The 72,089-nt window shown below is 35.1% G+C and overlaps 4 long non-coding RNA genes and 1 pseudogene across 6 annotated transcripts; all 5 read right to left on the reverse strand.

Moving 5' to 3' along the window:
* Window positions 1-19,546: 19,546 nt before the first annotated feature.
* On the reverse strand, window positions 19,547-21,664 carry LOC123892598. Its single transcript, XR_006803220.1, has 3 exons — window positions 21,255-21,664; window positions 19,822-20,010; window positions 19,547-19,730 (listed from the first exon to the last, which is right to left on the reverse strand). It is a non-coding gene; the product is annotated as an uncharacterized LOC123892598 (long non-coding RNA).
* A 5,247-nt stretch (window positions 21,665-26,911) lies between these two features.
* Window positions 26,912-29,864, reverse strand: LOC123892416. Its single transcript, XR_006803183.1, has 3 exons — window positions 29,769-29,864; window positions 27,475-27,517; window positions 26,912-26,985 (listed from the first exon to the last, which is right to left on the reverse strand). It is a non-coding gene; the product is annotated as an uncharacterized LOC123892416 (long non-coding RNA).
* Window positions 29,865-30,152: 288 nt separating this feature from the next.
* On the reverse strand, window positions 30,153-38,612 carry LOC123892417. 3 transcript variants are annotated; one of them, XR_006803185.1, is made up of 4 exons: window positions 36,047-38,612; window positions 34,561-34,803; window positions 30,712-34,320; window positions 30,153-30,540 (listed from the first exon to the last, which is right to left on the reverse strand). It is a non-coding gene; the product is annotated as an uncharacterized LOC123892417 (long non-coding RNA). The 3 variants fall into 3 exon arrangements; XR_006803186.1 differs by having other exon boundaries at window positions 30,153-30,178; window positions 30,256-34,320; XR_006803184.1 differs by having other exon boundaries at window positions 30,153-34,320.
* A 4,121-nt stretch (window positions 38,613-42,733) lies between these two features.
* LOC123892418 lies at window positions 42,734-43,645 on the reverse strand. Its single transcript, XR_006803187.1, has 3 exons — window positions 43,580-43,645; window positions 43,415-43,498; window positions 42,734-42,786 (listed from the first exon to the last, which is right to left on the reverse strand). It is a non-coding gene; the product is annotated as an uncharacterized LOC123892418 (long non-coding RNA).
* A 23,723-nt stretch (window positions 43,646-67,368) lies between these two features.
* On the reverse strand, window positions 67,369-69,131 carry LOC123892317 (annotated as a pseudogene).
* Between the last annotated feature and the right edge of the window lie 2,958 nt (window positions 69,132-72,089).

Consider the following 72,089-nt stretch of genomic DNA (forward strand, 5'->3'; position numbering starts at 1 on the left):
ATTGGACAAGCCAATATCCCTAAATATTCATGATGATGCACTCAAAACTCATGAATATATTCATCAACAATTTTGGCATATAGCCCGTCAACAATAACGTGGAACACTATCCAACGTCCGTCTTTATTAAGATAATCAATACCTTAATATCCGTCTTTATTAGAATAACATAATTCTAATATCCTTCTTTATTAAGTTGATTAACACCTTAATATACTTCATTTATACTTCATACATGATTAACAATCAATTAACGATTAGCAATGAGCATTATAAGCATCAACATGCATCAACAATCATGTAAGAATAAGACACTGATTTGAAAATACATGCAAAGGAAGACAGCAGATGAAAATTTGTGAAATCTGCAACATTTTCGCCTGAGGCGAAACATTTTCGCCTGGGGCGGAAAAATTCCTGAAGTACTGGTTTGCTCACTGATCACATTTTCGCCTGGGGCGAAACATTTTCGCCTGGGGCGAAATAGTTTCGCCTGAGGCGAAATATTTTCGCCTGGGGCGAAACTCTGGCGTTTTCTACACCAAATCACCCAAAAATCCCATTTTTCATGTTATAAATCCCAAAAGAGTTTGTATTCAAGCATAACAAACATGGATAAACACAAAAGGACAGTCCATTTCTCAGATCTACATCATAAACATCGAAAAAGTAAAGATTGAACACTTTTTCATCAAAACTCTCAAGAACACAAAGTTCTTGAGTTTAATCTTTCATAAACTCGTTTTTAACCATTATTTTCGTTCATTAACCATGTTAAAAGCATGTTAAACATATTAAGAACCTTAGAAACGATTTCCATCAAGAAAATCCATTCCAAACTAAAACGAAAATGGGGTGGAGGAAGTTCGGGTGAGGAGAAATCGACATTCTCCCCTTCCTCGGGTCACCCACGAATATGAAATCTACTCTCTTACCTTGGATCGACGAACTCACGAAGATTGCTCCTCGAATCCCTCCTCCAAGCTCTTGCTCTAGCTCTCCTCTTGCTCTCCCTTCTCTCTAGCTTTCTCAAGAACAAGAAAAATGAAATGTTCCCTCTCTTCCCCTTGGCCATATGGCGCCCTCCTCACAAGTCCATAAGGCCCATTGGGCCTCAAGCCCAATTGCTTGGCCCAATAACACGTTAACTCACTCTACTCGCTTAATAACTAAAGTACTCGATAAATAACTTAAAGTTACTATCTTACTTAAAAGCCACGTCACCAAATAATTAAACACTTAAATAGTGAATAATAAATTTGGGTCGTTACAACTCTCCCCTACTTAAAAGATTTTCGCCCTCGAAAATTACGCTACTAAAACAACTCCGGATAACTCCTGTATCCGACACTCGAACGAAACGCTCAAAACACTACACATTACCAAGTTTGACAAAATTAGTTTATCCCATCCAACACAATTTTTGTCTATTTATCAACAAGAGATCAAGGACGGCCAGTTCCTCAATTTGCCGATAAATATTCAACAATCATGATATCGGCATAAACCATTCTTATCAAACCGCTAAAACGTCCACTCCGCACGAAACATCCAAGGATTCACATTCTACGACCTCACAACGTTACCCTAAAACTGGTACAACCAATTGAACACACTCCGAAAAGGTACTCCCGTGGAATACTCCACAACTCCACAAATCCTATAAGTCTCTGATTCCCTCATGAATCACTTAACCGTGGTACACCACTTATTCATATTCGAATCTTATTCAAACTTATCACTCGATATTTCAATTCCAACAATCACTTGATGACCAACATTCTCAAACTTCATTGACACATGCTAAAAACTACCGTCTCTAACCGTCAAATTCCTTTTCTCACATATCTCCAATCATTGAGTCGAATCCTAACACGACTATTCAGTTCCCAAGTAATCTCTCAACCAACATTTGCATTCCTTAACACAACATTTTCCAATACCACTTCTCTTTAATCCCTTAGAAATTCGCTACTTCAGAATTAGACTACCGCCTAAAATTGGTTCTCCAAACAACCATAACGTCTATCTCGTTGACTCCAAACGTCATCTTCAATTCGCCCATAATCTGTCTATCCATTGAATTCTAATCAACTTTTGTCTTAGTATTCTTACTAAAGACTCCTTGTCTACTCCCAATATGACATCTAGAAAATTTCCAAAATTCTCGTCTAAAATACATTTTAAGTTATACACCAAATCACTACCGTTCCATCATCCATGATGAAACAATTTAAAATCCTTTACTCCATTATCACCAATTATGATCATACTACACCAACATCCACGATGCATCTAACAACACTAGTCTCCACTGACTTTCCTATTCCATAAATCCAAATTCCTTAGCAAATACTTACCCACTCTTATCTTTTGGGCACTGCAAAATTCTCTCCGACACTTACCTTAGGCATCGCCTTAAACTTCTCACTATATGTGTTCAAACACAACATCTACTCGCATGCGCGGTAATCCTTTTCGCAAATTCTCACATAGCACAAGTCACTTCCAACATGACCTCATATACTCATTCTCAACACGTTCTCCAACAGCTAACTTTCTTATTTCTAATCATTCTAAGATGTTACTACTCACTTAGCTTCGTCTCAACCTCTAAGACTCTACGTTCTCGTTCAACATGTGACACCAATTGTCCGGTCATTATCCAAATCCAATCACTCTTTCTTCGACAAGCCTCTCACAAAATCTTTCGAATCGTTATCCTACTTCCATCTTCGAATAAACTCGACTACTTATAGAATCCTTACTTCCAACGATTCAACAAACATACCAATCCTATTATGATATTTCTCAATTCCATTCTCATCTACTTTAAAACCTACTTCCTCTCCTCGATTAATTAACACCAACGGTTCACTAATCTTCACATCTCTTTCTCTAAGCTTCTCAAATCTCTTCTGAAAATCACTTCACACACTAGACTTAGAATTCCAAATTGTTCAACCAATTCAACATACTACCATATGCACGACTCACGTAAAACTTCTTACTCCAACATCCGGTACAACATTTGATCCACTTGGATGACAACTTACTTCAAAATCATCACCTCTCAAGAATCTTAATCACTTCCTCTTCCTCACATTCGACTCCTTTCGATCAAACAGGTACTTCAACTTTGGTCCACAAAACACGTCTCCATACTTTTAGTGCAACACACGATTTCCAATCATTCCGAATACTCTTCATCTCACTTAACCAATCTCACTAACGCCCACGACGAAACACTTGATCCGACAACTTCTCTTCTAGTAGTTTCTCACAACTCATTGCTCCCATTCATTCCACTTCGAACAACGTCACCACTTCCTGAATATTCCGCTTCAAGAACATCTCTACTCATCTCATCTTATCACGTTCGAAACATCTCGGAGGGACATAACCTTCTCCCCCACTTATCTCAAACCCACCTACACTCTTCCACTATAACTTCTGGTGCTCACACCTAACGGTTCTATCGTCTCTAAACATATTCTTCCTAAGAAGAAACTCGTATCGACATCGTTTACACGCATGTCGCATACAAGGGACAAAACCCAACCCACGATACCTAAACACTTACAAAAAATCATGCAAGTATCCAAGTAACCTATACTCCCCTCACTTCTCAAAGTTAGGAAATCAAAACAACACAAGAAAAATGAATATTGCAACGCAATAATCCATATTCACATTTATTCTAGTCCTAACAAACACAAGAAGACAAGAAACTCACATCCAATCAACTTAGGACACGACATCAACAAAATAAAATTTCTTGTCTGGCTCCCTCGCTTAGCAAAAGCTAGCGAGCTCCCGGCGAGACAAGTCAAAAACATTCACAGGATTTAGCAAGACTTAGCGAGACTCAGCGAGGTTCATTCTTCTCCTAGCGAGCACATCCAAAAATCTGGGTGCTCTGCTACGATTTTGAACTTACGCTCACTAAACTCTCGTTTTCTCGACTCACTAATCCACAAAATCCAAACATATAACAAACACATACCAGGACACATTAATATCCTACTCTTCTCACCATTTTGAAAATTAATTTTCACTCACCCAAAAGAAAATAACTCTATATTTTCATCAAAATCTTCAAGAAATAATATTAGTTTTTAAAATTATTTCAAATCATTACCACATGCAGTTTTATATCATGCCGGATCGTCACATGCAGTTTTACATCATGCCGGATCATCAACAATTAGCAAATAAGCATCAATCCATCAAGTTTAAACTACAAAAAGGTTAAACTCTACGCATATACAACTATTATAAACATAGGAGTATAGCACTCACACCATTACTCACAAAAAGAACGAATAATTTAATCCAATTCACATCACTCATAGTTCCTAAATGAACAGCATAAGTGATTTCACAAAACAAACACAACAAAATTGTTAGACAAACACGACTGACACACAATACTCACTTGGTCTGACTGCACAGACCTGCTCTGATCGACACATAACCCACACAGTCCGAAGACAACGGGGCTCTGATACCAATTGTAACACCCAAACCCATTATTTAAATATTTCTACCTTTAGTAAAATCATTTTCAAAATACGCAACGGAAAGTAATGTTCGATATTATAAAAGTTGTGGTTCGAGTATTACATTCTTCAATCAAAATAATACTAATTTAGTTAATTAGTAAAAACACTTGTTTATACAAATGTTAAATCAACTAATGTATTTATTAGCTATACAAAACAACCTAGAAAAGGAGACTCTATATACATATAAAACCCCTTTTCCCGTGTCACAATCAGAGCAGAGCTTCACCGACGACTCGACATCGAATACCACAAAACCTGTAAATCTGGACCCCCAACGGTCCAGCACATAACACATAAAAGAGAGTTAGATAACATACTCAAAATATACAAGTGTAAGTAAATGGTACTTAAACACTTCTTCATAAAAACATGCATAATCATACATTATACATATACATCACCATCATTCATGCATATTCATATATCATGCATATACTTCATTTATCACCTAATCAATCATCCACAAAATACACCAAACATATAGTTTCACGTCGTCTCGGACAATACCAAAACATCAACAAATACATTGTTCAGATTATGGTCATGACGGACCCTGCGTTGTTCATTTTATAGTCATGACGGACTCTGCTCCTCACATACGGATTAACAATCAACATTTACCAAGTATGTGTCAAACATCATTTATTATAAAATGCACACATAATCCCTAATGCAATCTAATGCTTCACATTCATGTTATGTCCTCTAGACACCTCTAATGCATGTGGTACCATCGTCTTTATCAGAGTATTTCACCTCCGATATCCGTCTTTATCAAACAAATATAGTTCGATATCCTTCTTTATTGGACAAGCCAATATCCCTAAATATTCATGATGCATGCACTCAAAACTCATGAATATATTCATCAACAATTTTGGCATATAGCCCGTCAACAATAACGTGGAACACTATCCAACGTCCGTCTTTATTAAGATAATCAATACCTTAATATCCGTCTTTATTAGAATAACATAATTCTAATATCCTTCTTTATTAAGTTGATTAACACCTTAATATACTTCATTTATACTTCATACATGATTAACAATCAATTAACGATTAGCAATGAGCATTATAAGCATCAACATGCATCAACAATCATGTAAGAATAAGACACTGATTTGAAAATACATGCAAAGGAAGACAGCAGATGAAAATTTGTGAAATCTGCAACATTTTCGCCTGAGGCGAAACATTTTCGCCTGGGGCGGAAAAATTCCTGAAGTACTGGTTTGCTCACTGATCACATTTTCGCCTGGGGCGAAACATTTTCGCCTGGGGCGAAACTCTGGCGTTTTCTACACCAAATCACCCAAAAATCCCATTTTTCATGTTATAAATCCCAAAAGAGTTTGTATTCAAGCATAACAAACATGGATAAACACAAAAGGACAGTCCATTTCTCAGATCTACATCATAAACATCGAAAAAGTAAAGATTGAACACTTTTTCATCAAAACTCTCAAGAACACAAAGTTCTTGAGTTTAATCTTTCATAAACTCGTTTTTAACCATTATTTTCGTTCATTAACCATGTTAAAAGCATGTTAAACATATTAAGAACCTTAGAAACGATTTCCATCAAGAAAATCCATTCCAAACTAAAACGAAAATGGGGTGGAGGAAGTTCGGGTGAGGAGAAATCGACATTCTCCCCTTCCTCGGGTCACCCACGAATATGAAATCTACTCTCTTACCTTGGATCGACGAACTCACGAAGATTGCTCCTCGAATCCCTCCTCCAAGCTCTTGCTCTAGCTCTCCTCTTGCTCTCCCTTCTCTCTAGCTTTCTCAAGAACAAGAAAAATGAAATGTTCCCTCTCTTCCCCTTGGCCATATGGCGCCCTCCTCACAAGTCTTTAAGGCCCATTGGGCCTCAAGCCCAATTGCTTGGCCCAATAACACGTTAACTCACTCTACTCGCTTAATAACTAAAGTACTCGATAAATAACTTAAAGTTACTATCTTACTTAAAAGCCACGTCACCAAATAATTAAACACTTAAATAGTGAATAATAAATTTGGGTCGTTACACAAGTGATCACATGACAGGTGATTCTACTCTGTTTTCTTCTTATAGTCCATGTGCAGGTAACCATAAAATAAAAATTGCAGATGGATCCTTTTCAGCCATTGCGGGTAAAGGTTCGATTGTGTTGTCTCCAAGTCTAACCCTTAAAGATGTTCTTCATGTCCCAAATCTATCTTGTAGTCTCATGTCTGTCAGTAAATTAGCCCAAGATAGAAATTGTCAAACTAATTTTTTCCGTACTCATTGTGTTTTTCAGGATTTGAACTCGGGGAAGATGATTGGTAGTGCTAAGGAGAGTGGAGGACTCTACTACTTCGACATTGAACCTGAATCACAACTACCTTCCAAACCAATAAGTTCATGCTTTGAATCTTTTTTAGTTCTGAATAATAATAATGATGATGTTATGTTATGGCATTCACGATTAGGTCATCCTAGTTTTCCTTATTTAAAACACTTATTTCCTGAGTTATTTCGTAATAAGGATTTGTCATTGTTTAAATGTGAAGCATGTGAATTTGCAAAACATCATCGTTCTCATTTTCCATTACAGCCCTACAAACCATCAAAACCTTTTTCTGTTATTCACAATGATGTTTGGGGCCCTAACCGAACGAGTACACTTTCTCATAAAAAATGGTTTATCACATTTATAGATGATCACTCAAGAGTTTGTTGGGTGTACTTGTTAAAGGGGAAATCTGACGTTTGTCAGGCCGTAAAAGATTTTGTTAAAATGGTGCAAAATCAATATCAAACAAATATTCAAGTATTTAGAAGTGATAACGGCAAAGAATATTTTAACACAATGTTGAGTGATTTTTTTCGTGAAAATGGAATTGTGCATCAAAGTTCATGTCCTAACACTCCCCAACAAAATGGAGTTGCAGAAAGGAAAAATAGGCACTTGTTGGAGGTGGCTAGAGCTTTACTTTTCGCAAGTAAAGTACCAAATTATTTGTGGGGTGAAGCAGTTTTAACCGCTGCATACTTAATTAACAGAGTGCCCTCCAAAGTTCTTAATTTTAAAACTCCAATTCATATTTTCAAAGAATGTTTTCCTAATGATCGTGTTTCAAACGATTTGACCTTAAAAATCTTTGGTTGCACTGCATTTGTTCATGAACATAAGAATATTAGCAAACTCGAACCGCGTGCTATAAAATGTGTTTTTGTTGGGTATTCTCCAACCCAGAAGGGATATAAATGTTTTGATCCAAAAAACCAGAAAATGTTTGTCACCATGGATGTTACATTCTTTGAAAACAAACCTTTTTTTGACCCGCATCTTCAGGGGGGGAATTTAAATGAAGATTCGTTTCAAACTGAGGACATGAGTTTTTTTAATAATTTATCTTTGCCGGTATCACAATGTTCTAAGACTTATACTTCTGCACCAACGAAAAATGGCCATGATTCTTTATCTAATCCTACTCCTGTTATGAGTAGTGAACTTGGTGAATCCGAGCCTAAATTTTCTCATGAAGAAAACAATGAGAATCTTGAAAACGATGATAATGGTGATCTAATTGAAATGCCACAAAATAATGAGTCATATAAAGATAATAGGTTTGCAGCAGGAAACAAGACTTGGAAAGGAAAGGTTTTTGTGAGAAAGAATCACAAAGAAAGTGATGAGTCCACATCTCAACACTGTCATGAATCTGAACCGGGGGATGATCAACTTCCTAAAAAAAGAAAAGGTAAGTCTATCTCTGTTTCTGAGAGTCGTATTTTGTATCCTGATATCGATGATCCTGTGGCTGTTAGAAAACCTGTTAGATCTTGCACTAAATACCCATTGTCCAATTTTATATCATATTCAAATTTGTCTTCGTCTTTTTCCGCCTTCACCTCAAAATTGTCTAGTGTAGAGATTCCAAAAAATGTACAGGTTGCTCTAGAAGTTCCAAAGTGGAGGGACACTGTACTTGAGGAGATGAAAGCTCTTGAAAAGAACAAAACCTGGAGTGTTATGACACTACCGGATGGCAAGAAGACGGTTGGATGCAAATGGGTGTTTACTGTGAAGTATAATTCAGATGGGTCAATCGAAAGGTACAAGGCTCGATTGGTGGCTAAGGGTTTTACTCAAACCTATGGTATAGACTACTCAGAGACTTTTGCTCCTGTTGCAAAATTGAACACTGTCAGAATTCTCTTGTCTCTTGCTGCTAACTTAGATTGGCCCCTACATCAGTTGGATGTTAAGAATGCTTTTCTCAATGGTGATTTAGAAGAAGAAGTATATATGGACATTCCTCCTGGCTTTGAAGACAAGTTTGGATCAAATGTATGCAAACTAAATAAGTCTTTGTATGGATTAAAGCAGTCTCCTAGAGCTTGGTTTGAAAAATTCACTTATTCCATGAAGAAACAAGGGTACATTCAAGGACAAGATGACCACACCTTGTTCACAAAATTCTCACAAGATGGAAAAATTGTTGTCCTAATTGTTTATGTTGATGATATCGTCCTTACTGGAGATGATATAGTTGAAATGGCAAGAGTAAAAGAGAAATTAGCATTAGACTTTGAAATCAAGGATCTGGGATCCATGAGATATTTTCTTGGTATGGAGGTTGCTCGATCAAAAGATGGTATTGTAGTTTCCCAACAAAAATACATTCTAGATTTATTGAAAGAAACAGGAATGAGTGGATGTCGACCAGCAGATACTCCCATGGATTCTAATGCAAAACTTTGGGAAGAAGGTAGTGTTCCTGTTGATACTGGAAGGTACCAGAGATTGGTTGGGAAACTGATTTATTTGTCACACACTAGACCTGACATTGCTTTCTCGGTTAGTGTAGTAAGTCAGTTTATGCATTCTCCTTTTGAGGAACATCTTGAGGCAGTCTATAGGATACTGCGATATTTGAAAGCAAATCCTGGAAAGGGATTATTTTTTAAGAAGACTAGTGAAAGAAATGTGTCTATCTTTACCGATGCTGATTGGGCAGGTTCTGTTGGTGTAAGCCATAGAGGCCAATTATTTATAATTGCATGATACTTGTATTGGACAATTTACTTATTAAATAAAGGCTTTTCTTTATTATGTTTATGTGTTAAATAATAATAGAGTCCCTAGAATAGTAAGTTCATTGAATGGAACGTTAAGTGTGACTTAATCGTGAGAATCCATTACACATGAGAACACTATTCTCAAAACATCCGTAGTCGAGTTTTACTGTGAATTGGGATAACATCAAAACATAGAGGCTATTATGTTGGTAGACTGATGATCACATCTCACGGATCATAGATAAAGAGTTATCAAGTCTTCACATAGATATAAATATTAAGAGTAATATTTATATCGGATTGACCCACCATGAGAATACTACATAGTATGTTATGAAATGTCATAAGATATTCTCATAGTGATAAGTGGTGTATTCCACCCTTCGACCTGAAACCACTATGTTCCCTAGATGTAGGAGTGTAGTACTTTGTCGCCATTCAAAGTTATCTGTAACAGGATGACTATAAAGTTGGTTGATGGGTATTCCACGAATCATGCTAAGGGACATGAGTGACCTAGATGGAATTTACCCCTCCTACATAACAGGAGATATGTCTATGGGCCCAATATTGAACTTAACAAGGGTGACGTACTATGCCTTGTGTTCAATATAGACATAAGGGTAAAAGGGACATGAATTTTATCACGGAAAGGTTTGTCAGATCACGTGACATTCTTGTGACTTGGGTAGCAGTGATGTGTTGCTAGATACCGCTCACTGTTTATAATATTAAGATTAATATTAATGCCAACTTCATAAGAACCTACAGGGTCACACACATAAGGACAGTCGATATGGAAGAAATAAGTAAGACTTATTTTGAGGGTGCGATTAGTGAAAAAACAGTTTTGGGCTTAAGAAGACCAAACATCGTTTGACCCAACTGACCACACAAGAAACTCTATAAATAGAAGCTTGTGTAGTTCAGTTTGTTTTTTGCTTTTTCACAATTCGTTTTCAGAGAAACCCTAAAACTCTGAAACCCTAACCGCACTTCCTAAGCCTTCATCTTGTAGCAGCTAGCACTGACAGTTGAAGACCTGTTCGTGTGGACTAGCTAGAGGTGCTGCCGTCGTGTGGTGCTTGTGATCAATAAGAGAAGCAAAGAGTTTGCTGTTTCAGTTCTACAAAGGTATAACGTTTAACCCTGATCATGCCCATTCGCAAGGATTCAGTGAAGGAAATTTTAATTCCGCTGCGTTTTAATCTCTTTTATACACGCTATTTTCCTTCAGTGGTATCAGAGCCACTTGTGAAACCATGAATCGGTTTTGTTGTTATTTACAGTTTTATTAATATGATCAGAATCGGTATTAATAATAATAATAACAAAGATTAATAAAATTTGAATGATCAATCTTAACATATATGTGATATATGGTATAATTCTGATACGACATCAGTGTATGTGATATACTGATAGTATCATTCGTTGAAAGTTTTAAGTGATTGTCGTGAGCATGGATGATTGTGAGCGTGAGCTTCGGAACCGATAACTGGTGAAGCATCATATATCCAATCGTCTGTGATGAACAAAATCCTGAAACGTTTTGATGAATGGTCGTTGTATTAGGGTTTATAACAATACAAGTGTTGTGTTGTTATATAAACAGAACATATTGTTCATTGAAAGTTTTAAGTGATTGTCGTGAGCATGAATGATTGTGAGCGTGAGCTTCGGAACCGATAACTGGTGAAGCATCATATATCCAATCGTCTATAATGAACAAAATCCTGAAACGTTTTGATGAATGATTACTGTATTAGGGTTTGTAACAATACAAGAGTTGTGTTGTTATACAAACAGAGTACGGCTAGGGTTTATATCTGAAGCATCAAGTGTTGGTGCGATTAGGATTCACTGATGAAGTGTTCATTGAAATTCAGCTTCCGGGGCGGAGCCCCGGAGGCCCCGCAAGGGGCGCTGCCCCTTTGAACCCCGTCCGCTGACCGGTCAGCGGAACCACCGTCCGCTGACCGGGCAGCGGAACCCCCGGCTAACTCTGTGTAAGGTGATCAATCATAACCGCTGATCGGATCGAATTTCGGATTGATTTCTTAAAACTGATCCAAGCCAAACCAAACCGCATACATATATTTTAATATTTATTTATCTTTTTATTAGTATAAATATATATATTGCATTAACCTTTTTTCATTTTAAATTTTGTTAATACTATAGGTTAGTTTAATTTAATCTATTTTAAATTTTGTTAATACTATATGTTAGTTTAATTTAATCTATTTTTTTTTTACTTTTTGTATGTTTCGAATATAATTGGTAATTGTCATTCCAAAATATTAATTTTCAATATATTATATGTTATATTTTACATCAAACTTAATATTTATTTTGTCAAAAATGTCAAACTATTATTTTGTAGCGTTTTTTATAATATTTATATTTATTAAAAAAATTATAATTTATAATTTGGATATCCAAAAACCGATCCAAATTAAACCGCGTAATATTGGATCGGATTGGATCGGATTTTTTTTATTTGTCATCCAAAACCGAACCAAACCGCAAATGAATTTATTTTTGGATCGAATGAGTTTTTGCCTCAAAACCGATCCAAACCGAACCGCGAGCACCCCTAGCAATGAAGATCTATCTTGGAGAAGTATAGGTCGTTCTTAGATATAGCATAGGTTCTCTCATTGGCTTGAGGGAACAATCACGCTAGGGGCCATAACCATGTCACTTTATTATATTATGTATGTTGATGCATGTTATGTATGGAGTGACGTCATTGTATGTAAGCCGTGGTAAGGTGAGATCAAATTAATTATAAAAGCCCTCAAAGGAATTAATATTAAGTTTTATCGCTTTCCAACGAATAGCGCCCTTCAAGATCAATATCGATCAATGTAGGTTTTGCCAACGCGAAGTGCATTGTCAATATTGATAAGTTGCGGTGAGGTAATTTGTTTATCTGATCGCTATTTAATGGGTCTAACTTAACTAAAGAAAATATAATAAGATTATATGACTTTAGAAGCAAGTATTGGGTTATTCCATGTGATGGATTAGAATAAGCGTTATTCACCCAATAGAAAGGATATGAGAGTTGTATGAGATACAATTGGAAAGGAGTTTCCTACCTAAATAACTAAATTTTGTGTAATCAGCCCAACGCTGACTTAAAACGAAGTGAAATATGGATCTCATTCTCACTAGAAAATCTTCCAACGGGATTTTCCGAATCAAATGTCGAGGGTCATTTGTTTTGAGTAAAATAGTGGGAGCACATGTTTAATTAAAGGCCTAATTAAATGTGTATTAAAATTGTTCAATACTTATATTTTCACTTTTACAATTGTAGATCACCATGTCAAACACCAATTCTTCAAACAACATTTTGCGAAGCATTCTTGACAAAGAGAAATTGTCTGGGACAAATTTTCTCGATTGGCATCGTAACTTTAGGATAGTCCTCATGCACGAGAAAAAGTTGTATGCTATTGAGGAACCCCAACCTAACCCTGAGGATGAACCTGCGGCCAATGCTCCTAAGGCTCAAAGGGATGCTTATCAGAAGCGTCTTGATGATGCCATGGATGCAAAGTGCCTCATGCTGGCTACCATGACCTCTGAGCTTCAGAAGCAACATGAGGACATGTATGCGTTCGATATGATCGAACACTTGAAGACGCTCTACCAAGAGCAAGCCAGGATTGAGAGGTTTGAGGTTTCCAAAGCCCTGTTTTTAGCCAAGCTATCTGAGAGATCTCTAGTAAGTCCACATGTGCTCAAGATGATTGGGTACGTGGGGAACTTATAAAAATTGGGATTTCCACTCGGAAATGAGCTTGCAACTGATCTGATCCTGCAATCGTTGCCGGAGAGTTTTAATTAGTTTGTTCTGAACTTCACCATGTCGGACATGGAGAAGACTCTGCCACAACTGCTAGGCATGTTGAGGCAAGCTGAGCAGAACATGAAAACAAAAGGGAAGTCCAACCATGTTCTTATGATTGGCAATGGAAACAAAGGGAAGGGCAACAAAGGGAAGGGAGGCAAAGGGAAGGGCAAGGAAGTTGCCAAACCCAAACCTACCCCTCAAGCTTTGAAGCCCACTAGGGAGTTGCAAAGGAGGGTAGGTGCTTCCACTGTAACAGGACTGGACATTGGAAGAGGAACTGCCCAAAATACCTGGAAGATAAAAAGAATGGAGTAGAGAGCTCCAATTCAGCAGGTATCTTTGTTATTGAAATTAATTTATCTACTTCTTCTACATGGGTATTAGATACCGGATGTGGTTCTCACATTTGTACTAATGTGCAGGGGCTGCAAAGGAGTAGAGGATTGGCTAAAGGTGAAGTCGACCTACGAGTGGGAAATGGAGCAAGAGTTGTCGCATTAGCTGTAGGAGTTTATGCTTTAACTTTACCTAGTGGACTAATAATACAGTTAGAGAACTGTTTTTATGTACCTGCCATTAGCAGGAATATTATTTATGTTTCTTGTTTGGATAAACTTGGTTTTTCATTCATAATAAAGAACAATTGTTGCTCCATTTATATGAATGATATCTTTTATGCCAATGCACAAATGAGTAATGGATTATATATTCTTGACCTTGAAATGCCAATTTATAACATCGATACTAAAAGGATAAAACGAAATGAGTTAAATCCTACTTACCTTTGGCATTGTCGCTTAGGCCATATAAGCGAGAAACATATTTCCAAGCTCCGTAAAGATGGGCTCTTGGATCCATTTGATTATGAATCATTTGAAGAATGCAGATCTTGCTTAATGGGGAAAATGACAAAGGCCCCATTCACTGGTAAAGGTGAAAGGGCAAATGATCTGTTGGTTCTCATACATACTGATGTGTGTGGACCATTTAACACACATGCCAGAGGAGGTTTTCAGTACTTCATCACATTTACTGATGACTACAGTAGATATGGGTATGTATACCTAATGAAGCATAAGTCGGAATCCTTTGAAAAGTTCAAAGAATTTAAAAATGAAGTACAAAACCAACTAGGAAAGAAAATCAAAACCCTTCGATCAGATCGAGGAGGTGAGTATTTAAGCCTAGAGTTTGATGACCATCTAAAAGAGTGTGGGATCTTATCCCAACTCACTCCTCCTGGAACACCACAATGGAATGGTGTGTCTGAGAGAAGAAACCAAACCTTGTTGGACATGGTGCGGTCTATGATGAGTCACGCTGATCTTCCAAACTCCTTTTGGGGACACGCCCTATTAACAGCAGCTTATACACTTAACCGTGTTCCTTCTAAAACGGTTGAAAAGACACCATATGAGATGTGGAGTGGCAAGAAACCACATATGTCTTACTTAAAGATTTGGGGTTGCGAAGTTTATGTAAGACGCCAAATTTCTACTAAACTTGAACCTAAATCTGACAAGTGTTTCTTTGTGGGATATCCTAAAGAGACAAAAGGATATTACTTCTACAATCCTTCCGAGGGCAAAGTGTTTGTCGCTAGGACAGGAGTATTCCTAGAAAAGGATTTTGTTTCCAAAGGAATCAGTGGGAGGAAAGTAGATCTTGAAGAAATTCATGATCCACAAAGTAATGACACACCAATGGAGGAACAAGAGCAGGATGCACAAGAGGTTGTGACAGAGAGTCCTACTCAAGTAACACAAGAACCGCGTAGGTCTAACAGGATACGTCAAGAACCTGAAAGATATGGATATTTCATATCAGAGCAAGGTGATGTATTACTCATGGATCAAGATTAGCCTGTGACTTACCAAGAGGCTATTACTGGCCCTGAATCTGAGAAGTGGCTAGAAGCCATGAAATCTGAAATGGATTCCATGTACACAAATCAAGTTTGGAACTTGGTGGAAGCTCCTGATGGGATCAAACCCATAGGATGCAAGTGGGTCTTCAAGAAGAAGACTGACATGGATGGAAAGGTACAGACCTACAAAGCGCGATTGGTTGCTAAAGGTTTCAAACAAATTCATGGGGTAGACTATGATGAAACATTTTCACCAGTTGCGATGATCAAATCCATTCGGATCTTACTTGCGATCGCTGCATACTATGATTATGAAATCTGGCAGATGGATGTAAAAACTGCCTTCCTTAATGGGAGTCTCCTTGAGGATGTGTACATGACACAACCTGAAGGCTTTTGCATTCCAGGAGAAGCCAAAAAGATATGCAAATTACATTGATCAATCTACGGATTGAAGCAAGCTTCCAGAAGTTGGAATCTTCGTTTTGATGAAACTGTAAAGCAGTACGGATTCATTCAAAATGAAGATGAGCCTTGTGTTTACAAGAAGGTTAGTGGGAGCATAGTCGCATTCCTAGTATTATATGTAGATGACATATTACTAATAGGAAACGACATCCCTACCTTGCAACAAGTTAAAACTTGGTTAGGGAATTGCTTTTCTATGAAAGATCTGGGTGAAGCAGCCTATATATTAGGAATAAGAATCTATAGAGATAGATCACAGAAACTGCTTGGCCTAAGCCAGAGTACATACATAGATAAAGTGTTAAGACGCTTTAATATGCATAATTCCAAGAAAGGATTCATTCCTATGCAACATGGCCTATGTCTTTCAAAGACACAGTCTCCTTCATCTAAGGAAGAAAGGGACCGCATGAGTAAGATCCCTTATGCATCGGCTATAGGATCTATCATGTATGCCATGATATGTACTCGACCTGATGTTTCATATGCCTTAAGCGCAACAAGCCGTTATCAGTCTGATCCTGGTGAGGCTCATTGGGTGGCTGTCAAGAACATCCTTAAATACTTAAGGAGGACTAAAGACTCATTCCTAATATATGGAGGCCAAGAAGAGCTAAATGTAATTGGTTACACTGATGCTAGCTTCCAAACAGATAGGGATGACTTTATGTCGCAATCAGGCTATGTGTTTTGCATAAATGGTGGCGCTGTGAGCTGGAAGAGTTCAAAGCAAGATACAGTTGCTGATTCTACAACCGAAGCTGAGTACATTGCTGCATCAAATGCAGCAAAGGAAGCTGTTTGGATAAAGAAGTTCATTACTGAACTTGGCATATTCCCTAGCATTGTGGATCCCATTGAATTATTTTGTGACAACAATGGTGCAATCGCACAAGCTAAGGAACCTAGATCTCACCAAAAGTCCAAACACATACCCAGGCGCTATCATCTTATTCGAGAAATAATTGATAGAGGAGATGTGAAGATATGTAGAGTACCAACACTTGACAATGCTGCTGATCCACTTACAAAGCCTCTTGCTCAGCCGAAGCATGAGGGCCACACTAGGGGCATAGGTATTAGGAGTATGCCTGATTGGCTCTAGTGCTAGTGGGAGATTGTTGGTGTAAGCCCTAGAGGCCAATTATTTATAATTGCATGATACTTGTATTGGACAATTTACTTATTAAATAAAGGCTTTTCTTTATTATGTTTATGTGTTAAATAATAATAGAGTCCCTAGAATAGTAAATAATAATAGTGTGACTTAATCGTGAGAATCCATTACACATGAGAACACTATTCTTAAAACATCTGTAGTCGAGTTTTACTGTGAATTGGGATAACATCAAAACATAGAGACTATTATGTTGGTAGACTGATGATCACATCTCACGGATCATAGATAAAGAGTTATCAAGTCTTCACATAGATATAAATATTAAGAGTAATATTTATATCGGATTGACCCACCATGAGAATACTACATAGTATGTTATGAAATGTCATAAGATATTCTCATAGTGATAAGTGGTGTATTCCACCCTTCGACCTGAAACCCTATGTTCCCTAGATGTAGGAGTGTAGTACTTTGTCGCCATTCAAAGTTATCCGTAACAGGATGACTATAAAGTTGGTTGATGGGTATTCCACGAATCATGCTAAGGGTATGTCTATGGAATTTACCCCTCCTACATAACAGGAGATATGTCTATGGGCCCAATATTGAACTTAACAAGGGTGACGTACTATGTCTTGTGTTCAATATAGACATAAGGGTAAAAGGGTAATAATACACATGAATTTTATCACGGAAAGGTTTGTCAGATCACGTGACATTCTTGTGACTTGGGTAGCAGTGATGTGTTGCTAGATACCGCTCACTGTTTATAATATTAAGATTAATATTATTGCCAACGTCATAAGAACCTACAGGGTCACACATATAAGGACAGTCGATATGGAAGAAATAAGTAAGACTTATTTTGAGGGTGCGATTAGTGAAAAAACAGTTTTGGGCTTAAGAAGACCAAACACCGTTTGACCCAACTGACCACACAAGAAACTCTATAAATAGAAGCTTGTGTAGTTCAGTTTGTTTTTTGCTTTTTCACAATTCGTTTTCAGAGAAACCCTAAAACTCTGAAACCCTAACCGCACTTCCTAAGCCTTCATCTTGTAGCAGCTAGCGCTGAAAGTTGAAGACCTGTTCGTGTGGACTAGCTAGAGGTGCTGCCGTCGTGTGGTGCTTGTGATCAATAACAGAAGCAAAGAGTTTGCTGTTTCAGTTCTACAAAGGTATAACGTTTAACCCTGATCATGCCCATTCGCAAGGATTCAGTGAAGGAAATTTTAATTCCGCTGCGTTTTAATCTCTTTTATACACGCTATTTTCCTTCAGGTTCGATTACTGATAGAAGATCAACCTCTGGATATTGTGCCTATGTTTGGGGTAATCTTGTGACATGGAGGAGCAAGAAACAAGGAGTTGTAGCAAGAAGTAGTGCAGAAGCTGAGTTTAGAGCTATGGCTCAAGGTATATGTGAAGGATTATGGATCCACAGAGTTCTAGAAGAGCTTAAGATGAAAATTGAGCTTCCATTGAAATTATACTCTGACAGTAAAGCCGCTATTAGCATAGCTCATAACCCAGTTCAACATGACAGAACCAAGCATATTGAGATCGATCGACATTTCATAAAAGAGAAGTTAGATGCCGGAATCATATGTCTACCTTTTGTAACTTCGAGTCAGCAAATATCTTAACCAAAAGTTTGGCAAGACCCACCTTTGAGCATTTGATCGGCAAGTTGGGCATGACAGATATCTATGCACCAACTTGAGGGGGGGGGGGGGGTGTTGGAAAATATTTAGTTTCCTAGTTTGTTATTTCTACGAGATTCTAAGCTTATCTATTATTTCCTTTTATGTTTGTACTCTTCCTATTTAAACCAGCCTTGAGCTGAGGAATAACACACAACAGTGTTCACTTATTATTTTCTACACAATGTATTTTAATCATTATAATAATTTTCCATCTAATACATGAAATATCGACAATCATACTAATGAAGGTAAATCAAGGTTAAAATAATTACCACACAACAAATATTCACAGCCAACATGTGAAATGCAAATATCAAAATCTGTTATAAGTTTGTGATTTGGCAATAAGTTGACGAGGAAAGAAATTCAAATCAATATGACCAACGACGCCAAATATTAAAACGAAAAAAACAAACTTGTACATAGTTCAACTTCTTACTTGAAAATCCACTCCATAAGAATACACTTCATAATAATATAAATTACAATGACCGTATAAAAGAATATATAGTGCTTTGTGCTTCAAATAATGAGAATATCTTACCAGTTCAGCAAGAAGTGAAGACCTTGAGAGCTAAGTAGAGACAAAACATAAACAAAAGCAGATAGTAAGATTTGGAAAACAAATATCTATATGCTACCAGGAATATAAAACGAGGGAAAGTAAAATACCATTGTTCTGCAATTAGTCTTATTTTCAAGATTAGAGCATATATGAGATTCGCCATCATAAAATTTTGCTCCTTTTCATGCTCTAGTTCTAAATTGCTTTCATAAGGAGGCACATAAATTGCAGATAGAATATGTAAAACAAACACCTTGAATATGTAAAGAAAAATGAAAATTGCCAACCTGCCAGAGTTCAAATTCAGCGGCAACTATCAGCTGGTCAAATCTCAGATACAATTGCAAGCTTTGAGGAGCAAAAAGACCAGGTCGGTCTGGTTGGTCCCGATATTTGATAAGATTAGCCAAATGATGGTTTCTTGTGATCAGGTCGGTTTTGTGATTTCACAATTTGTGAGGCATACCAATTTAGGAAAGTACAGCAGATTCTAGTTCTCCAATATGCTTCTAATTTAGGAGAAAAACTCTTATTAATATATATCACAAATGACTGGAAAGTAGAAAGAGAAAATTATAACAAAAAAGTGGAAAATCACACATAACAAAAAAGTGCCAAACCAAGCTGTCCAGAACTCCTCGTCCTTGTGGAGGGTAAAGAGATGCCAAAATGTTCAAATCGAAGTTCAGATCATCAAATTAAGGCCATCAACAGTTGAAAACATATAACACAGCCAGCAAAACATGACGGTTCATGTGTGTACTCATTAATTTGTTCACAGGATGATGCCTGTAACACAAGAATATAGAACGAAGAGTAAAATAGTTATCCAAAGTTTGTTGAACTTTTCAGTTATATAAAAAGAGCATAGTGATACAAAAAGAGCCCCACAAAGTTGTTCCAATTTCTTGCAATGTCAGATTATAGGCCACAAAAATAAGTCTGAACTTTCAGTTATATAACCACCAACCCTCATCGCACATCAATAGACTTTCCTAGAAGACTGGACACTAAAAGAACACATAGAACAAATGAAAGAGTGTACAAACTGATTGCTTGATACTACACAAAACATTATTATTGTCTTATTTCACTACACTGTAGTAAACAACTCCACATTTCATTTCACAATTATCTGCCAGACAATTGGAATAACTGCAGCATGCTGCCAAAAATATTTAACGCAAAACAGTGTTAAGAAAACACCGATACGTACATGATAAAATTTAAAGTATATTTGACACAACTGAGGAATTAAAAGAACAAGATTCCAAGGTCATTAAAATAAGAGCAGAAAATTTCAAGATTGGAACTAATAACAAACCTCAGAAGCAAGAAAGCAAAATAATCAACAAGAAAAAAATTACGAATACAGAAGATGAAGATCAGGCAAGAGGTAAATAAAACCAGAAGAGATATTTTGAAAACAAAAAGAAGTTAATACTGATCACCAATTCAAAAGGCTAGACTCCATGCTATGAAGAAGGATATCATTTTTACAAACTATGTTGCAGAAAAACATGTAAAAAATTCAATTTACAATGTCTTCAAATCAAAGCCCAAATATAAATAAAAATAGCAAAGCACGACTCATATCGAAGAAATTTGAAATTTCTATATGAAAATGTTATTGTTCATTGTATCCGGTCGTTCTAGACATCAAACCTTCTCAGCTCGCTGAAAAACAGATAAACACATCTCACGATAATCAAATGAATACTTATATCAAAAAATTATATAAAACAAAATCTTGATAACCGATTTAGAGTGAAGAGTCAAGATGTGATTGTGTGAAATTCTTGAAATTCTGGGAAATGCGTATCAATACGTAAACCCTACCAAGTGAAAAAGTAAACAAGTACAACAAACCCTGAAATCAAGCGAAAAACAGTTATTGAACACTAAAAGATTTTAAAAGAGATAAGAAAATCAAAACTCAAAGCTTGGGGAGGGAAAAGTGTTGTCTGGAATCTTAAATGCTTCATACTACAGATACACAAAAACCACAACACTATCCCAAAAGACATACATACCGGTAAGCCAAATATTACCTGTATGTAAACCTCTGCCTGCCACCGATTTCGCAGCAAACCACACATTTATAGGCTGAACGAAAAGTATGTGAACCTCTCCCCTGTAATACCCACACAAATAACTCAAAAGAACTACTGCAGAAGTAGATACTGAGTAAACTAGCTGAAATATAAAGCGTCGTAGAAGAGATGACCAAAATTAAAGCCTATAGAAGATGATCATTCACTGGAACAAATTGTATCCACTTTGCAACGACATGTACCCACTTTGCAACATCATGTACCCATATGACACAATTTTGGATTCCTCCTAATACAGTAATGAAACGGATATCTTTTTAGAAGTACAAATCTCAAATCACATATAACAATAAAAACAACAAAACAGTACAAGATTATGTAAAACTATATAAAACCCCGCCCCACAAAATTAAGTCGTCACCAACCCTCACCGCCCATCGATAAACATTAAAACTAAACAGAGGATAATTAAATTGAAGTTAATTTACAATCCAAGTAACCTGATTTGCTTGAAACTACCCGGAACTACCCAAGAAGAGTGTACCAAAATAAACCTTATTGCTTGAAACAACCCAAAACTACTGTTTCAAAACACGATACAGTACATTCAGTATTCATAATTCAACCAGAGGCACTTATTATCATGAATCTAGTTTCGCAAAACATCACCACAATCTGATACCTAACTGAAACAGAATACCAGTGATAAAGACAAAATAAGAAATATTAAAAATATGTTCAAAATTTAATTCATAGTCTCACAATCACAGCCCAAAAATAAAAATGATAAAGAACGATTGGTATTGAAGAAGTTAAATTTATCTATCTGGAACCATTCTCCATTTTTGTCATTATATCAAATCGTTCTAGATTTCAAGACTTCTCAACTTGCTGCAAAATAGATAAATGAATCTCTCGATTATCAAATAAGAATTTTAACCAGATATTAATCAAATAGTCATCGATAACCGGTGTGTAAAAGAAGAGTCAAGAGTAGTGTGATTATGTGAATTTTTTTATATCTACATTCTTGGAAAAACATATCAATACTTACCAACTTCTTTCTCCAGTTGCAGGTTCTACGAGGGATAGCCAAACCTCTTAAACTGTTTCATAGACTTGGTACCCAAACCTATTAAGCTGTTTCGAAGACTTGGTACCCAAACCTACCACATCAAAAGGGGCGCAAACTGAATTCCAAGCAACTGTACAAACCTTCCAAGTATGAATATCAAATAAACTTACGAGTACACACATCCAATTGACGTAAGAGAGACGCAGGCCACATAAATATGAAAGGAATAAACTAACATGCCTTGAATGATAGATTTTACAAGTTGAACTCTTCACATAAATTTGGCTGTTAGATTACATTATAAAAAACATAAATGTAAGAAAACCTAAGGTGTAAAGGAGTGATTTGAAAACACAGGGACAACAGAACTCCAGAGAATGAATGATATGAAAATGATTCCCAATCAAGAAGAGTATGCCAAAACTAACCTGATTGCTTCATACTACCCAATAAGTTACTGCTTCAAAACAGAAGACATGGCAGAACATAGAACAAAGATGCAGTTTTCATTCACAATTCAACACTGGGGTTATAACCATGTATCAACTTTACCAAAACATTACCATTATCTGATACTAAATTGGAAACACCCAAGTCCCTAAAACAGAAAAATCACATGAGAACTCCAGCATTTAGCCAACAAATTAAACGTAAAAGGGATCAAGATATCAAGAGAACCACATCCTCCACAGTAACACCAAAGAGTAAATAAAAAACCAAGAAATATATGCTACAAGAATCAACAGAAAAATTGAATTAAAAAAAAAGATTGATAAGAATTATTTTTTTTACTAGAGAGCGCAAATAAAATCTCGAGGCTCCAAACTGTGAAGAAAGTTAAAATCTTGACAACCCAAGCTGCAGAAAAACACATTCACAGTTCAATTCGTTTATAAGGAATAATAAAGAACTCACAGATGAAATTTTATTTGTCTATCTAAAGAAATTCGCTATAATATGTTGAATCAATGATCGATATCCGGACTCCGACTCGCTGCAAAACATATAAACGCATATCTCGATTATCCAATGACGAATTATATAAAATAATCTAAAAATTTACAAATAATTCTTGATAACCGATCCATAAAAGATGTAACACCAATTTCAACCAAGGCAGAACGGGAAGGTGTGTACCTCTGCCTGCCACACATTTATAGGCTACTTCCCCTGCAACGCCTACACAAAAAACTCAAAAGAGCTGACAAAAGTAGACGCTGATTATGCAAAAAAAGATTGAAATGCAAGAGTCTCAACAGTGATGACCAAATTATAGCCCAGCAACAGTAGCGACTATAGGACAACCTCCAGAAGATGATGACTCATTGGAACAATTTGCAAGAACATCGTGTACCAATCAATATGAAGAGACAATTTCAGCTTCCTCCTAATACAAAGAAGTCCTTGGGCCCTTAACTGAAGAGGATATCTTTTAAGAAGTATCATCTTCATCATTGTGAATTTACAATTCGATTATAGAAAACCTCCCCCGTCAAAGTTAAGTTGTTCCCAATGAACAAATTGTCAGAACAAACAGCACGTATGACATAACCAAATTGTCCAAACTTGCTCGTCTTGGGAAAGGCAAAGAGTTAAGTGAGAGTGGTACACAAGTTCCAAATACAGAAACACACAAACACTGAAAGACACACACAAACACTGAAAGAAGAAAAAAAAAAAGAGCAAGACAGTGTGATTGAGAAAGGAGACCTATGCTGCACATCAAAGCAATGTAACACATACCCTGTGAACATCACAACAGATGAAACATGTGCTGAAAATTTAACAAGATACAGTGTGATTGAGAAAGGAGACCTACGTTGCACATCAAAGCAATGTAACACATACCCTGTGAACAGATGAAACATGTGCTGAAAATAACTCCACAAATAGTTGTAGAAAAGTCAAGAGAAACATTGAAGATTTCTTGAAACCAGGCCGCTAATCAGAATATCATAGTTACAAATACAGAACCCCACAAAGTTGTCACAATTCTCCAAATTTGTGTAATTTATACTGCCAGATTACATATGGAAAACTAAAATGTGAGAAATCAGTAATATGATGGGGTAGTTTTTTTTTTTTAAGAAAAAAATGTATTTGAGCTTACTAGATATGATGGGGTAGTGTGATATATAGTTGTAGAAAAACCAAGAAAAAGATTATAGAATTTAGCAGAACATGTTCACACTTCAATTCAATTTTAACAAGAATCACGAAACGTTACTAAAAAGAAAAAGGAATATCTAAATACCGTCATCTCTTCGACTGGTAATAAGACTATTATTTATCTTCTGATTATTATTAATAAGACCCAAATGCAGTTTGGTTACTTGCTTTCATGCTATCATTTCTAAAGGAATCAATACATGCATATAAAAATGGTATATCACATTAATTTTTACCTTTCTCTGATAAGATGATAAAAGTTACTTCCATGCTCTGCTGCAAACTTCAGAACATCAATCACAGCCATATTTAACATACACAAAAAATGATTAACCATAGGTCAGATGCAAATAGCTATAAATTTCGACAAAAAGTCCCTATTGTTTTTGCCAAACAATAATGATACCATTCAAAAATATAGTGGCAAACAAATACAGCCCACTAGATCACACTATTATTGAGAAAAAGTGTGATACTAATCTATAATGAATATAAAAACAAGATGGAACATTGGGCTTAAAAAATATAGATCCACAAGTACCTAATACACTGACTTCAGTATCAGATCCTTTAAAATGGTAGGAATCTCTGTAGACAATTTACCAAGAAATTGTAGGCATCCTCAGCTAATCCTCTAAAATGGTGAGATATCTAAATATCATCATCTCTACCGCTAATAATAAGACTACTATTTATCTTCTAATTACCTCTAATAGCTATACTAATGATATATATCTAATCTAGGCATTGAATATTTCAACTTTTCTACAGTAACCAAACTAATCAAAATGCAGCAACATAGGGGGATGAACAAGGACAGGAGAAATTAAATTTAGTGCCAATGTTTCCAACTTATATTAAACTAGAGTTTAATAAAGTTCAAGATAGTTTTTATAATCACAGTTTTGATTTTACTGGCATGGTATTTTTAACAAGAGTTAGCTATAATGGTTCACTAAAACCATAAAGTTAAAGTAGCGCATAACCATGTTTCCATTAGCAATTTAGAGGGACAAAATTGGCATAATAATTGCCACTGCAAACATTAATCATGTAGAATGTGTTTGAGTATGGTTCCAACTTGAAATGTGTAGTTTTAAAATGCTTATCTTAAAAGGGGTTATTGGGGAATTATGTGAACAGACATGAGAGATTAACCCACAAAATAGTGTTGTTGTTCCAACTTGAAATGTGTATTGTTTCAATACATAAGTTTCTAACATAGGAGATCACCAAATGAAAGCACAACAACAGCAGCTAATTCCATACCAAATTCTTGCTCTAGTTGCACGTTCTACGAGGGATACCCATTTAGGAGAGAAGAACCATATCTTATTCTTAAATATATCACAAATGACAAGAAAAAACATAACAGAGGAAGTGACAAATCAACAACGCAACAAATTGCCAAACTTCTAGAATTCCTCATCCTTGAGGTATAGAGCAAAGAAATGTATCTAGAATAGGGAATGCTTGATACTCACGTTCCTATACAGATAAACAAATATCACAAGTAGTAAGAGATGTACTTTTGAATCTTAAAGGAAACTACGTGAACCTCTTCTTGCCACGGGTACCGCAGCAAACCACAAATTTATAGGCTATCCTCCTGTAATACCCACACAGAAAAATCAAAGGTACATCGTCTGACAGAAATAGATATTGAGTATCAAACAACAAAGACTGAAATGTCGAGAAAAGATGACGAGATTAATGCAGAAGAATGATCATGTACACGTAAGTAATGCAAAGTCGGAGGCTCTGACGATCGATAATAGTAGCACAAACTCCAAGATAGAAATACTTCAACAAACAACAACCGAATAAAACCTCATGAGCAAGAACCCAAAATAATCAACCAGAAAATATTAAGAATATAGAACATGAAGATGAAACAAGAGTTAAATAATAAGAACATGAAAAAATAAATAATTTAATAGATATCACCAAATCAAAACGCTAGCCTCCATACTATGAGGAAGGTTATTATTTCGATAAACCAAGCTGCAGAAAAACACGTTCAAAATTCAATTCTCACGTCGAAAAACCAAAGCCCAAAAATAAATAAAAATAGTATAAAACAACTAATATTGAAGAAATTTGATTGATCTATATGAGATGTTCTTGTCCAGTGTATTAAGTCGTTCTTGCCCACTTTATAACAAAAAAAGAGTCAAGAAACATGTGATTATGAAATTCCGAATGAAGTGTGTGAATACTTAAATCCCTAAAAATTTGTTTATATCTCAAATTGAATTCAGATCGCCAGATTAAGCCTAGATGTAACACTTACTCAGTGAACACCATATGATATGTAGAGAAAAATTAATACAACAAAAAGTTGTCAAAAAAAAAAAAAAAGAAGAAGAAAGGAAAGAAGATTAGCTTAACTCGCTAAACCATGTCACCGATCAGCATGACTTTTATGAAGTTGTCCCGGTTTCTCGAGAATCGTGGAAAATTTGGCTGTCAGATTACATTGTCAAAAAATTAAATGTAAGAAAACCTAAGGTGTAAATGAGTAAATTGATAACAATGGGACAATAAAACTCTAGAGAATAATTATGATATGAAAATGATTCCTAAACAAGAAAAGTGTGCCAGAATAATTAGAATGACTACAGCATGCTGCCAAAAACATTAAATGCAAAACAGTGTTTTGAAAACACCTATATGTGATTGTGTGAAATTCTTGAGATTCTGAGAAAAGCTCATCAATACAGAAATCCCTACCAAGCGAAAAAGAAACAAGTACGGAAAACCCTGATATCAAGCGGAAAAAAATTATTGAAGACTTAGATTTTAACAGAGATAAGGAAATCAAAACTTAAAGCTTGGGGAGGGAAAAGTGATGTAGTCTAGAATCTTAAATGCTTCATACTCGCGTTCATGCTACAGATACACAAAAACTACAACACTCTCCCAAAACAAATACACATGTAAGCCAAAAATTACCTGTTTTATCCCAAGGCTGTATGAAAAGTATGTAAACCTCTGCCTGCTGTAACGACCCAAATTTATTATTCACTATTTAAGTGTTTAATTATTTGGTGACGTGGTTTTTAACTAAGATAGTAACTTTAAGTTATTTATCGAGAGTTTTAGTTAACGCGTGAGTTAGTGAGAGTTAACGCGAGTTGGGCCAAGCTATTGGGCTTGAGGCCCATTGGGCCTTGTGAGCTAGAGGGGGGCGCTATTTAGCCCTTGTAGTGAGAGAAAGTCTCACTTTTTGGTGGTTCTTGGAGAAGTAGAGAGAAGGGAGAGCAAGAGGAGAGCTAGAGCAAGAGCTTGGAGGAGGGATTCGAGGAGCAATCTTCGTGAGTTCGTCGATCCAAGGTAAGAGAGTAGATTTCATATTCGTGGGTGACTCGAGGAAGGGGAGAATGTCGATTTCTCCTCACCCGAACTTCCTCCACCCCATTTTCGTTTTAGCTTAGAACGGATTTTCTTGATGGAAATCGTTCCTAAGGTTCTTAATATGTTTAACATGCTTTTAACATGATTAATGAACGGATTTAATGGGTAAAAAACGAGTTTATGAAAGATTAAACTCAAGAACTTTGTGTTCTTGAGAGTTTTGATGAAAAAATGTTCAATCTTTACTTTTTCGATGTTTATGATGCAGATCTGAGAAATGAACTGTCCTTTTGTGTTTATCCATGTTTGTTATGCTTGAATACAAACTCTTTTGGGATTTATAACATGAAAAATGGGATTTTTGGGCGATTTGGTGTAGAAAACGCAAGTATTTCGCCCCAGGCGCCAGAATTTCGCCTGAAACGGCAGAACAGAGAGCAAACCAGTTACTTCAGGAATTTTTCCGCCCCAGGCGAAAATGTTTCGCCTCAGGCGAAAATATTTCGCCCCAGGCAAAAATACTGCAGATTTTACAAATTTTAATCTGCTATCTTCCTTAGCATGTAGTTTCAAATCAGTGTCTTATTCTTCATGATAATGATATTCTTACATGATTGATTGCTTGTTGATGAAGAATGATGTGTTGATGAATTGTTGATTATATTTGTGAATTATAATTGTTGTTGATTGTTGATGATGTTTGTTTAAATATCAAAGAAGTATATTAAGGTGTTAATCAACTTAATAAAGAAGGATATTAGAATTATGTTATTCTAATAAAGACGTATATTAAGGTATAGTGTTATCTTAATAAAGAAGTAATGTTGGATAGTGTTCCACATTAGTAAAGGAAGAGCTTAATGCTAATTAAAATGATTATGAGTGAATTCATGAAAAACATATACATGCATTCATGAATATATGTGATATTGGATATTCCAATAAAGAAGGATATCGGATTATATTTATCCGATAAAGAAGGATATTAGAGGTGAGATACTCTAATAAAGAAGATGGTACCACATGCATTAGAGGTGTCTAGAGGACATAGCATGAATGTGAAGCATTAGATTGCATTAGGGATTATGTGTGCATTTTATGATAAATGATGTTTGACACGTACTTGGTAAATGTTGATTGTTAATCCGTATGTGAGGAGCAGAGTCCGTCATGACTATAAAATGAACAACGCAGGGTCCGTCATGACCATAATCTGAACAATGTATTTGTGGTGTTAGATTACATTAGGAACTTTATGTATATTCCTATTTGTAATTGAGTTATGTGATATTTGTTGATGTTTTGGTATTGTCCGAGACGACGTGAAACTATATGTTTGGTGTATTTTGTGGATGATTGATTATGTGATAATTGTTGACGTATAAGTGATGTTTGAATTATAATTTGTCTGGTAGATTATAATGGAATGATAGATGTTGGTGAATATGTATAGATGTATGATATATGCATGAATATTGAGAAGTGTTTAAGTACCCTTTACTTACACTTATATTTTGAGTATGTTGTCTAACTCTCTTTTATGTGTTATGTGCTGGACCGTTGGGGGTCCAGATTTTACAGGATTTTGTGGTATTCGATGTCGAGTCGTCGGTGAAGCTCCGCTCTGATTGTGACACGGGAAAAGGGGTTTTATATTGTATATAGAGTCTCCTTATCTAGGTTGTTTTGTATAATCAATAAATATATTATTTGATTTAAGATTTGTATAAACAAGTATTTTTACTAATTAACTACATTAGTATTATTTTGATTGAAGAATGTAATACTCGAACCACAACTTTTATAATATCAAACATTACTTTCCGTTGCGTATTTTGAAAAAGATTTTACTAAAGGTAGAAATATATAAATAATGGGTTTGGGTGTTACACCTGCCACCGGTTCCGCACATTTATTGGCTGAACCGAAAGCATGTGAACCTGTACCCACACAAATAACTGCAGAAGTAGATACTGAGTAAACTATCTGAAATGTAAAGATTCGTAGAAGATATTACCAGATTAAATGTAAGAACCTAATGTGTAAAGGAGTAATAATCAAGAAGAATGTGCCAAAACGAACTTGTTTGTTTGATGCTACACAACAAGTATTTGTTTTGGGAATGGCTGAACCGAAAGCATGTGAACCTGTACCCACACAAATAACTTAAAAGAACTGCAGAAGTAGATACTGAGTAAACTAGCTGAAATGTAAAAATTCGTAGAAGATATTACCAGATTAAATGTAAGAACCTAAGTAATAATCAAGAAGAATGTGCCAAAACGAACTTGTTTGTTTGATGCTACACAACAAGTTATTGCTTCAATTCACAATTCAACATTGAGTTATAACCATGTATCAAGTATCGCAAACCATTACAATTATCCGATACTAAATTGGAAACACCATAAAATAGAAAAATCACATGAGAACTCCAGCATTCTGCCAACAAATTAAAGGTAAAAATGATCAAGATATCATAAAATCAAAACCACATCCTCTACTGCTATAAGAAAACCATGAAATATATGCTATAAGAATCAACAAAAAAAATGGAATCAACAAATTCTTGATATATCTACAATTCTAAAAACGCATATGAAAATGCAATTCATAGCGAGCTCCATGACGTCAGCCTATTGAAGAAAACAAGAACGGCAAATCCTGAAATCGAGTCATCAGAAAGCAAACATATGTGAGCAACTGATCTCAAGAATAAGAAGGGAAAAAAAATGATATGTTTTATTTATCAAAGGCTGAACGGAAAGTAAGAGGTATGACCAGTTTTATCCCAAGGCGAAAGTTTTATCCAAGGCAGACTGAGAAAGTGTGTACCTCTCTTCCTGCCACACATTTGTAGGTTATCTCCCCTGTGACACCCACACCAAAAACTCAAAGGAGCCGACAAAAGTAGCCGCCGATTATCCAAAAAAGATTGAAATGCAAGAGTCGCAGCAGTAATGACCAAACTAGCCTAGCAACAGTAGCGACTATAGGACAGCCTCCAGAAGATGATGACTCATTGGAACAATTTGCAAGAACATCGTGTACCAATATGAAGAGACAATTGCAGCTTCCTCTTAATACAGAGAAGTCCCTGGGCCCTTAAATGAACAGGATGTTTTTTAAGAAGTATCATCTTCATCGTTGTGAATTTAAAAGACGATTATAGAAAACCCCCCATCAAAGTTAAGTTGTTCCCAACCAAGCATTGTCGGGTTAAGAGGACTGGGAATATTGTAGTTCATTAGCTAGCTAAGTGGGCTGTGTTTGATCCCAATGGTTTTTGGTCTAACTATATTCCTCAATCTATCTTGTACCATGTCCAAAAAGTTGTTGATTTTCAAAAAAAATAAAATAAATAGCCTATGATGTAATCAAAATGTCCAAAAGTCCTTATCTTGGGTAGGTAAAGAGCAGCATAAATCACTAATAACAATATGAACAAAAAACAGTATAAGATAATAGAAAACCTCTCCCAACAAGAAGATAGTAGAAAACCTCTCCCAGCAAAGTTATGTTTGTCTACAACGAACAGATCATCAGAACACAAACCCTATACATAAGCAAGTTGTCTAAATTTCCTATCATACGAAGTGGAAAGATTTATTCTAGAATCTCATATTCTATGCCAGAGTAGTACTCAGGTTCTGGATACTGAAACACTAAAACTTCCCCAGCTTGTACACAATCAAATAACAATTATTTGAGGATATATAATGTAAGTAAAAAAATGACCAATTATATTCCAACGATGAATGAGAAAGTCAGTGAAATCTTGCCCAAGCATGCAGAGAAGCATTGAAGCAAATATGTTTAAATCTAAGTTCAAATTACCAAATTAAGCCAAGAGGAATTGAAAAATTAAACACAGCCACAATGACAACCTGCTTTCACAACATACACCAGTTTTCATGCAGAATTTTTCAGTTTAGCAAAGTAACAGAATAAAACTTGTCCCAAGTAACTTACTGAGTTTAACTTCATTCAGCCAATATGCATTCTACGGTTGTTCCTGCATTTGAACAGGTTAGATCTCATCTAGCAAATATGAACTAGAAGCATGAATTATAGAAATAATCAGCAAGCAAACACCAGAACCCCAACACTACTTAAGAATAATTTGTTTCAAGGTAGTAGGTGGCAGCAGAATAATTCAAAGTCAATGCATGAACAATTCAAACAAATGAAAGATAAGAATAGTTACATACAATAAATGAGAAGCACAAGAAGTTTCTAAGTGTAGGGAGGGACCAACAATTACACTATTCACCTATGAAGCAATGCCTTTGATACACCCTCGACGACTTTAATTCCTCTAATGTGAAATCAACTGCCTATGGGACTAAACTATTTCAATAGATAGGCATCGAAATACAGATCTGATATATACATGTAGTCAAAGTTGACCAACACTAAGAAACGATTTTGGCTGCACATTTAGTTGTTTGACAAGGTTATCTATCTATGCTAGCTTCACTTGCAGCAACAAAAATGAGTATTTGGTCTCTAGCTTCATGTGATTGGATTCAATTTATCTTCATGAGTGAATACTTAAATCCCTAAAAATTTGTTTATATCTCAAATTTAATTCAGATCACCAGATTAAGCCTAGATGTAACACTTTACCAGTGAACACCATATGATATGTAGAGAAAAATTAATAAAACATAAAGTTGTCAAAAACAAAAAAAAAAAGAAAGGAAAGAAGACTAGTTTAACTCGCTAAACCAAGTCACCGATCAGCAAGATATTTATGAAGTTGTCCCGGTTTCTCGAGAATCGTGGAAAATTTGGCTGTCAGATTACATTGTCAAAAAATTAAATGTAAGAAAACCAAAGGTGTAAAGGAGTAAATTGATAACAAAGGGACAATAAAACTCTAGAGAATAATTATGATATGAAAATGATTCCAAACAAGAAAAGTGTGCCAAAACAAACCTGATTGGTTGATACCACAAAGTAAGTAATTGCTTTAAAACAGACGACACAGCGGCAAACAGATGCAGTTTCAATTCACAATTCAACACTGAGGTTATAACCATGTATCAAGTTTCCCAAAACATTACCACTATCTACACACTAAACTGTAATCAACAGCTACACGTTTCAATTCACAATTACATATTACTCGATTAAAATGACTACAACATGCTGCCATAAAAATTAAATGCAAAACAGTGTTTTGAAAACATATGTGATTGTGTGAAATTCTTGAGATTCTGAGAAAAGCTTATCAATACAGAAATCCCTACCAAGCGAAAAAGAAACAAGTACGGAAAACCCTGATATCAAGCGGAAAAAAATTATTGAAGACTTAGAGATAAGGAAATCAAAACTTAAAGCTTGGGGAGGGAAAAGTGATGTAGTCTAGAATCTTAAATGCTTCATACTCGCGTTCATGCTACAGATACACATAAACTACAACACTCTCCCAAAACAAATACACATGTAAGCCAAAAATTACCTGTTTTATCCCAAGGCTGTATGAAAAGTATGTAAACCTCTGCCTGCCACCGGTTCCGCACATTTATTGGCTGAACGGAAAGCATAGGACTTACAGCAGCAGCAAGTAGCTTTACACTTGGGGGGTGTACGTGTGTCGGTTTTGGCCCAATGTGCTACCCAATCAAATTCCACCGGTTCAAATAAGCAAGAAATCCATAATTTTTCTGTCAAACTCAAACCAACCCAAACAATTAAGAAGAAAGCTCCATTCAAGAGTATCAAAGCCTTCCAAATGTCAATCTTGAGGGCCAGATTGCCTTTAAATTGCTTCTCCGGGCAAAACATTAATCGCCAAGACTAGCAAGACAAAACACATATATGTAACAGTAACGGATCCCAAGGCTGAATTGAATGGAAAGTATGTTAACCTCATCCTGCCACAGGCTCCACAGCACACTGCACATTCAACACCCACACATAAAACTCACGGAACTGCAAACAATAGATGCTGAGTATCAAACAAAGACTAAAATGATGACACAGTTGTGTCAGTAGAAATGACCAAATTTAAGCCTTGCAATAGTGGCAAGTATTCGACACAGCCTATGTTCATCGCAATGATTTTCCACCCGCTTTGGAAGATCTTGTACTCAACATGAAATTGCATAATTGAGGCAATCCTCGTAATATGAAGGAGTCCTTGGGTCACTGCATAAAACTAAAATACACACACAGATTCTTAAAAATCATATAAACTTCAAAAACCAATTATAATCTCTGCCATAATCGCACATTCATATATTTATCTTTTGAAAATCAAAAAGAATAAACGGTAAGAATCAACAGAGAAACAATGAACCAAAAATAAGGCTTGATAGTTGACACTACAGAGAACTGAATCGTTACAATACAGAAAGCCAGATCAAAGCATTGTGCTTTGTGCTTCAAATAATGAGAATATCCTACCAGTTCAGCAAGAAGTGAAGACCTTGAGAGCTGAGTAGAGACAAAACATAAACAAAGCAGATAGTAAGATTTGGAAAACAAATATCTATATACTACCGGGAATGCAAACGAGGGAAAGTAAAATATTGTTGTTCTGCTATTAGTCTTATTTTCAAGATTAGAGCATATGAGATTAGCCATCATCAAATTTTGCTCCTTTTCATGCTCTAGTTCTAAAGAAAATGTAAAACAAACACCTTGAATATGTAAAGAAAAATGAAAATTGCCAACCTGCCAGAGTTCAAATTCAGCGGCAATTATCAGCTGGTCAAATCTCAGAAACAATTGCAAGCTTTGAGGAGCAGAAAGATCAGGTCGGTCTGGTTGATCCCGATATTTGATAAGATTAGCCAAATGATGGTTTCTTGTCATCAGGTCGGTTTTGTGATTTCACAATTTGTGAAGCATACCAATTTAGTAAAGGACAGCAGATACTAGTTCTCCAACATGTAGTACAGACGAGTCCTTACGGCACTGTACTGAAGAGGATATTTTTATCAGCACAACCATCATAAATCACAAATAATGATTTTTTTTTTTGACAATAAATCACAAATAATAAATTATAAAAACATAAAATAAAATAGAAACTAAACAGTAAAAGACGGGCAAAGAGTTGTTCCAGAAGTCGTCTCTCCAGAAAGTTAACTTGTACACTATGAAGATAATGTAACCAAGTTGTCGAAAATTCTTCATCTTGGGAAGAGAAATGATTTATTTCTTACAAACTTCAGCAACCAAAAACTTCAACACCACCGTGTACACTATCGAAGAACAATTATTCAGCTCAAATACGTATACGTATAAGTAAAAATTGACCAATTATATCTCAACGATGTGATAATCTTCCCCAAGCTTACAGAGAAGAATCAAGAAACATTGATGCAGAAATGATCAAATATAAGTTTAAATCATCAAATTGATGCCATCAGCAGTTTAAATATATAACACAACCAACAAAACATGATGGTTCATCTGTGTACTCGTTAATTTGTTCACAGGATGATACGCTATAATAAATAGTTGATAAAAAAACACAAGAATAAAGAAAGTAGAGTAAAATAGTTATCCAAACCAAGTCAATGATCAGAAGATCATAGTTACAAAGAGTGCCCCACAAAAGTTTTCAAATTACTTGCACTGTCAGGTTATAGGTCAGAAACTTAAGGCTGAACTTTTCAGTTATATAAACCACCAACCCTCACCGCACATCAATAGACTTACCGAGAAGACATGACACTAAAACAACACGGAGAAGAAATGAAGTGTACAAACTTGATTGCTAGATACTACACAAAACATTATTATTGTTTTTAAACACACTACACTTTATTGTTTTAAAAAACACACTACACTGTAATCAACAGCTACACGTTTCAATTCACAATTACCTGTTACTCAATTAGAATGACTACAGCATGCTGCCAAAAAAATTAAATGCAAAACAGTGTTTTGAAAACACCTATTTTTGTGAAATTCTTGAGATTCTGAGAAAAGCGTATCAAATACGGAAATCCCTACCAAGCAAAAAATAAAGCGAAAAGTGAATTATTGAAGACTTAGATTTTAACAGAGATAAGGAAATCAAAACTTAAAGCTTGGGGAGGGAAAAGTGATATAGTCTAGAATCTTAAATGCTTCATACTCGCGTTCATGCTACAGATACACAAAAACTACAACACTCCCAAAACAAATACACATGGAAGCCAAAAATTACCTGTTTTATCCCAAGGCTGTATGAAAAGTATGTAAACCTCTGCCTGCCACCGGTTCCGCACATTTATTGGCTGAAAGGAACGCATGTGAACCTCTCCCCTGTAAAACCAACACAAATAACAGAACTGCAGAAGTAGATACTGAGTAAACTAGCTGAAATGTCAAGATTCGTAGAAGATATGACCAGATTAAAGCCTTCAGAAGATGATCATTCACTGGAACATATTCTTTTCACATCATGTACCCATATGACCCAATTTTCGATTCCTCCTAATACAGTAAAATGAAGCGGATATCTTTTTAACAGCATAAATCACATATAACAATAAATATAACAAAATAGTACAACACTAACTAAAGCCTCGCCCAACAAAATTAAGTTATACCCAACAAAATAGATGATCATAAGAAACAGCACCTAAGGTTACGGTGGAGATGAATGCTATGGGCCAAGTCACTGATCAACAGGGCTTTTACATTGTCAAAAACTTATGTAAGAAAACCTAATGTGTAAAGGAGTAATAATTTGATAACACAGGGACAATAAAACTCCAGAGAATAAATTATATGAAAATGATTCCCAATCAAGAAGAGTGTGCCAAAACGAACTTGATTGTTTGATGCTACAAAGTAAGTTATTGCTTCAAACAGACGACACGGCAGAAAACAGATGCAGTTTCAATTCACAATCAAACATTTAGTTATAACCATGTATCAAGTATCGCAAAGCATTACCATTATCCGATACTAAATTGGAAACACCCTAAAATAGAAAAATCACATGAGAACTCCAGCATTCTGCCAACAAATTAATAGTAAAACTGATCAAGATATCATGAAATCAAAACCACATCCTCTACTGAAACACCAAAGAGTAAATAAAAACAACCAAGAAATATATGCTATAAGAATCAACAAAAAAAAAAAGATTGATACGAATTAATTTTTTTTACTAAAGATCGCAAATCAAATCTCGAGGCTGCATGCTATGAAGAAAGTTATTATTTTGACAACCCACGCTGCAGAAAAACACGTTCACAGTTTAATTCGTTTATGTTGCATCAAAGTCAAAAAAATAAGGAATAATAAAGAACAACTCATGGATGAAATTTGATTTAACTATCTGAAAAAATCCGTTATTATCCGTTGAATCAAGAATCGATATTCGGACTTCGGCTCACTGCAAAACATATAAACGCATATCTCGATTATCCAATGAAGAGTTATATTCAATAATCAAAAAATTTACAAATAATTCTTGATAACGGATCCATTTCAAGATAATTGTCAAATCCTTGATATATCTACAATTCTAAAAAAGCATATGAAAATGCAATTCATAGCAATATCTATGACAACAGCCTATTGAAAAGTGCTATTGTAGGTCTATTTTTAATAGCTCTTTTTAGAAAAGTGCTATTAAAGGTCTTTTTTAAAATTTTAAAAAAAAATTATAACCTGTTGAGGCGCAAAACCTATTGGGGGCACGAAAGGAGATAATTTTTTTATTAATCATAAAACATGTATTTATCATAGAAGTCATAACAACCAGCCAAGTGATGTACCACATAAGTATTTATTGCAATATAATCTAACAACCTGCCTTAGAGCTAAGAAAAAACTGAACCCCAATCCAAATAATAAACAAAACTACCACAGGTTAAAGAATAAAACATGAGCAGAAACAAATCACCAGAGACTAAAGAAATAATTGATTCCCTGTGGAAAGTGCAGCTTAAAATACGATAACTCAGCTGAAAATTTGCAAAATGGATAGAACACTGATCCTCAAATGCATATAGATGGCAAACTCCACTCTTCATCAAAGGAAACCGGGAAAGAATATAGCATATATGTAATGCAAATAGTTATGAAGCCAGCCCCCAATATTGAACTCCAAATGAGATAAATGAGACAACATTGCACATGTTCAAGCAAGAGCTTAGCTGGTTTATTCTTATTGGTCACATTATAAGCACAAATGAATCTAACAACTTCAAGAAAGAGTTCAAACTATTTCACTAAAAAACAAAGTAAGAATAGAAAAATAAGAAAATGATTTTTTAAAGTTTCCAAAACACACTACCTTGGCTCCAACCTTCAGACTTCATGCTTCAAGTATCATATATATCTACAATAAAACTAGGATAGTAGCCATATACTAGCCAAAAAAAAAAACCAATGCAGTGTTTGACAATCCTAACAAGAATATTAGAAACAACAGGCTAAGCTTCCGACTTAACTAGTGACAATCTACTACTGAGTTATCAGAGAGTTATTGCTTACCTTTAAATGGGACTTGATCTTTCCAATTATAATTTATTGATCTTTTTGTAATAAGGACAAGTCCATAGCTCATAAAAAAAAAACAAGGAAAAGTCCATTACTACATTAGATTATTTTTTATTTATTTAATAGTAGGATTATGAAGCTAGAGTCCCTGTAACATTTGTATCAAATATTTCTAAGCCTATTTTCCTGACATTAGATTTACAAGACTTGGATTTTGTGATATAATTCATACCTTAGAAACTGAATCAATTGAATAGTTATCTCCAAAGCCTAGGATCCACCATTTTTAAAACCTATAGGATTTGACCCATCAAAAAGTACATCATCAAAAAAATTAAACATTAGAAATGAACAATATAGTTCTTAAATTTTTAATGTAAAATAACAACAAAGCCCTTTTAATTCAGCACCCATTATCACAGCTCCTTTAGCAGAAATCAGTTCATACACAACTCCAAAAGCATATACATCTATTTTGGAAGATACACTACCATATGCATATCTACAACGTGATTGCAAGTGCCCATTAAGTTTATCCTGTATTAAAACTTTAATAGGATTATGCATGGTAAGCTATGCAGCAAATAGTATATCAAAGAGATCACAAATGATTCGCTCTGACTTTCAGTGGTTTGGGATAATACCAAACGTAATAAACGAAAAAATGAAACATCAAATTTGAAAACCCAAACACAGTAATATTCAATCTCAACCATACATCACCGAAATTTTAAAATCAAAGATTGCCACTGTCACTGTGATATACCATACAATTCATACCTTCTCGTGGAGAGCATTATGAGCATCAGTGATCAGGGGATAATCAACACAAATGTAGGCACAAAGAGACTCCCCACTGTGTCAAACAGAAGCTCAATACAAGCTGACTTGTGATGAGCATAGCACAACTGTACCAAAATTCAAACACCAGAATCGAAGCACCCTGCTACTGCCTTGTAGGAACAGATCATATCATAGACAAAACTGCTATTAGAAATAAACCAGGATAAATGCAAATCAGTAGCAGAAAATTAAACCAGAGAACCACATTGAGGAAACCGGCGGAGGTAACGGAGCCGTAACTACCACTATTTTGGGATGAAAGAGCAAACTACACATTGCATATACATCAAGAACAGAAAGCAATTCTGAAATGTTTGTCAAAGAAAAACCCTAATCATGAAGAAATAGATAGATCCTGAAATTCAAGCAATTAAAGTTACGGTGTCAAAGACAAAAGAAAAATCGTTAACTATGAAGTGAAGACTCAGTCCAGCAATTGAACTAAATGAAATATGCTTGTATACATTACCCAACCACATAATTCAGATACAGGAAAAGATATTCAGTTTGAACTGATAAGTTTTAAATAAGTTTAATAAAATTATAGGACAAGGTAAATAAGTATGATTTGCCAGTTTAATTCATGGCATAACTACGTAAAGGTGCAAGTAGATTAGCTGAGTTAACGTGCAAATAGATTTAAGCGCTACATCCCAACATAAAGACCAGTCAATTTTTTAAAATTCAACTAACAAGAAGATGTAACCAACAAAGGACTAGCCATTGCCTCTTTCAACCAAAACTCATTTCCCCTAAGTTGTAACATATTTTTTCAAAGTAGTTTTCTACATACTTCCCCTTCCCTCCACCTTATACTGCATCTCAGCTCCTAACCCTCCTTTTTTATTACCTAGCTATTAACTCATGTTTAAAATAGTGCTAACTTCTGTTTTTGTATACAAACCCCATAAGTGAGCATTTCTAACCCCTTCCAATTGATCATACTCCTTTCCATGGTATTACTCCTTGTGTTCATTAATAATTTCTACAAAAGTATGCATAAGATGGTTACATACCCGAGGAGAGAGTCCAAGGAGTATATGTTCTAGCTACTAATTCCAATTCAAAGTTCAACACTTATTCAATTCCTGAATACTCAAGCCATATCTGAACAGTCCCCAACCAGAACATATGCAACTTTTCACTTCTACGAGCAAAAGGGAAGGTGAAGGCAAAAAGCAGATGACAAAAGGATACGAGAACTCGCAAAGCAATGGTAGACAGCAAGACAACCATACAACTTGCAGGAAATTCAACCGCACCATAAATCCACCCACATAATGACTTTGTTATATAAAAATAAAAAATAAATCACTTGCTGATCTAAGCCTTGTTGTATAGTCATGTTGGTATATATATATATATACATGGTATTTCAATATCACTTGCCAAATCAAAATTCAAATTTGGAAATTAGAATAAAATAACGTATAGTCAACCTCTTCTTAATTCAAGAAAATCATATGCACACACCGTTATTAAGCATAAAAAATGAATGGACTAAAATTTGCCTAATTCACCTAAAACAGTTATTATGATAATAAAAATACCTAATCTGAACATCTAACTTTTACGCATATAGAAAATAAAATGAAAATGAATAACGGAAATAGAATACGTATGGAATTGTGAGGAAGAATTACACTTGACCTAGCCAGCCATGTGAGCACATCTCGATCTTGTGGGTTCACCATGAACTACTTATGAGAGGGAATCATGAAGTCGGTTCACATAATAACGGCGATGCGGTGCGGTGGCATTTTGGGGGAATTTCCTGCATGACAAAACCCCTGTTTTGGGGGAATTTCCTGCATGACAAAAGTGATGATTTCAGTGACATTTTTAAAACCAAGAGGAATTGAAAAATTAAACACAGCCACAATGACAACCTGCTATCACAACATACACCAGTTTTCATGCAGAATTTTTCAGTTTAGCAAAGTAACAGAATAAAACCTGTCCCAAGTAACTTACTGAGTTTAACTTCATTCAGCCAATATGCATTCTACGGTTGTTCCTGCATTTGAACAGGTTAGATCTCATCTAGCACATATGAACTCGAAGCATGAATTATAGAAATAATCAGCAAGCAAACACCAGAACCCCAACACTACTTAAGAATAATTTGTTCCAAGGTAGTAGGTGGCAGCAGAATAATTCAAAATCAATGCATGAACACTTCAAACAAATGAAAGATAAGAATAGTTACATACAATAAATGAGAAGCACAAGAAGTTTCTAAGTGTAGGGAGGGACCAACAATTACACTATTCACCTATGAAGCAATACCTTTGATACACCCTCAACAACTTTAATTCCTCTAATGTGAAATCAACTGCCTATGGGACTTAACTATTTCAATAGATAGGCATCGAAATACAGATCTGATATATATATATATATGTAGTCAAAGTTGAGCAACACTAAGAAACAATTTTGGCTGCACATTTAGTTGTTTGACAAGGTTATCTATCTATCTATCTATGCTAGCTTCACTTGCAGCAACAAAAATGAGTATTTGGTCTCTAGCTTCATGTGATTGGATTCAATTTATCTTCGTTGTCTTTCCCATGGCCTTATAAAATCTTCCTCCTCAAACATATATCTAGAAACCAATATCTCAATCCCCAGCCTCTACAACCAGAAGTGGAATAAGAATCTATTGTGAAAAAGTCATGTGAAAACCTACATAACGAGTTGAAGATACTGCATTCAACACATGAAAGATTCAAATTACATTAACAAAAAAATAAATCACAATTTTTTTTCAAAGTTCACAGGTTAGCATTTTGAAATAATAAATTTCTAACTTAAAACAAACTATTCCGGGTTTGACCAGGTTCATTCTAGGCTATTAGAAAACGCTTCTAGTTTATTCATTGGGATGATCGGGTCGAGTTGTAACAATGTACTTATACTCTAATAGCTTACTAACTGATATAAGTATTCTATCTCAGTTAGTAAGCTAAAAGAAATGGATACAATTCATAGTCACGGTACAGATCACCAAATGAAACAAATGAAAGCACAATAACACAAATGATTGTAACAGATGGCAATTAATGAAAGGACAGCAGATTCTAATTCTCCATTATTCTTCTAATTTAGGAGAAAAATTCTTATTATTTTTATATCTCAAATGGCTGGAAAAAAGAGAGAGAAAATAATAACAAAAGAAGTGGCAAATCAACACAATAAAAAAGTGCCAAACCATTGTTGTCCAGAACTCCTCGTCCTTGGGGAGTGCCAAACCAAGCTGACAGATAGACAACAACTCCAACGCTATCCTAAATCCCAAGACAAATACACACATTAATACGCTGACTTCCCTGTAACACCCACACAGAAATGACCGGTTTAACAGAAAGTATGACAAACCTCTTCCTGCCACAAATTCCATTGCAAACCACACATTTGCAGGTTAACTTTTCCCTAGAACATCCACACAGAAAACTCAAAGGAACTGACCAAAATAGATGCTGAGTATCAAAACAAAGACTGAAATGTAAAGAGTCTTAAAAGAGATGACCTGACTAAAGTCTGCAGAAGATGATGATTCGTTGAAACAAATTTCCATCCTTGTAATACAGACGAGTCCTTAGAGCACTGTAATGAAGAGGGTATTTTTACAGGAGTATCAGCACAACCATCATAAATCCCAAATAATGATTTATTTTTTTTTTACAATAAATCACAAATAATAAATTAAAAAAACATAAAATAAAAAAGAAACTAAACAGTAAAAGAAGGGCAAAGAGTTGTTCCAGAAGTCGTCTCTCCAGAAAGTTAACATGTACAATATGAAGATAATGTAATGTAACCAAGTTGTCGAAAATTTTCATCTTGGGAAGAGAAATGATTTATTTCATCTTGAGAAGAACCGAGAAACATGGATGCAGAAATGATCAAATACAAGTTTAGATCATCAAATTGATGCCATCAGCAGTTTAAATATATAACACAGCCAGTAAAACATGATGGTTCGTGTGTGTACTCGTTAATTTGTTCACAGGATGATACGCTATAATAAATAGTTGATAATTAAACACAAGAATAAAGAAAGTAGAGTAAAATAGTTATCCAAACCAAGTCAATGATCAGAAGATCATAGTTACAAAGAGTGCCCCACAAGGTTGTTCAAATTTTTTGCACTGTAAGATTATAGGTGAAAAACTTAAGGCTAAACTTGTCAGTTATATAACCACCAACCCTCACCGCACATCAATAGGCTTACCAAGAAGACAGGACACTAAAACAACATAAGAGAATATCTTGATGCTCCATGCTATGAAGAAAGTTAATATCTTGACAACCAATGCTGCAGAAAAACACATTCACAGTTCAATTCGTTTATCTTGCATCGAAGCCAAGAAAAAAGGAATAATGAAGAAGAACTCACAGATGAAATTTGATTTTTCTATCTGAAGAAATTCATTATTATCTGATGAATCAATGGTCGATATCCGAACTTCGACTCGCTGCTAAACATATAAACACATATCTCGATTATCCAATGACGAATTATATTCAATAATCTAACAATTTACAAATAATTCTTGATAACCGATCCATAAAAGAAGATTCATGAAAATTGTGAGATCCATGATATATCTACTATTCGAAAAAAGTATATGAAAACGCAATCCATAGCGATCTCCATGAAGAAAACAAGAACAGAAAATCCTGAAATCGAGTCATCAAAAAGCAAACATATGTGAGCAACAGATCTCAAGAACAAGAACAGGAAGAAAAGAAAAGGCATGTTTTATTTATCCAAGGCTGAACGGAAAGTAAGAGGTATGACCAGTTTTATCCCAAGGCAAAAGTAAGATGTATCACCAGTTTATCCAAGGCAGAACCGGAAAGTGTGTACCTCTGCCTGCCACACTTTTATAGGTTATTTCCCCTGCAACACCTGCACAAAAAACTCAAAGGAGCTGACAAAAGTAGACACTGATTATCCAAAAAAGATTGAAATGCAAGAGTCTCAACAGTAATGACCAAATTATAGCCTAGCAACAGTAGTGACTATAGGACAACCTGCAGAAGATGATGACAAACCAACCCAATATGTGCAGGATGGTTCAGATGGGGGTCATCAAGTCATAAGACTTAATATATTTTTAAAATTCTAAAAAAATATTTATATAATTAAACAACATTATATTCAATAAAATTTCAACATTTAGACTAAATTCTATAATTTAAAATTCAGCATTTGAATTAAACACTGATTCAACACATGAAAGTTTCAAACTACATTAACAAAAAAAAAAAAAAAGAAATCACAATTTCCTTTCAAAGTTCACAGGCTAGTATTTTGAAATCATAAATTTCTTACTTAAAACAAACTATTCCGGGTTTGGCCAAGTCCATTCTAGGCTATAAGAAAACACTTCCAGTTTGGTTGATTCATTGGGATGATCAGGTCAAGTTGTAACAATGTACTTATACTCTAATTTACTAACTGAGATAGGTATTCTGAGATAGGTATTCTATCTCAGTTAGTATGCTATTAGAGTATAGGTAAAACACAGCCAGGAAATAATTGAAGTCTATCTCAGTTAGTATGCTATTAGAACAGGAAATAATTGAAGTGTATCTCAGTTAGTATGCTATTAGAGTATAGGTAAAACACAGCCAGGAAATAATTGAAGAAGATAAAAGAAATGGATAGAATTCAGTCACGGTAGAGATCACCAAATGAAAGCACAACACAAATGATTGTGACAGATACTAATTTAGGAAAGGACAGCAGATTCAAATTCTCCATTATGCTTCTAATTTAGGAGAAAAATTCGTATTGTTTTTATATCTCAAATGACTGGAAAATAGAGAAAGAAAATAATAACAAAAGAAGTGGCAAATCACATAATAAAAAAGTGCCAAACCAAGTTGTCCAGAACTCATTGTCCTTGGGAATGCTAAACCAGGCTGACAGATAGACAAATACACACATTAATAGACTAACTTCCCTGTAACACCCACACAGAAATGACCGGTTTAACAGAAATTATGATGAACCTCTTCCGGCTACAAATTCCATAGCAAACCACACATTTGCAGGTTAACTTTTCCATGTAACATCCACACATAAAACTAGATGCTGAGTATTAAAACAAAGACTAAAATGTAAAGAGTCTTAGAAGAGACTACCAAATTAAAGCCTGCAGAAGATTATGATTCATTGAAAAAACTTTCCATCCTTGTAATACGAATCCTTAGGCCACTGTAATGAAGAGGATATTTTTATAGCAGTATCAGCGCCACCATCATAACTCACAAAAAATAATAATAATAATAATAATAATAATAAACTAAACAGTAAAAGAAGGGCAAAGAGTTATTAAAGAATATCGCTTTCCAGAAAATTAAGGTGTACACTATGAGGTAACCAAGTTACCGAAAATTCTACATCTTGGGAAGAGAAACGATTTATTTCTTACAAACTTCAGCACCCAAAAACTTCAGCACCAGCTTGTACACTATCAAAGAACAATTATTCAGCTCAAATACATATACATATAAGTAAAACCTGACCAATTATATCTCATTCTTGCCCAAGCTTACAGAGAAGAATCAACAAACATGGATGCAGAACATGATGGAACGTGTACTCGTTAATTTGTTCATACATGATACACTATAACAAATAGTTGATAAAAAAACACAAGAAAAAAGAAAGAAGAGTAAAATAGTTACCCAAAGAGTGCCCCACAAAGTTTTTCAAATTTCTTGCACTGTCAGGTTATAGGTCAGAAACTTAAGGCTCAACTTTTCAGTTATATGATCACCAACACTCACTGCACATCAATAGGCTTACCGAGAAGACCTGACACTAAAACAACACGGAGAACAAATGAAGTGTACAAACTTGATTGCGAGATACTACATAAAACATTATTATTCTTTTTAAACACACTACACTGTAATCAACAGTTACACGTTTCAATTCACAATTAGCTGTTACTCAATTAGAATGACTACAGCATGTTGCCAAAAAAATTAAATGCAAAACAGTGTTTTGAAAACACCTATATGTGATTGTGTGAAATTCTTGAGATTCTGAGAAAAGCATATCAATACGGAAATCCCTAACAAGCGAAAAAGAAACAAGTACAGAAAACCCTGATATCAAGCGAAAAAGAATTAGTGAAGACATAGATTTTAACAGAGATTAGGAAATCAAAACTTAAAGCTTGGGGAGGGAAAAGTGATGTAGTCTAGAATCTTAAATGCTTCATACTCGCGTTCGTGCTACAGATACACAAAAACTACAACACTCTCCCAAAACAAATACACACGTAAGCCAAAAATTACCTGTTTTATCCCAAGGCTGTATGAAAAAGTATGTAAACCTCTGCCTGCCACCGGTTCCGCACATTTATTGGCAAAAAGGAAAGCAGGTGAACCTCTCCCCTGTAAAACCCACACAAATAAGTGAATAACATAAAAGAACTGCAGAAGTAGATACTAAGTAAACTAGCTGAAATGTAAAGATTCATAGAAGATATGATCAGATTAAAGCATTCAGAAGATGATCATTCACTAGAACAAATTTTCATCCACTTCTCACATCATGTACCCATATGACCCAATTTTCGATTCCTCCTAAATACAGTAAAATGAAGCAGATATCTTTTTAGCAGCATAAATCACATATAACAATAAATATAACAAAATAGTAAGAGATTAACTGAAGCCTCGCCCAAAAAAGTTAAGTTAGACCCAACAAATAGATGATCATAAGAAACAACATCTAAGGTTACGGTGGAGACGAATGCTATGGCCAAGTCACTGATCAACAGGGATTTTACGAAGTTGTCCTGGTTTCTCAAGAATCGTGGAAATTTGACTGTAAGATTACATTGTCAAAAACTTATGTAAGAAAACCTAATGTGTAAAGGAGTACTAGTTTGATAACACAGGGACAACAAAACTCCAGAGAATAAATTATATGAAAATGATTACCAATCAAGAAGAGTGTGATAAAACGAACTTGATTGTTTGATGCTACAAAGCAAGTTATTGCTTCAAACAGACGACACGGCAGAAAATAGATGCAGTTTCAATTCACAATCCAACATTTAGTTATAACCATGTATCAAGTATTGCAAAGCATTTACCATTATCCGATACTAAATTGGAAGCACCCTAAAACAGAAAAATCACATGAGAACTCCAGCATCCTGCCAACAAATTAATAGTAAAACTGATCAAGATATCATGAAATCAAAACCACGTCCTCTACTGCAACACCAAAGACTAAATAAAAAAACCAAGAAATATATGCTATAAGAATCAACAAAAAAAAAAAGATTGATACGAATTATTCTTTTTTTTTTTACTAAAGATCGCAAATCAAATCTTGAGGCTGCATGCTATGAAGAAAGTCATTATTTTGACAACCCACGCTGCAGAAAAACACGTTCACAGTTCAATTCGTTTATCTTGCATCAAAGTCAAAAAATAAGGAATAATAAAGAACAACTCATTGATGAAATTTGATTTATCTATCTGAAAAAACCGTTATTATCCGTTGAATCAAGAATCGATATCCGGACTTCGGCTCACTACAAAACATATAAACACATATCTTGAATATCCAATGAAGAGTTATATTCAATAATCTAAAAATTTACAAATAATTCTTGATAACCGATCCATTTTTAGAAAAGCGCTATTAAAAGTCTTTTTTAAAATTTTAAAAAAAAATTATAACCTGTTGAGGCGCAAAACCAATTGGGGGCACGAAAGGAGATAATTTTTTTCTTAATCATAAAACATATATTTATCATAGAAGTCAAAACAACCAGCCAAGTGATGTACCACATAAGTAGTTATTGCAATATAATCTAACAACCAGCGTTAGAGCTAAGAAAAAAACGAACCCCAATCCAAATAATAAACAAAACTACCACAGGTTAAAGAATAAAACATGAGCAGAAACAAAATTACCAAAGACAAAAGAAATAATTGATTCCATGTGGAAAGTGCAGCTTAAAATGCGATAACTCAGCTGAAAAATTGCAAAATGGATAGAACACTGATCCTCAAATGCATATAGATGGCAAACTCCACTCTTCATCAAACAAAACCAGGAAAGAATATAGCAGACATGTAATGCAAATAGTTATGAAGCCAGTTCCCAATATTGAACTCCAAATGAGATAAATGAGACAACACTGCACATGTTCAAGCAAGAGCATAGCTGGTTTATTCTTATTGGTCACATTATAAGCACAAATGAATCTAACAACTTCAAGAAAGAGTTGAAACTATTTCACTAAAAAACAAAGTAAGAATAGAAAAATAAGAAAATGATTTTTAAAGTTTCCAAAACACACTACCTTGGCTCCAACCTTCAGACTTCATGCTTCAAGTATCATATATATATCTACAATAAAACTAGGATAGTAGCCATATGCTGGCCAAAAAAAACCCAATGCAGTGTTTGACAATCCTAACAAGAATGTTAGAAACAACAGGATAAGCTTCCGACTTAACTAGTGATATTCTACTACGGAATTTTGTGATTTTGTGATATAATTCATTCCTTAGAAACTGAATCAATTGAATAGTTATCTCCAAGCCTAGGATCCACCCTTTTTAAGACCTATAGGATTTGACCCATCAAAAAGTACATCATCAAAAAAATCAAACATTAGAAATGAACAATATAGTTCTTAAATTTTTAATGTAAAATAACAACAAAGCCCTTTTAAATCAGCACCCATTATCACAGCTCCTTTAGCAGAAATCAGTTCATACACAACTCCTTATGATAATAAAAATACATAATCTGAACATCTAACTTTTAAGCATATAGAAAATAAAATGAAAATGAATAACGGAAATAGAATACGTATGGAATTGTGAGGAAGAATTACAGATCTCGATCTTGTGGGTTCACCATGAACTCCTTATGAGAGGGAATCATGAAGTCGGTTCACATAATAACGGCGATGCGGTGGCAAGAGCAAGGTCAAAAACCCCTGTTTTGGGGGAATTTCCTGCATGAGAAAAGTGATGATTTCAGTGACATTTTTAAAACCAAGAAAATTTATTCCCACAATCAAGAATCGTAATAGATTTTCTTGCCTACACAATCAAGAATCCTAATAGCATAGTTATATATTCAATCTTTTATCAAGTATTGATTTTTCAAGAATCGTAATAGATTTTCTTGCCTACACAATCAAGAATCCTAATAGCATAGTTATATATTCAATCTATTATCAAGTATTGATTTTTCTTTCAAGAAAAGATGAAACAATTACCGTCAATTGGATTAGTGAAAGCGAAACCCTGAGAATTCAAAATTACCGAGAAGAAGGTGAATACTTTCGAACGAAATCAAAGTTTGCGTCAAGTGCTTTCTCGGTTCCCAAATACGAAACTGAATCGAAATTGATGAATTACAAAAAAAAATGTAATAAGCGGTGGTGATTGAAGATGTGGAAAAACGAAACGTTAGGGTTTTTTGTTGTGAGGGGGGAGAGAAGAGAAGAGAACAAGAGAGCCGTTGGGGGAAACAATTGTATTGAACAATTGTATCAGGCTACCAAAATACTATATATATATATATATATATATATATATATATATAAGAATAAACAAAAAAAAAAAAACATTTTTTTTTTGTGTGGAGGGAGAGAAGAGAAGAGACGATAATAAGAGAGTCGTTGGGACTTCGGGGAACACTTATATATAGCACACACTCATAAATTAAAATAATAATAATTTAAAAGAAAAGAAAAAAAATACTCACATCACTCAATTATTTTTTTTCTTTAATTTTTTTTAGTTGTGTGAGTGTGGCTAAATATTTATTATTTAGGCTTGTGTCTACTAATTTAAGTATTCCTCTAGACTCTTGAAGGGTGTTTTAGCTTTAAAAAGGTGATTTTTCATTATATTTTTAAAAATCATTTTTATAATAATTTGATTAAAAATAGTAAAATGTTATTTTAAATTCATTTTTTTATAAATAAAAAAAGTGATTTTGACATTCAATAAATCAAATATTTATTTTAAAGATTTTAATTTTTTAAGATTTTTATGAAAATATATTTAAAATAGTTTTTTTTTTAGAGAATTTTTTGAAATTTTATGATGTAAAATAATTTGTAACAAAATGATGAATTACTTAAAACGACGTTTTAAGAGAAATTGTTTAAACTGATTTTTCATTTAAAACTTTTATAAAAAAATTCTTTGATAAAAAAAATTAACAAAAAAACAAAACACTACCAAAAAAAACATTTTTAAAAAAAGTCAATACAAACAGGTATGATTCTTAGTTAGTGTGTGTCTTAGAATGCAGAATAGTTTGAGCTAAGGTAATTTTTTAGCAAATTTAAATTCTTTTATATTTTTTTTTTTTATTATTAATTTAATAAATTGCCAAGAATTATAAAGAGAGAAAATCGATGGCACAAAATAAATTATGTCGTTCAAAAGTTTGTTGGGTACTACAAAATAAGTTGTGGCTACCCGGAAAAGTGAAAGTTCGTCGAGATTATTTAAAGATGAAAATGAAAACTTCACATTTGAAGATGCATGAAGATTATTTAAAGATTATTTTTGGTATACTCAATTAAAGTAAAATTTAATTTTATCATAATTTATTTCAATAAAAAAAATTCCAATTTTTTAAATTCAATATTCTTCTCGTTTTCACATTTATATATTATGTATATTTTATTTTATATTTTTCAAAAATATTTATTTTAACTTGGTATAAATATATCAACGTACATTTTGTTTTTATTTCTACCTTTTTTATAATGTAGTTTAATTTATTTTTAACATAATTTATTTCAATAAATTTAATACTCTCTCCGTTCCTTTTTATTCGTCATTTTGGTAATTTAAGGTTACATTTTGTGAATTATACTCATTATCAATTGCTCTTATCTTTTTCAATAAAACTAATTAATATTATATATTTGAAAAACTAAAGTTTTTTTTCAAAAATTTTTTGGTACATAACATATTAAATTTTTTTTGTACATAATATATTAAATTTATTGAAAAGAGAAAGTGCATGTGTGCAAAAAAAATAGGATATAATAAAAAAATAAGGTTAATTGAAAACCAATTTTTTTTTTCTCTATGGTAATTAGCTAAAATAATAATTCTTTCAAGCTTTTTAAAATAAATAAATGTGCATTTAAATAAACATAACGTATAATCATGGATTGTCACAATGATCTAGCTAATATCGTTCGTGAAAAGAAAAAATTGCTACATGTCGTTCCAATTTATTCTCATTATGGGAATCAATCAAGTTTGTTTAAAGATGAAACTAAGGTAACTCATGTACCCTCTCGGGGTATGTTGACAACTGCATGAATAAAGTCTCATATTCTCATGTCATACTCTATCGACAAAAATTATTAAAATCAACTATCTTATATATCTCAAAAATTATAGTAACTTTTTTATTCGACTTTTACTCATATTTGAAAAACATTATTAGTATCATGTAAAACATAATAGTTTTTTTAATTCTATTAAAATTATATGATATTTTATAATTGATCAATTTATTTTTAGTAAAAATGCGGGTAACGGGTACACGAGTATGGGTACCTAGGTACCCATAGAGTATGGGACGGAGGCAAAGGTTGTTATCCACGCGGGTATGGGGATGGGTACTATAGTACCCTACCGATACCCTACCCATTGTCATTCCTAAATTTGATTGACTTTTTATAATTTTAGGGGGGTATTTTCCTATTTCCAAATTTCAGAGGGGTATTTGACGAATTTTAAAATTTCAGGGGTATTTGACAGTTTACTCAATGATATTGATTTCTTTCAATCTTTCTACTACTCCCTCCATACCACATTATATGTCGCTTTGACACTTTTACACATATTAAGAAAGATAATTAATGTTGTATGGAAAAGATAGATTATGAAGACATTAAATGCTTGGGAATATAAAACGACATATATTGTGGTACAAATTTTTTTTCACAAAGTGACATATACTGAGGGAGTACTATGTAATCTTTAGAAAGATAATAACTACTGTATAAATTAATTTGGATTAGTAAATAAAGAAAGAGGTGAAATGATTTTGCAATCATTATTTGTTAATTGAGTAGTATAAGTTAATGGAAAATGTTAACTTATTCGTAAAAAATATTGGATAGGATAGCTGATAACCTTTCTTATAGTGGATAAGCTTCTTGTAAGCTAGCCTTAATTTAATTTATAAGGAATAAAATTGATGATTAAATTTGTAGTATTTGATAAAATTACCGATTTAATTAGCTTATAAATATGAAATGACATGAAAAAAATATGATTAATTAATATTTTTTCAAGTATGATGATAGGGGTAAAATTGAAAGAAAAATTATAAGTTATAAGTTCATAAACTAATTGAAATAGCGTTTGAAAAATAAGTTATAAGCTCCGTTTGAAAAACGTTTACAAAACATATATGATCTTATAAGCTCAAAATTTGAACTTACCAAATAGAGTTTTAATGATTAAAATTGGGAGTTGCGTTAATTTTTTTTTTCTTTTCAGTAAAGGCATAAATATCTATTAAAATTAAATAAAAGAACTTGACAAAAGAAATATTAAATAAAAGAAAAATAAAGAGAAATTACAACTATTAGGGGATTAGACAAAAACTCAATATAAAACAACCAAGGGAAAAAATAGCATCTACCTCGTTAAAAACCTTATTGGAAAAATTTAATGGAATAAAATCACGGTGAATAAAAAACATGGGCAGCACAAACAAAAGAAAGAGCCTGGAAATACTTTAACAAAAGCGATAATTTGGGAGCCCTAACCTATTACAAGAGGGGATAGATTATGCGATTATAGATTTAATATTTATTATTGTTGAGCATGTCTTATGTGATTAATGTTAAATTAATTCCAACAGATTTCTCTATAAACTATGAGATTTTCTTTTGTCATTCCACCAGTTTCTCGCATGTCCTACGATTGTTTTTTATTCTTCCGCTACTTAAGCAACGAACATTGTAAAAATGAAAAATTTGACAAAGAAAACACCCTACATGAAATTTAAGATTTTAAACGTCAGCTTAAGTAACGAACGTTATAAAACTGAGAATTTTGAGGAAAAAAAAACAATGCCTTAACAAGAAATTTTCAAGATTTTAAACGTTAGCTAGGTAGCGGATATATTCTGCTATTTAAGTAGTGGACTGGTTATCAAAACCGGACCGGCCGGTCGGACCGTGAACCGGTCATAAAAACAGATCAGTTATGAGCAAAAACCGGATAGGAAACCAACCGGCAAAAAAACGCAAGAACCGGTTTTGAATCGGGTTTAACCGGAGAACCGGCCGGCACGGTCTAAGCGGTTCTGCCAATTTTAAAAAAAAAAAAAAAAAGGCCAAAATGACGTCGTTTTTACTTTTTTTAAAAAAAAAAAACTGAAACAAAACAACACGTCGTAGGAATAGGAAAAATTTGTTTTTCATCGTAGGAATTGATTTTTTTGAAGGCAGTATGTTGTCAATTGATGTTATGGTGCTATTTTGTGTTATTGAATTTAGTTTATTATATAATTTCTAATTTGGTTTGAATTATAAATTTTATTTTATTTTGACTTGTGATATTTTATCTTTTTAATGTGTGAAATTGTAAAATCTTGAGCAATTATTCATATATTTTTAGAAATTATATATATTTTTTTAAAGGACATGTAGTGTAATTTTGCCTAATTAAAATATATATTTAATTAAAAACGGTTCGACCCCGGTTGAACCCGGTCCGACCAATTGAACCTTGAACCGGTGAGCTCGCCGGTTCGATGACCGGTCCGATTCTGACAACCTTGCTGATATATTAACATTACCAATTTAATACAAAAAACAAAAATTGATAAGCAAAACAACTTTAACTAGTTTTGGTATTTCGATCTCCAAAACTATATCAAACATTTTTGAGTATTTTAATTTTTTGAAAACTATATAACCGTTTGCGATGTGACTCTTGACACAACAACGTATAACTGACCATGAGAAAATACTAATTGCGGAAGATAAATTCGAACATTTTTCAGTGAATGGCTCAGACTCTGGTTAATTGTTGTTGGAACAAGTTAGCAACTTGTATGATGAACTTGGCATAGATGTAAACACAAGTGAAAGAGCTAAAGTTGTGAATTTGAAAAAGTTCACATTTAAGTCCCACATTGGATGGATCACTCACTTTAGTGTTTATATACCACAAAGTGGCAACCAAGGGTGTGCCCTTGGGGTACCCACTTTTGTAAGAAAGGGAGACCGCACACAATGTCGAATATCACACGCACGCGCTGTCGCCGTCCGTCCGGCCGGCTCGGCTCGGTTCGGGCCGGGCCTGGGCATGGTGATATCTTATTTTTTATTACCCAGAAGTGAAAAAATTAATTAATAATTAATTTTCACTAAGTGTGCTGACCGTTTCAAAAACGCACATGTTTTGTGTGCTTGATGTCAAGTCAAACGGAATTATAACCGTTGTTGATTTGAATTCAGTCATAACTGAGTTCCTAAAATCTTGGCCACGTTTTTGATGTGCTGGCCCTGATTATCTCCCACTTCTTGCTCCTCATCAGTTGCATTCTTGCTCTATAAATACTCTTCAATTCTCACAATTATTTTTCACGTTAAAAACTGCAACTCTCTTCTCTCTCAAATTCTTACTATCAAAAATTCTTTTTTTTCTTGTTGTTTCAGAGAAAGTGGTTTACCACTTCGAATTGATATTCGTATATCAATCTAGACTGGTTCGTAGTAACCATCAGAGGTGTTTTTTTGACCGTTTTCTACAGTGCAGTAGTTAACGGTATTTCACTTGAATTGGCTGTTTTATCCTGGGGACTTCACAGTTGATAGTCTACCTTGCACAATTTGGATAGTGCCGTGAAACGTCTTAAAGAGAGTGTATCGAACCGCGACTCGGCCGATAATTTCATAAGTTGCTATTTTCAAAACGATTTTTTCAAAACCGAAAAATAACAATTTTAAGACGTTTCAAACTATCATGGCAACTGAAGAAGTTATCGGTAATTCTGCTGTTGGCAATACTGAGAAACCGTTTATTTTTTAGGGTCTTCATTTCAAACGTTGGCAACAAAAAATGTTTTTCTTTCTAACTTTGAAAAAATGTGCCTACGTTCTGAAAGAACCTATTCCTGTTGTTCCTGAAATCCTTGCTGCTTCTGGTTCAGGAACAAAGGAACAAACGGTTACCAACAACGGTGAAAAATCTGTGTCTGGTGAAAAAGACAAAGATAGTGATACAGACCAGATAAGAGCCCAGGCTCTGCAAGCTGAAAAAGAAAAACAAATTTGGATCAGTCATGATTATGTTTCCAAAAACTATATCATTAATGGACTGGAAGATGACCTGTATGATTATTATAGAACATACAGTATTGCTCGTGATGTTTGGGAAGCACTGTCAAAGAAATATGATACTGAAGAGGCTGGTGTGAAAAAATATGCTGTGAGTCGGTACCTGAAGTACCAGATGGTGGATGAAAGGTCTGTAGAGGTGCAGTCTGATGAACTCCAAAAAATTGCTCATGAGATAATAACAGAAGGTATGCCTTTAGATGAACAATTTCAGATTGCTGTGATAATAGACAAGCTGCCCCCTTGTTGGAAAGATTTTAAAAATCAGCTTCGTCATAAAACAAAAGAATTTTCCATCGAGAGTCTGATTACTCGTCTTCGCATTGAAGAAGAGGCTCGAAAACAAGATCAGAAAGAAGAAGAAAAAATTCTCGTTGTCTCCAACAACAAAAAGAAATTCGGTGCGGCTCTGAAGCCTACGGGCAAACCTCTTAAGAATCAGAACCGCAATCAAAACCGAATTAAGAATGGGAACCCATCTAGGGCCCCATCTGTAAGGCAGCAACAGCCTCCACCTCCTCCTGTGAATGAATCTGGTGAATTCCTCTGTTTCAATTGCTGGAAACCAGGTCATGTAGCAAGAAAATGTAGAGGCAAGAAAAGGCCTAGACCTGCTGCTTTAAATGCTCAGGTGAATGCTACTGATGAAGCATATACTGCTATGATCACCGAAATTAATATGGTCGGTGTAACTGATGGATGGTGGATAGATACTGGCGCCACTCGCCATGTCTGTTATGAACGTGCTATGTTTAAAACATACACGAATGCTGAAAACAAGAAAGTGCAGATGGGCAATGCCCACACATCTGATGTTGCTGGTGTTGGAGAAGTTCAGCTGAATTTCACCTCAGGAAAGACTCTGATTCTGAAAGAAGTTTTACATGTTCCTGAGATGAAAAAGAATCTTGTTTCTGGTTTTCTTTTGAATAAGGCTAGGTCTAGTCAGACTATTGGGGCAGACTTGTATACCATCACTAAGAATGGTACTTTTATTGGGAAAGGGTACGCCACTGATGGCATGTTTAAATTGAATGTTGATTTGAATTTGAATAAAATTTCTACTTCCGTTTATTCCTTGTGTGATTTTAATATTTGGCATTCTAGACTCTGTCATGTTAATATTCGCTCTATTTCAAATTTAAGTCACTTAGGATTAATTCCAAAATTAAATTTTGATAATGTAGAAAAATGTCAATTTTGTAGTCAAGCAAAAATTACTAAAAGCTCACATAAATCAGTAATTAGACAATCTGAACCTATGGACCTTATACATTCTGATATATGTGAATTAGATGGAACATTAACTAGAAATAACAAACGCTATTTTATCACTTTTATAGATGATTGTTCTGATTATACATTTGTTTATTTAATGAAGAATAAAAGTGATGCCTTTGATATGTTTAAAGTGTTTGTTAACGAAGTTGAAAATCAATTTAATACGAAAATCAAAAGATTTCGAAGTGATAGGGGAACTGAATATAATTCTAGTTTATTTAATGAATTTTATAAACAACATGGAATTATACATGAAACGACTGCACCATATTCCCCTGAAATGAATGGTAAAGCAGAAAGAAAGAATAGGACTCTTACTGAACTTGTCGTTGCTATTATGTTGAACTCTGGTGCCGCTGCCCATTGGTGGGGGGAAATTATTTTGACTGTTTGCTTTGTATTGAATAGAGTTCCCAAGTCTAAAGAAATGATCTCTCCCTATGAGACGTTAAAGAAAAGGCAACCAAACTTGTCTTATTTGAGAACTTGGGGATGTCTAGCATATGTTCGTATACCGGATCCGAAGCGAGTTAAACTTGCTAGTAGAACCTATGAATGTGTATTCATTGGTTATGCGGCAAACAGTAAAGCATATAGGTTTTACGACCTGAATGCAAAAGTGGTCATAGAATCTGTTGACGCAGATTTCTATGAAAATAAATTTCCCTTCAAATCGAGAAATAGTGGGGGCACTGAATAGAGTAATATTCCTAAACAGAATCACATTCCTGTGATACCAAATATGGATAGCAATGATGAAGTAGAAACAGAACTCCGAAGGAGTAAACGAGTAAGAGTTGCTAAAGATTATGGGCCGGATTATGCGGCCTATACATTAGATGAAGATCCTACAAATCTTCAAGAAGCCTTGTCATCGATGGATGCTGATCTTTGGCAAGAAGCTATAAATGATGAGATGGATTCTCTTGAATCCAACAAGACATGGCACTTAGTAGACTTGCCACCAGGCTGCAAACCAATTGGTTGTAAATGGATTTTGAAAAAGAAACTAAAATCTGATGGTACTGTTGATAAATACAAGGCTCGCCTTGTAGCCAAAGGTTTTAGACAAAGAGAAAATATAGATTTCTTCGACACTTTTTCTCCTGTCACGAGAATTACATCCATTCGAGTACTTATTTCAATTGTTGCGATTTATAACTTAGTAGTACATCAAATGGATGTTAAAACTGCTTTTTTAAATGGTGACTTGGAAGAAGAAATCTATATGGAACAACCTGAAGGGTTTGTAGTACATGGCCAAGAAACTAAGGTCTGTAAATTAGAAAAATCTCTTTATGGTCTCAAATGGGTTTAATGGTATCAAATGGGTTTAAACTCAACGAAAGTGACAAATGTATTTATTACAAGTCAGATAATAACATTTGCACTATGATATGTCTCTATGTGGACGACATGCTTATCTTTGGATCAAACCTTTCTGCCGTAAATGCTGTGAAATCACTGTTGTGCAACATCTTTGATATGAAAGACCTTGGTGAAGCGAGTGTGATTCAAGGAATCAAAATCACTCGTTCTGAAAAGGGGATTTCCTTAGACCAATCTCACTATGTGGAAAAGGTTCTAAAGAAATATGGATACTTCGACTGTAAAACTGCAAACACTCCTTGTGACGCCAGTGTAAAATTATTTAAGAACACTGGTGATAGTATTAGACAGTCTGAGTATGCGAGCGTCATTGGCAATCTTAGATGTCACTGATTGCACTAGACCCGACATTGCATATGCCGTGGGACAGCTTTGCCGGTTTACCAGTAGACCTGGTAATGAGCACTGAGAAGCTATAAATAGAGTCATGGGATATCTTAAAAAGACCATGAACCTCGGATTACATTATCTGAGATTTCCTGTTGTACTTGAAGGGTACAGTCATGCTGATTGGAACACATTATCAGATGATTCCAAAGCAACAAGTGGCTTCATTTTTAGTATAGCCGGAGGAGCTGTATCATGGAAGTCTAAGAAACAGACCATCTTGGTACAGTCCACTATGGAGTCTGAGATGATAGCACTAGCAACTGCTAGTGAAGAAGCAAGCTGGTTGAGATGCTTGCTATCTGAGATTCCCCTATGGGAAAAGCCAATGCCAGCTGTGTTGATCCATTGTGATAGTACCGCGGCTATCGCAAAAATTGAGAACCGTTATTACAACGGTAAAAGACGTCAAATAAGACGGAAGCACAGTACCGTGAGAGACTTGCTCACAAAAGGTGCTGTTAGAGTGGATCATGTACGCACTGATGATAACTTAGCCGATCCTTTGACGAAAGGACTAGCTAGAGAGAAAGTCTACAATACATCTGTTAAGATAGGACTAATGCCTACTGTGAATTACTTATGATGGTAACCCAACCTAAAAGACTAGAGATCCTAAGAATTAGGTTTCAATGGGTAAACAACAAGTCATGAGTAATACGGAATGAACATGCAAGTATAAGAAGCATGTATCCTGAAGTGAAAAGGATGAGTTAATAAAACTCTTAATGAAATCTATACTCTGTGTCAGAGGAGTACCAAACTTCAGGGGTACTTTAGATAGACTCACCTATATGAATGTGGAACTGAGGCCGGTTCCTATGGAGTTTTGGGGCGAACTCCTAGAACGTTCATGAAACTGGGATATACGTGCAGGGCCAGTAAAGCACGGGCTTGAGAAAACACCTTAGGAAAAGGTTATGTGCGGGTTTGAGAAAAATCTGAGATAGAGTTCAAGACAAGCGTTGTAACACCCAAACCCGTTTATTAATTAACTCTGCCTTTATAAAATCTTTTTATAAAATACGCAGCGGAAAATTGAAAATATGATTATAAAGCGCTGGTTTGAATACTACAAGCTTCATTCAAAGATAATACTAATACAATTAATTAGTAAAATGTTTGAATAAACAACACAAATCTTCGCATCGACACGATGCGTCATTAGTCATACAAAATGGATACATTTTCAAAATGAAACTAAACCAAACAGAGTGTTCTCAAAGGACTCTATATAGATATAAAACCCCTTTTTCCCGTGTCTCAATCAGAGCAGAGCTTCACCATTTCACTCGGACGAGGCTAACACATAACCTGTCAACCTGGACCCCCAAAGGTCCAGCAAATAACACAAAGCAGAGAGTTAGAAAACATAAACATAAATATAAGTGTGAGTAGTATACTACACACTTCACACGCTATCATACATTTCTAACTCACGCACATACATCGTCAAATACGACTACCAATTAATCATTCATTTACAAAGACACCAATCATATAGTTTCGCGTCTTCTCGGACACTACCAAAGTGTTCATTTTATAGTCATGACGGACTCTACACTTGTTCATTTTATAGTCATGACGGACTCTACACTTGTTCATTTTATAGTCATGACGGACTCTGCTCACATACCAAGACATGGCAACAATCACAGTATTAAACAATTAGTAAATACCAAAGCTTAACACATACGGAAAACACATTACAATCCAATCAGATAATGTCACATAACAATTATCAAGTATATGCACATTTACCCTAATGCAATCTCATGCCATTTACTCATGTCATGTCCCCTAGACACAACTAATGCATGTGGTACCATTTCCACGTTGTTCAGATTTTAGTCATGACGGACTGTTAAGATTATAGTCATGTACGGACTGTTCAGATTATAGTCATGCACGGACTGTTCAGATTATAGTCATGCACGGACTCTACATCAGTTTTACATCATGCAGGATGCTGTCAGTTTTACATCATGCAGGATGTTCGTCACCCCATTTAAGATGAACTAACAATTTTACATCATGTTGGATGCTGGCCAACTTAGACCATCTCATTCAGTTTTACATCGTTGCTGGATGGTGTCAGTTTTAGATCATGCAGGATCATCATCAATACAGTTTTAAATCATGTCGGATCTCGGTTATCATCAACCATCTCACTCATAAAGAGGAGTCACACAGTTTTATATCATGTTTTGATATGGGCTCTAGATTTCGGATAACATAATCCCATCTTCGGCCACTTTTGGAAAACATAGTCCATTTACTCTATTGGAATACACATGATTCCAATATCACAATTTATTCATAGATGCATGATTACTTATAAACACATCAAATACATGACGCTCTCTAGCTCGAAGCTAATTATTCACTGATACGAAAACACAATTCCAACATCTATCACATTAGGATAACACAATATCCTATTACTCAATTCATAATTATTCACATGATAATTATCTGCATACTCATTTTTATACACACAAGGTTTCATTTACACTTATGTCATAAAACATACATCATTCTCTTATCATTGCAAATTAATGCTAAAACATATACATACTCACTTTAAGCTACAACTTATTGCATACACGTTTATCAATCATATAACGTTTAACAATAAGCATTAACAGTATCAACATGTATCAACAATCATGTAAGGATACCCTTAAACCATGTTACAAGTGCCTAATTACACTTATAAACATCAACAAAATTGCTGTCACAGAGGCCTTCGCTGAGCGAAGCCTCAGCGAGACATGGCGAACCTCACCAGGAAGTCACCTGCTCATGGCGAGCATTGGCGAGCTTCAACGAACTATTCGCTGAGCGAAGGCTTAGCGAGCCTACGCGAACCTCACCAGGGGATCACCTGCTCATGGCGAGCATTGGCGAGCTTCAGCGAACATGTTCGCTACAGCGAACTCCTGGTCGCTTAGCGAACTACACCAGAAAAGAATATCTGTTCTTGAGTTTTCTAAGGCGGTTTAACATGGAATCCACTCAAAAATCCATCTAGACATGTTATAAATTCTTATAAACAGCTAATTCAAGCATATATGGTATCTATGAACATTAATTAACACTCACAAACACCCACATACATCACACTTACAAATTCATACCAATTTCTTGCATTTTAAGCAAGTTTAACAAAACATGCAAATCATTGATCAAACATCTACATATACCCACTTTCAACTCCCCAAAGTTGTTTACCTCATCTACCATGAGTTCACTACACATGTTAGGATCAAAAGAATTCATTTTCCATTAAGAAAGTCACCCACAAAACCCACAAGAAAATAGAGTGGAAAGAGTTTGGGAGTGGAGGAATCGACATCCTCCCCTCTTTCGAATCACTCACGAATATGTAATCTAACTCTCATACCTTAGTTCGACGATTCCTCGAGCTTGCTCTTCTCTTTCTCTCCCACGAGCTCTCCTTCTCCCTCATGAGCTCCTTGCCCTAGCTAAGCTCTTGAACTTCTCATGGATTTGTAACTTATGAGACTATTCACCCAAACTTATGCTACTTATAGCTCCCCCAATGTTTACTAACTCTTGGCCCAATAGACTAAGCCCAATTGCTTCTCACACGCCCAAAAGCCCAAACAACATAACTTCTCGCTTACTAACTTACGCTCGCGCAAAATAAATAATCTCCGATTACGAGAAAATTCTTTTGAAAGTCAAACAATAAAATAAAACATATAGAATATATTTTACGAAAAACGGGTCGTTACAACTCTCCCCCACTTAAAAATATTTTCGCCCTCGAAAATTGCTCGACTAAGAACAACCCCGGATAAAACTCTCATCCAACTCCCTAATTCCCAACTACAATCTAACCAACGGGTTTCTACCCAGGCTGCTTTAACCAAGACACACAAAACTCTTCCTGCAAATTCGCCCATGATGGCGGCAAAGCAACCCAATATTCAACTTCTTCCAAATCATACCAACAAAACGTTCCAACTCCACGCATTAATAAGTTGGACAAAATTAGTCCATCCCAATCAACACAATCTCGTCTACTCATCAACAATAGATCAAGGACAGCTAATCCCTCGATTTGTCGATAGATAGTCAACAATCATGATGTCGGTATAAACCATTCTTATCAAACCACCAAAACGTCCACTTAATATCTTACGGCACTCATTGCACCACTCAAAACAAACTCTAATCAGTCTAATACACCTAGAAAAGACGTTTTCGTTGAATACCTTACAACTTTTCAAGTTCCATAAGTCCTCAACTTTTCTTCAATCACTTAATTGCGTCGAATCTTATTCCAATCATTTAGTCGACAACACAACCTCAACATTCTTTTGTTGATCAACTCCTCAAATTTTTCTGGACACTTATCAAATTCACCACCTCTAACCGTTAAATTCTTATATTACGTAACATAACATTTCCAATGTCGCTTTTCCGCCGCGATACCCTTATCAAAATATTATTTTAAGTCACCCATAGACTCACTGTTGTTTCACCGTCCATGATGAAATTATTCGAAATCCTTTACTCATTTACCACATGGTATAACTTTACTATTCCAACGGATACGATGTGTTCAACATCTCAAATCTCCACCGACTTTTCCATTAAGTCGTTGTCAATCTCATTCTTACTTCCGAATGTTACAAAACACTCTCTCTGATACTTTCTTATTTCCAAACATCCAAAAATGATACTTCGCTCCCAGTTCCATCTCAACCTCCTAAGGTTTCATCCAACTCTGACACTAATCGTCCGATCATTATCCAAATGAAATTATTTCTTTCTCGTCAAGCTCTTACAAAATCCATCAAATTGTCACCCCACTTCCATCTTGAAATAACTCTACTTAGGGGTGCTCGCGGTTCGGTTTGGATCGGTTATGAGGCAAAAAGTTATCCGATCCAAAGAAAAAATAGCATGCGGTTTGGTTCGGTTTTTGGATGACTAAGAAAAATATCCGATCCAATCCAATCCAATTTTATGTGGTTTACTTCGGTTCGGTTAGTTCGGTTTTATTCGGTTTTTAAATAAACAATACATAAATACTTGTAATATAAAAAATATATTTTATCTGAAACTATTAGAAAATAAAATTAAGCAAACAACTGATTATATAGGTAGATTTAAAACATATACTGAAAAAATTATATATATATATAGGATACTTGGTGGACGGTTTAGAAAGCCATATTTTCAGGATTGCAAGAAAAAATCGAAGAATATTATTATGGAAAAGAAAAAGAACCAATAAATTTTTTATGATTGTTGTCGTTATGACAATCGAGTTTTAACATGGGATTATATATGGATTTGGAGTAACTATAAAATATATAAAATAATTTAAAACCAATATATTTTATAAAATAATTTAAAACAATATATAATAGGTTAATGTAATATATCATACTAATAAAAAGAAAAATAAGTATTAAAATATATGTTAAGTAAAAAAAAAGTATTAAAATATATGTATGCGGTTTGGTTCGGTTTGAATTGGTTTTGAGAAATCAATCCAAAATCCGATCCGATCCAACGGTTTTTACAAAAGGGCATCCAAATGCATCCAAAATTATTCGGTTTTTTGCGGTTTTCGGTTTTTTTGGATCGGTTTTCAGTTTTTAATTGGATTGGTTTGGATTTGAGCACCCCTAACTCTACTACTCATACCATTCTCTACTATGGTATCTCTTAATTCCATTCTCATCTACTATGAGAACTCACTTCTTTTCCTTGGTTATACAACACTAATGGTTCTCTAAGTTTAACATCCATTCTAAGCTTCTCAAATCTTTCCAAGAAATGACTACTCGATTCTAACACACTCAACCGCTATAAATCCTTCCTAGGCTCTTCTCGATCACCTAGTAATTCCATATTCAATCTCGGTGACTATCTAAAAGTCATAACATCCTAAAGTTCATCCACACAAAATCTTTATTCCAATCTTGACTAGTCTCTTCGAACTATTCAAAATGTTTACTTTCCTTAAAGGTTCACTTGCTAATAATTAACAAGTTCAGCTCACACCGATAAAACTCTATAGGTATTCCCACCATTCTTATAACCTTCACCTAATCATCAATAGGTTCGCCTACTCTTAACGCACAACGTCTTCTCCGTTTTCCAACAACGGTTTCCATTTAACATCTCTGTTCGTTCCACCATTCCACAATGGTCACATTCTCTTTACGGCTAAACAACTTTAGTTCGACTCATTCTGAATCTTCCGGAATGATCATCTAATATTTCCTCCAAAATACTCTCCAAATAAGAACCTCACTTCCCATCCATGGTATTACTTATGAGAATCTCTTGTAGTCCTCATTCGCCTCATCATATTCCACCAATCTTAGTGATGCTTTCATGACTAACACTTGGTCCAATGACTTCTCCTTCACAAGTTCCCATAACTTGTTGCTCAAGTTCATCCTTCTTCGAACAACGTCCATCGATCTTGAACACTTCGCTTTGAGGACATCTCTACTCCTCCTAACTTCTTGCGTCCAAAACATCTCGGAGAGACATAACCTTCTCCCCCACTTATCTCAAACCCACTTGTATTCTTCCACTAGAACTCCCGGTATGAACACCTAGCCGTTCTATCGATTCTAAACCTATTCTTCCCAAGAAGAATTTATAGTACCGACAGCATCTACATGCGTGTCGCATACGAAGGGTAATCATAAGATATGATACCTAAGCATCTACTCAAAACCCCGATGCAGTCCTCTTGACATACACGCCACTACGAAAACACATAAGTATTCTATTCCCCACATATACTAGTGTAACAACCTTCATACCAACTAGCATACGCAAACACAACAACATGTCAATACATATACTTATAACTAAAATATATGTAAGACAACAAAACATCCATGTACACAAGACATCGAGTCAAGTACATGCATTACATTTCATTTGCTCGCATACTTACAACATCTACTCAAACATGTATAAAACATAGCATGTTCTCAAACAAGTTCTCATCATGAGAATACATTCACATAGTTCAATTAAAGAACCACACTAAGTACTAGTAATCAATCTACCACATGTTATAAACAAACATATAACAACACACATTAGGATCTACTTACATCCTACTCCTTTCTCACTCTAGTGAAGAAATTCATTTTCACTTACTCAAAAGAAAATAATCTTATATTTTCAACAAAATCTTCATCACATGCAGTTTTACATCATGCCGGATCATCAACAATTAGCAATAAACATCTACAAACCAAAAGTTCAAACCACACAAATTTTTAAAACTTTAAGCATAAAAATACTCAACCACTACTTGACTTGATAACTTATAACAATGATAAGTATCAATCGCATCAAGTACACACAACAAGAAAAGACAGACACAACTGGCACACACGCTCACTCGATCTGACTGCACAGAACGACTCTGATTGACACATAACCCTCACAGTCCGAAGACAACCTGCTCTGATACCAATTGTAACACCCAAACCCGTTAATTAATTAACTCTGCCTTTATAAAATCTTTTTATAAAATACGCAGGGGAAAATTGAAAATATGATTATAAAGCGCTGGTTTGAATACTACAAGTTTCATTCAAAGATAATACTAATACAATTAATTAGTAAAATGTTTGAATAAACAACACAAATCTTCGCATCGACACGATGCGTCATTAGTCATACAAAACGGATACATTTTCAAAATGAAACTAAACCAAACAGAGTGTTCTCAAAGGACTCTATATAGATATAAAACCCCTTTTTCCCGTGTCTCAATCAGAGCAGAGCTTCACCATTTCACTCGGACGAGGCTAACACATAACCTGTCAACCTGGACCCCCAAAGGTCCAGCAAATAACACAAAGCAGAGAGTTAGAAAACATAAACATAAATATAAGTGTGAGTAGTATACTACACACTTCACACGCTATCATACATTTCTAACTCACGCAGATACATCGTCAAATACGACTACCAATTAATCATTCATTTACAAACACACCAATCATATAGTTTCACGTCTTCTCGGACACTACCAAAGTGTTCATTTTATAGTCATGACAGACTCTACACTTGTTCATTTTATAGTCATGACGGACTCTACACTTGTTCATTTTATAGTCATGACGGACTCTGCTCACATACCAAGACATGGCAACAATCACAGTATTAAACAATTAGTAAATACCAAAGCTTAACACATACGGAAAACACATTACAATCCAATCAGATAATGTCACATAACAATTATCAAGTATATGCACATTTACCCTAATGCAATCTCATGCCATTTACTCATGTCATGTCCCCTAGACACAACTAATGCATGTGGTACCATTTCCACGTTGTTCAGATTTTAGTCATGACGGACTGTTCAGATTATAGTCATGTACGGACTGTTCAGATTATAGTCATGCACGGACTGTTCAGATTATAGTCATGCACGGACTCTACATCAGTTTTACATCATGCAGGATGCTGTCAGTTTTACATCATGCAGGATGTTCGTCACCCCATTTAAGATGAACTAACAGTTTTACATCATGTTGGATGCTGGCCAACTTAGACCATCTCATTCAGTTTTACATCGTTGCTGGATGGTGTCAGTTTTAGATCATGCAGGATCATCATCAATACAGTTTTAAATCATGTCGGATCTCGGTTATCATCAACCATCTCACTCATAAAGAGGAGTCACACAGTTTTATGGTTATATGGTTTTTGGCCAATTTTGCACTGCTTCAACCTTGCTTGGGTCAACACTTATTCCATTTTTAGACACCACATGGCCTAAAAATGTCACATTGTCTAACCAAAATTCACATTTAGAGAATTTAGCATATAATTGATTCTCCCTTAATGTTTGCAAAACAAGCCTTAAATGTTGCTCATGTTCTTCCTTACTCTTGGAATAAATAAGAATATCATCAATAAACACTATCACAAATTGATCCAAGAATGGTTTAAAAATCCGATTCATCAAATCCATAAAGGCTGCTGGAGCATTAGTGAGTCCGAAAGACATAACAAGAAATTCATAATGTCCATAACGAGTGCAAAAAGTTGTCTTCGGTATATCCTCCCTCTTAATCTTCAACTGGTGATACCCAGACCGCAAATCGATCTTGGAAAAACATTGGGCTCCTTGAAGTTGATCAAATAACTCGTCAATGCGGGGTAAAGGATATTTTATTCTTTATTGTCACCTTGTTCAATTGTCTATAGTCTACACATAATCGCATGGACCCATCTTTCTTCTTTACAAACAATACCGGTGCACCCCATGGAGAAGTACTCGCACGAATAAAGCCTTTGTCAAGAAGATCTTGTAGTTGCTCCTTCAATTCTTTAAGCTCAGCTGGAGCCATTCGGTAAGGGGGTATAGATATGGGCTGAGTGTCGGGAACCAACTCAATGGAGAACTCAATTTCCCTATCAGGTGGCAATCCAGGAAGATCTTCGGGAAAAACATCAGGAAACTCAGATGCTATGAGAATTTTTTCTAATTTGCCTTCACCCCATTGTATATTTGTAACCACAGCTAAGTATCCTTGACAACCCCTTCTTAGTAACCTGTTAGCTCTCAAGGCTGAGATTAAGTTATGGGGCATCCATGTGGATTTGCCTTGAAATGAGAAAGGTGATTTTCCAGGTATCTCAAATTTAACGATCTTATTGTAACAATCTAAAGTAGCATGATGGGACGACAACCAGTCCATACCCAAAATCACATCAAAATCTATCATATCAATAACTACTAAGTCTGCAAATAATATTTGGCCCGCAATCGATACGTCACAAGAATGATATACAGACTCAGCAAACAATTTATCACCAACAGGTAAAGCCACGACTAAGGCCTCGTCAAGAACAGATGAATTTTTACCAAGTCGAGAGGCAAACCATAGAGATATAAAAGAATGTGTAGCTCCAGGATCAAACAAAACATGAGCATCTTGGGAACAAATAGAAAGAATACCTGTAACCACTGCATTTGATGCCTGAGCATCCTGACGAGTCAAAGCAAAGACTCGAGCCTGACCTCTTCCTGCTTGCATTTGTCCTCTACCTCCAGGTCCTCTACCCTCATGTTGAGATGTTCTCGAACCCTGAACAGAGGAATTTCCCATTTTTTGCATAGGTGTAGAATGAACCTGAGTAGGCGCTAAAGCTGCTGGGGCTGATGCATGACTAGATGATGGTTGTGTCATAGCTACTGGGCAGTTCCTCCTGATGTGACCTATTTGACCACAATGAAAACACTCCTTACCATCTTGGAAAAATTTTCCAGTCGTAACACTAGAATGTTTCTGAGGCAAAGTGGACCCTGTTGATGCCTTATGATCCGATCTACGACTTTGCACAGTATGATAAGATTGTCCGCTAAAACCACCCCTTTGTGAACCTGGCCTTTGTTGCACTTGATGACCATACATAGAACCGCCGCCACTACTAGAGTAATGACTGTATGATCCTTCAACACGTTTCTTGCGAGAATCTTGTTTATTACCTCCTTTATCCTTTTGTCGCTGCTCAATTTGAAGTGCCAAACTCAGAACCTCAGCAAAAGTGGAACATTTAGACCCAACCACAGATCTAAACAAGTACTCTCTCAATCCTCTGATGAACTTCTTGATACGCGTCTCTTCAGTGACTGTGTAGCGAGCATGTCTAGAAAGTTGCGTAAAACGAGCACTATACTCAAAAACTGACATTCCCTCAATTTGCTCAAATTGCTCAAACTCATGAGCCAAACTATCTCTAACACTTTCTGGGAGAAAACGGGTCATAAACAATCGAGAGAACTCATCTCATGCCATTGGAGGTGATCCCACTTCTCTTCCACGTGACACCGTATCAAACCAATCATATGCCACACCCTCCAACTGAAATGATGTCAATTCAACTGCCCTTATTTTTGAACATCCTAATGCTCTCCATAACCTCTCTAGACCGTCAATGAAACGTTGTGGGTCCTCACTTGCATCAGACCCAGAAAAAGTAGGGGGTTTAAGCTTCATAAATTGTTCTAAAGTAACCTCAATCCCCCTTGCTTGAGTTGTCTCCTGCTGCTCACCCTGTCCAGCTTCTTGCTGACCACCAACAGCTGGCTGCCCTTGATTACCATGTTATTGTTGTTGTTGTTGTCCCACAACCCCAGCAAGTTGTTGTACAATCTGTTGTAATCCCAATAAACCAGCATTATATTCTTCCATGGCTGGATTTCCTCGCCTCCCTCTAGGCACCTCAACATTGAATACTTCTGCAGCCAAACCACGTCCACTTGCATTAGCCCTGCGACCTCTAACATTACCCCCACGTCGACCTCGAACACGAACTCGACCTCTTTGACGGGATTCTTGAGGTTCGGCAGCAGACTCATCCACAACTTCTCTTCTATTATTGTTTCTAGTCTTGGGTGGCATCCTTACCTAGTGAAAGAACATTGATCAAATATAGGACAAGACGACAAAGAAAGTGAGACAAATCAAAGACCACATGAAATTTCAAATTTAGACAACAAGGGAGACCATCATAGAGTGCGAATAGCTTTTGCGAGTAAATGGTGCACGGGTTCACAATTTACTAACAAAAATCTATTATCACTCTATGTCTTCAGCTATTTGGACCAACGACCGAGCTCTGATACCAACTTTGTCACGACCCAAAACAAATCGTGACCGGCGCGCGAACTAATACCTAGTCCGGAAAGCCTAATGACCGAGTTTAACAATAAATATAAGATTTCCAAAATGACCATTTACTTCAAAAATAATATTTATTGAAATCTCGACAAAATCACATCTGTATTTACAGTGTTTCCAAATCAAAATAAACCCTGTTTGCAGCATATACATCATTAGTCAAAGTTTCAACATTTACATTCTTAACTTTATACATCCCAAAATGAAATATTCCTAGACTCAAAATAGCTGCAGATATTCGATCAAACCAAAAGATATATATACAAATTAGCCTTCCATAAAGGAGGCCTACCAAAAGAGTGAGACTGATGAAGATTTGAATGTGCTAACAACTTGCTACTCAGCTGACTGGGAATCTGAAAAAAAATGTAAGAAGAAGGGGTAACTACCACGAGCGTTTGATTTTTAGTAGCTTGTAACAATTATTGTATAGTAGTAACTATGTAATATAAATAATATTCGATTCAATTCGTTATAGAGTTTAAAAATTGAAATAAGAAACAAATATAGAAATTCAATCAAATAAAATAATTCGTTACGAAAGAATCGAGAGACGGCTCCATCTCGTTGATAGCCCTCTCCTCCTAAGAGTGGCCTTTCACTTAGGGGCGGTTCCATCTAACGGATAGCCCTTTTCTCACCGATTACAAAAACGCATTCTCATCCAATCAAATAAAATGAATTCGTTACGATAGAATCTGAAATTCCTGGCACACAGTGGACAGGTGTTGATCAAGGTGTATCAACACTTGTCTGTTGTAGACAGATGTTGTTACCGGTGCGCCAACACTTGTCTATAAACAGAGCACTTAACATAAAACAATAAAAACAGTAAAGTAAATAACACACAAGAGTTGTTAACCCAGTTCAGCCTAAAGCCTACTCTGGGGGATACCAATCCAGGAATGAAGTCCACTATCAGCAGTATTACTTCGAAGCTAAACTCACCCGTATACAACTTCTCACTTAATCACTACCCAATGACACTTCTACCTAGGAACTCCTAGATATGAGACCCCGTCCCAATTCCCACCTTAACAACACAGACAACGTTGTTATAAACTTCAACGATTACAAACGGTGGAGACACACTCCTAAGAAACTAGGATTCACTCTTGCTTAAAAGCTTGCGAGCAAATCACACAACACAATAGAACAATCTCCGTACTTCAAAGCTTAGGAGAAGTTCACACTTACAACTCAATAAACTCAGGTCCTAAGCTTGCATCAATGAGACACAAGAAAGGCTCACAATTAACACTCTAAAATCCCTAAAAACACACGCTTTGTAAGACACGATTTTAGATACTTGAAACCATATGCTTGCCTTCGTATTTATAGTAGTAGAACGACTTGGGCTTGCAGCTGTAGTTCATGTGACAAATGATTCCAGTGGGTGTGCATAATGGACCCATCCGAAGACATCAAGAACAACAACTTCCACTGGCTGGAGTTTTACTAATAGGGGATGAAGATTACGTCAGATGTGTTTTTTGACAGAGACTATGAAAGGGAACATTCTTAGGTGACAATGGCATGACTGAAAGGGAACATTCTTTTGAAGGGTGGCTTAGTGAAATTCGTCGTAGTTGCTTTACAGAATTCATAGAAGACATTAAAAACTACGAATTACTGATTTTTGAAGTTTCTTAAGAACAAAGTATTAACATTAACAACATATTACTGATTTTTGACCATTTAAAAAAAAACTTGATAAATAAAGTTC

Source organism: Trifolium pratense, linkage group LG6, assembly GCF_020283565.1.
Source record: "Trifolium pratense cultivar HEN17-A07 linkage group LG6, ARS_RC_1.1, whole genome shotgun sequence".
Lineage (NCBI taxonomy): Eukaryota > Viridiplantae > Streptophyta > Magnoliopsida > Fabales > Fabaceae > Trifolium > Trifolium pratense.